Consider the following 72,089-nt stretch of genomic DNA (forward strand, 5'->3'; position numbering starts at 1 on the left):
CAAGTAGAAAGGTGGTACATAGATCATGAACAAGAAGCTACAAAGATTATTTAGTCTTCATATTTGAGTGATATGACACATGTGGAAAGAAAAGATGGAAAAGTTGACATGACCAGAAGGTATATGAAGGATGATATCATATATTCCATTGTGCTTTTGAGAAGGATTATAGGTCTACGAGCAGCAAGGCACTTGAACATTTGGATGGTACATTTCCTTGAGACCATCATAATGGTGAATATGCCAATTGACTGGGCCACAATATTTAGTGAGAATCTAGATGAATAGCTTGTGGCAGTTAAAATCAATCCAAAAATCTATATGACTTCATATTTGGTATATTTGTTAGCAGCAAGGATTACGAGCTACCTAGGGTTTTTTATGAAGGGAAGCATGGAATATTTTGATGCCTAGCCTTATGTGGTATACCCCTAGTTAGTAAAAAAGAAGCTATTGGACCATAGTAAAGAATATAGGATAGTGAATTATTCTTTCATTTTTGCAATCATCTAATTCATTAAAGGCTATTATGCAAAAATGATATCAATAGAGGCAACAACAAGAATTGCAAAAATAGGTTCCTATTACATCCAATTCAAAACATTCACTTACTTAAGACCCTGATAATCTTGAGGTGACTCTATGTGTGACATTTGATAGGAAGCAAAGGACCATTATACAATTGGATGCATTTTTGAAGGCATGTCAGCTATGGTGGGAAAGTTTTGAGGAAAAAGGCATTTATATAATACAAGGAAACCTTAAATTATTGCACCATATGGAAAATAATGTAGACAAACTAGTTGCTATACTAAATAAATATTTTGGATTGATGGATGAGGTACATACCTGGGGTAAAGACCTTTAAGAATTATAGTCAATAAAGGGACATAGGTATTGTATGCTCGTGGATGTATATATAGGGGATGAATTAGATAAGATAGATGATTGGATTGCAAATATTTCTAGCAGTAATAAAGTAATGAAGATATTACATGTGGATATTCATAAGCTCAAGGATCAAACCCAAGAGCAAATTTTGGAAGCTTAGAACTATTACAATGATGCTTGCCTTGACATTTTTGACCAACTCCTATCTGTGCAAACAATTGTTGAATAGTTTTGGAAGACCTTTGAAGAAGCTTCGATTGATGAAGACATTAGACAAGCATTCAAGATTGAGGAGACATTACTAGAATTGGATGTAAAGTTGGAAGACTTTGTGGAGACTCACATAGAAGTGGGAAACCAATGATAGATAGTAAAGCGTGAGTATGGTGCTTTGGATTTTTTAGATGCAACACAAGTGATGGAGATCATGGAGAAATTCAAGAGAAAACATCTAGCCATAGCTCTGGCATAAAACATAAGAAAACCAAGAAGCTAGATTTTCAATTTTGACACTTGGAAAATTTTGAATTTTTTGGACCTATCACTAAGGTGTTTTGTTTAATGTGGAGCCTGATCAGTCCCCAAGTGGGAGATTGTTAGATTGTGGTGACTAATAAAGAAAGTACTATACATCATAATTTTTTGAGGTAAAATTTTTTTGAGTCCTATTTTATCAAGATTTTGGTCTGACATGTAATTATTAATTATAACCCTAAAATGGCATAAAGTAATTGTATAAAAGGGTTTAGGGTTAGGTATTTTATTATTATGATGTGATACAAAATTGGTTCTTGTAGTGGTATTGAGCTATAAGGGATTATGGATTGTAATCAGGTTGTAATCACTGGATTGTAATAAGATCAGACTTGCTATTTGGTGGACATATCCCATGGATTGTGTGAACCACATTAAATCTTTGTGCCTTGTTTTCATTTCTATGTGATCTATTATTTTTTTTGTTATTGGTTATATTTGCATGTAGTTTTTATTTCTATATGTGGTTTAATCCTAACAAGTGGTATCAGAGCCTAGTTATTTTTTAGTTATCCTCTGCAAGAAAGTTTCACGGTTGAGTGGGAGTCTCATGGTTGAAAGGGAGAAATGGTAGATGAGGGTAAGCTAAGGGTTGACAGGTTTAATGAGCAGAACTTCCAGTTATGGAAGATGCAAATGGAAGACTATCTGTATCAAAAGGATTTATGAAAGTCGTTGGAAGGAAAAGCCAAGAATCAAGGACCTATGTCAAATGATGAATGGGATCTTTTGGATAGAAAGGCACTTGGAAGCATTCGATTATGCCTAGCACCATTGGTGGCATTTAATATTACAAAAGCAAAGATGACAGAAGAATTGATGAAAACCCTAGTGACACTGTATGAAAAGCCCTCTGCTTCAAACGAGGCATTTCTCATGAAACATTTATTTAATATGAAAATGGTAGAAGGTGGATCTATTGTAGATCATTTAAATGAGTTTAATACTATTGCTAGTCAATTATCTTCTGTGGGTATCAATTTTGAAGAAGAAATTAGGGCTCTCTTGATTTTGTGTTCTTTGCTTGAAAGCTAGAATGGCTTGGTAATGGCTATGAGTAATTATGTTCCTGGATATAGTACCCTAAAATATTATGATGTGATCGATGTTATTTTACGTGAGGAAACTCATAGGAAAACCTCAGGTGGATCTACATCAAGAAGTGCTTTGAATGCACAAAGTAGGATGAGAATGACTGGGAGAGGAAGTAATTCTAGAAATCATGGGAAATCAAGAAGAAAGTCAAAGGGGAAGAGGTCTCAATCGAGAGGACTAAATGATTGCTGGTACTATGGGAAACTAGAGCATAAAAAGAAAGATTACTAGAATCGAAAGAAAAATGAAGGAGATAAATTAGAAGGAGACAAGGAGGCAAATGTGGTAAGTAACAAATCTGAAGAGGATGCTTTACTTCTATCTTTAGAAAGTGTTGATGAATCATGGGTATTAGATTTTTGTGCTTCATTTCATGCTACACCTCATAGAGGTTATTTCATTGATTATGTCCAAGGAGATTTTGGGCTTGTTTATTTGGGGGATAATGAATCCTGTTAGATTGTTGAAAAGGGTAAAACTAAGATTAAGTTGCAAAAGGTGTGAAAGTAGGCACCTTATATCTTTTTATAGGTCATATTGTTCCTTCTACTTTGATTGTTTCAGAGAAAAATGAATGTTCAAGAACAATTGCTATAGTTGAGCAGGGAGAACAAATAACTGTTGTAGATTCTAATACAGAATTGTGGTACTACAAACTTGGACACATGAGTGAGAAAGGTATGAAAGTACTTCATTCAAAGAAAGTTTTACCAGGTCTAAAATGTGTTAATATGGATTTTTGTGAAAGTTGTGTGTATGGAAAAGAAAAGAGAGTGAGTTTTGCAAAGACTGGGAAGGAAAACAAAAAGGAGAAATTAGAGCTTGTGCATATAGATGTATGGGGACCAGCTTAGGTATCTTCCATTGGTAGCTCTCATTATTATGTTACATTTATTGATGATGCAACTAGACAAGTATGGGTTTATTTCCTTAGACAAAAATTTGATGTATTTCAAACTTTTAAGAAATGGAAATGCTTGGTTGAAAATGAGACTGGTAAGAAATTAAAATGTCTCAGATCTGATAATGGTGGTGAGTATTGCAATCATGAATTTGAAGATTATTGCTCCACTAATGGTATTTGTAGATAAAAAACTATTCCAAAGATTCTGTAGGAAAATGGAGTGGTTGAATACATGAACAAGACTATAATGGAGCACACAAGGAGCGTGAGGTTGCATATTGGGTTGCCCTTATACATGTGGGTGGAGGTTGTGAATACTATTGTATATTTGATAAATAGAGGTACCTCTACTCCTTTGGGCTATGGTATTCTAGAGGAGGCATGGACTGGTAAGAAGGTGAGTTATTCTTTTCTCAAAACCTTCGATTGTAAAGCATTTTCTCACATAGGTTCTGAAAATAGAACTGAGCTAGAAGCTAAGTCAAAGAAATGTGTATTTATTGGATATGGTAGTAATGAATTTGGTTATAGGCTTTGGGATTTTGAAAATAAGAAAATTGTAAGAAGTAGGGATGTCATATTCAATGAGAAAGTGTTGTACAAATATCTGTTGCAGCAACATAAGAAGAAAGAAGATGATTATGTAGTGCTGGATGATACTCCAAAAGCTGATGTTCTAGCCATTCCTCATGATGTACAACAATCGCAACAAAAAATACCACACACATCGGTGAATGTTAGATGATCAACAAGGCAAATTAGACCTCCACAAATATTTTCTCCCTATTTGTATTCTATTTTACTTAATGATGATGGTGAATCTAAAATTTATGATGAAGCTATGCAAGTGGATACTAAGATTCAGTGGGAGTCTGCAATGAAAGATGAAATGGACTCTTTGCTGAAGAATAAGACATGGGATTTATGCAAGTTGCCTACAAGTAAAAAGGCTTTACAAAATAAGTGGGTTTATAAGTTGAAAGAAGAGGTAAGAAAAGATTTAAATCTAGGTTAGTTGTAAAAGGATTTGTACAGAAAAATGGAATTGATTTTGATGAGATATTTTCTCCTGTTGTTAAAATGACTTCTATCCATACTATTTTAAGTCTTGTGGCTACTGAAGATTTGCATTTAGAGTAGCTTGATGTTAAAATAGCCTTTCTTCATGGTGATTTTCATGAAAAAATATATATGGCTCAACCATAGAGTTTTGAGGTCAAAGGTAAGGATAATTTAGTGTGCAAATTGAAGAAAAGTTTATATGCCTTAAAGCAAGCACCTCGGCAATGTTATCTTAAATTTGACAGTTTTATACATGAGCATGGATATAATAGGTGTCATTTAGATTATTGTACTTATTTTAAGAGGTTGGATGATGATCGCTACATTATTTTATATTTATATGTTGATGATATGCTTGTAGCTAGGTCTAACATGGATCATATTAAGGGGCTAAAATACCAATTAGCACATGCATTTGCTATGAAGGATTTGGGGGCAGCAAAAAAAATCCTCGGTATGAAGATTTTCAGAGATAGGAAAAATAGAACATTGATGCTATCTCAAGTTGATTATGTTGAGAAGGTGTTGCAACGTTTCCATATGGAGAATGCTAAAGTTGTTAGCACACCTTTACCTGGTCATTTGAAATTGACTAAGGAGATGTTTCCTAAGACACGGGAAGAGGAGGATAAGATGTCCAAGGTACCCTATGCTTCAACTATAGGAAGCTTGATGTATGCTATGGTATGCACTAGGCCAAATATTACACATGCAGTGGGAGTTGTTAGCCAGTATATGAGTCATCCAAGAATTGAGCATTGGAATTCAATCAAATGGATTCGTAGATATCTGAGAGGCGCATCCAATAAGTGTTTACACTTTGGGTGCGCTACTACTAATTTATAAGGCTATGTTGACTTATATTTGTTAGGAGATATTGATACCAGACAGAGTATTATAGGTTATGTCTTTACTATTGGTGGGGCAGTCATGAGCTGGGTTTCTAGGTTACAGAAGATTAATGCTCTATCCACAACAGAGGTAGAGTATGTTGCTACTATAGAGGCAGCCAAGGAGATGTGAATTTAGTTCTTCTTAGAAGAATTGGGATATCCTCAGAAGGATAGTTATTTGTTTACAGATAGTTAGAGTGCCATTCATCTTGCTAAGAATTCAACTCTGCATTCTAAGACCAAACACATAGAGTTGTGGTACCATTTCATTCAGTTAGTTTTGGAGGATGGATAGTTAAAGCTAGAGAAGACACATACAAATGAAAATCCAACAGATATGTTGACAAAGGTTGTAACAAGGGAGAAGCTAAACTCCTCTTCAACTTCGGTTGGTCTTCTAGACTGAACATGAATAAAAGAACAGTAGAGTTCAATGTGGTTTGGTCCAGTGGGAGCCCTATGTGGTAGTGCTATTGCTATAGGATCAGTCTCCAAGTGGGAGATTGTTGTTTAGTGTGGAGCCTGATCATTCCCCAAGTGGGAGATTGTTAGATTGTGGTGACTGATCAGGAAAGTACTATACATACTCTATAATTTTTTTTTTGGGCCCTATTTTATCAAGATTTGGGGCTAACATGTAATTATTAATTATAAGCCTAAAACAACATAAAATACTCATATAAAAGGGTTTAGGCTTAGGTATTTTATTATTATGATGTGATGCAAAATTGATTCTTGCAGTGGTATTGAGTTGTAAGGGATTACGGATTGTAATCAGGTTGTAATCACTAGATTGTAATAAGATTAGACTTGTTGTTTGGTGGACGTAGCCCAGGGATTGGGTGAACCACATTAAATCTTGGTGCCTTGTGTTCATTTCTATGTGATCTATTATTTTTTTTGTTATTTTTTATATTTGCATGTAGTTTTTATTTTTTTCCATGGTTTAATCCTAATAAGGTGCACCTCTCCAAAGGTGCACTTCTTCAAAGGTGCATCTCTCCAAAGGTGCGCTTCTCTAAAGGTGCACTAACAATTAGCTGGCAATTCAAAATTTAGAGCTTTCCATGCACTACAAATGCATTGTAATACAATTTAACTCCTACAAATATCCAAAGAAGGTTGAGCTTCTATTTTAAGCATTCCAAAGACTCCAATATCATCTTACGTATTCCTTATTCTTATCTATTACTTATTTCTTTGTTTTAAGACATGTAAAGGCTCACACACCCATTAATTAATATAAATAAAGGTGAAGTCCTACTTAGTACCTCCTAGAGGGTCAGTTTGTATATATTTGGACTTTTTAAATTAGTTTTAAGCATATAGTTTCATGAATGAATCTCTCACTCTCAAAACAAATTGAGGAGACAATTGCCTATAAATTAGGGAATTAAATAGGTATTCTATGCAATTATTTTGATGCAATAATATATGCTATCAGTGCTCTCATTGTGGGTCTAGTTATTATTGATAGAGTGTGTTATATTTTGTGGATGTATGTTCATGGAGTGTAATGGACCCAATGGTTTTTTTGTGTTATTTTGATTGAGTGATGTTTTAATTCTGGTGTTTGTTATATATTTACAAATTTTTCTGATATACTTAGTTCGAGAAGAGATCACCTAATGTTCATGCATAGCTTTTTTTCTTGCACAAGTACACTTTCCATGGCCTTGCAATTTGATGAAATGTGAAACATCTTACAATTACTAAATTCCCACTAACAATTGCAACAATGGAATCAAGGAAGCAATGCTCTTATTTTCATTGGTTACCTACCAATCTTTTCAAAACTTTAATTTATAGATGTGTTGTTTCTGTGGCTTATATCCTTTAGGTATTTATTTTTCAAGTCATTTGCTTAAACTTCTTGTTACTTTATCTACATTATTTTCTTTTACAAACTCTTATTCAATTTAGAAATTCATATAGTTGCATAGTTAAAATTGCATTCATTATAAATAGAAAAATAGAAAAATATATTTCTTTTTGTGTGGTTACTTTTTGAGATAGCAAGAAGATTCAATATCTTATCCAGAATTGGTCAAACCAGTAAAAGCCTCCTTGTGAACATTCACATTTACCTTCTACTAAGAGGATTTTAGTAGGCCGCAAGATCACCCAGAACCTTGGAGTTGATCCTAGATTACCTTTTCAAGAGAGGAGTTTGAAAGGGTTCCTATCATTAAGTATCATGCAAAAAAATAGCTTAATAGATAATCATGAGCATCCTTAGGTATTGTTTTTGTGAAGATATCAACTATCTACTCTTTTGTATTCACATATTACATCTTCACCTCTTTGTCTTGAACTAAATCTCTCAAGTAATGATACTTGATTGCAATGTGCTTAGTCTTTGTGTGCCTCACATGGTTATTTGATATATTTATAGCACTTGTATTATCATAATAAAGTATCATATGTTCAGTGATTTCTTTCTTCATACTTTTGAGTAGATGTTTGATCCATACAATTTTTGTACAATTTACTACAATGTAACAACATATTTAACTACAATAGTAGATTGAGATATGCAATTTTGTGTCTTGTTGTTCTAGGTAACTAATCTCTTTCATAAGAAAAATCCTCCTCCACTAGTGCTCTTTCTGTCATAAATGTTTCCAACCCAATCAACATTAGTATAGGATCTCAACTCAAAATTTTCATTTTTCTTGTAGTATAGACCATAGTCTTTTGTTCCTTTTAGATATCTCATTATTCTCTTAATAGACATCAAATGATTCTCCTTAGGATTAGTAGAGAATCTTAAAACTATCCCAACAAATAATGCAATATCAAGTCTTCTAACTACTAGATATTGTAATTTTCTAATCAGAGATCTATATAATGTTTGATACACATCCATTGAATCATCATTTTTAACAACTTGTGTCCTATCACCATAGGTTTGCTAACTAGTTTTGAATCTTCTAGTCCAAAAGTTTTCAATATCTCCTTCACATATTTAGACTGAGTGATGTATATACCATATTTCATTTGATATACTTGCCAACCAACAAAGAACTTGATCTCTCCAAACATAGACATCTCAAATTGTTTCTTCATTTCATTTTCAAATGCTTTACATAATCCATCTTGACCTCCAAATATGATATCATCAACAAAACTTTCAGCTAGTAGAATAATTTTTATCTCCACTTGTCTTCAAGTACAGATTGTTGTTATCATGATTCCTCTCAAATCTAATTTTCACAAGATAATTGTGAAGTCTTTCATACCATGCTCTTGGTTCTTGCTTCAAACCACATATAACTTTGTGTAGTCTACGTACCATGTTCTTATTTTTAGCATCAACAAATCCTTCTAGCTATTCTATATATACCTATTGTTCTAATATGTCATTCATAAATGCATTTCACATCCATTTGATAAACTTTGAAACCTTTGTATGCAGAGTAAGCAAGAAAAGTTTCTACTCCTTCTAATCTTGCAATAGGGGAATTTTTTTCTCCATAGTTCATCCCTTCTTCTTGTGCATGCCCCTTGCAAACTAATCTTGCCTTATTTCTTGTGACTTCACCATTCTCATCTAACTTGTCTCTGTACACCCATTTGGTTTGAATCACATTCTTATTTTCTTGTCTTGGAACTATAGTCCATGTGTTATTTTTCTCAATTTGTTTAATCTTTTCTTTCATGGATTTAATCCATTCCACATTTTCTAAGGCATCTTTTACTAACTTAGGATCATGCATGCTTAGCAAACATGTATTATTTTTTATCTTTTTCCTTGTCATTGGTCTATCATTTCTATCTCCAATAATGTGTTCAGCAAGGTGATGTCTCTTGATATACTTTGACAATCTTGGTTCTGCTCTACTTTCAACATTAGGCCTATCAACTTTTGAATCACTATGTACTTCTCTATCAAGTAATTCAACATTTCTTTCATGTACACTATTCTCAAAATCAAAATGTGTCTCAACTTCATTCTACAACTCGACACCGTAGCTTAGTTCCTAAATGCAACTTAACATTCATTACATGTGACTTAGCAACCATTGAAACTTGTTGTTTATTTGCAACTTGATTTAAATTATCTTCATTAGTAGGCATACCTTCTTAAAATTATACAAAAGATTTATATCCCTCTAGGTCCTTCATAGGTTCAGCCTCATGTACCTCTGTATATTCATCAAAATTCACATTTGCACTTTCCATAACTTTGTTAGTGTTAGTATTTAAACACTTACAAGCTTTAATTCTTGTTGAATAGACAAGGAATTGTTAACATCATAATGTTTTTGAAACTTGAGTGCCAACACACTTAATCATATTCCACATTAGATGCCGAGTACATCATGCATGCTGAGTAACTTCAAGTGCTGAGTAAGTTCAAGTGCCGAGTAACATAAAGTGTTGAGTAAGTTCAAGTGTCAAGTAACATAAAGTGCCGAGTAAGTACAAGTACCAAGTAATATAAAGTGCCAAGCTGATATAGGTGCCGAGTAACACAGAGGTGCTGAGCACCAGTAACTCAATAATGTCAAGTTGCTGAATTATTTAGGAAATCGAAGATTCGCCAGATCTAAGCCGACAAGGTTGTTATCTAGAAATTTGTAAATTTAAAGAAGAAGATAAGAATGATGAGTTGGTGGCACAAAACACCATGTAGAACATTTTTAAGATACAACTGGCAAACTTTCAAGAAGAAAAAAAGATATGGGGTAGATACATTGTATCCTACCTAATCAATTTTGAAACCCTAAAATTGAAGAGGGAGAATTGAGCGCTAAAGGCAAATCAGACATCTATATAAGAAGACAAAACTTCATTATAAAATGTAAGAGATATAAAAGGTATGAGAAGATATACAAGGGTTTGCAAGGAAGTCTATTTTCAGAAGTGAGGATTATCAGATCACAAAAGGATCTAGATTAGAGAAAGCAGAACAAGTGCCTACAATTAGCAATCAAGGATTGTAATCAGTCAGGTTTATTGTACCTAATACTTTCTAGCAATTGTATTAGAATAAAAATCTTATGGTGATAGGTTAGCTTAACAGCTATTTTGATAAATCATTTAACTAGGTGATAAAATCCTTTAACAGGGTAACACTTCATGTTAAGTGTTTAAAAGCCTCTAACCAGGTCACTATTGACACAGTGTAAAGCCTTTAACAGGGTAGGCCTTTAACAGGGCAAACTATCAGAAGTGGTTGAACAATATTGCTGTAGTAATTTTTGTGGGTATCATCCCCACCCCAGTTTTACCTTCTTATTCCTGGAGGGTTTTTGGGTTACCAAATTCCATTGTTAAGTGTTATTGATGCATGTGTCTGGTTTCATGATTATTTGATATAATTACATGCATGCAATTTACTTTCAGTTAAAAGTTTTATTGGCTAAAGTATGATACTTATGATTCACCCACCCCCCCCCCCCCCTCTCATAAGTACTCTTTCCATATTTGAATATTCCAACAATTGGTATCAGAGCTTAATCTAGGTTCTCTTAAGGAAAAGCCTAACAGCTTGGAGGAAAAGATCTAAAGATGGAAGCCTTCAAACTTGGAAAGATCATTGAAAATTAGGTGATAGATGTGCAACTTGCTTTGCATAGCTTGGAGGAATTTAGAAACAAGTTGAGAAACTCATTTAAAAAGAGGAATGATCTAGCCATAGCTGAAAATGATATACACTACAAGGAGATTGATACCACCAACATATTTTCCAGTGGAGACACTAAAGAGTTTGATGTAGCAATAGCAGAACTGATGGAGAAAAATAAAATTCAAGCAGAAGAGATAAGAAATCTCAAGATGGAACATGAATCACAGGCTATAATGATATGTGAAATTATAGAACAAAAGAAAAGAGTAGTTGATGATAAGGTCATGATGGAAAATGACAAAGGGAATCTTGCAAACAAACTTGAAGAAAAGTGTACTGAACTGACAAGGATCTCAAACATGCAAATGGATACACTTGCCCAAATGATGAATCTTCATCATGAACTCAATGTAAAGGATATTGAGATCTCTACCTTGAAGATGCAAAATGAACAAATACAGAATGAATTGAATAGAGAAAAAGAGGTAGCAAAGAATCTCAACAAATCAAGTGAAGCAATCAAGTATTTTGAACAGTTGCTGAAATCACCAAAATCTGCCCATGATACACCAGGACTAGGATACAACAACACTGAAGTTGGAGAATCATCAAAGAGTGCTAAACAAAGAAGTGATAAAGGTAATAATTCAAAACCCACTTGTCATTTCTATAATAAGAAGGGACATATAGCTAATGTGTGCAGGAGTAGAAGATTTAATCAATCAAACATACCCAAAAGTTTCTGTCACAAGTGCAACATGCAAGGACATATGACACAAAATTGTAGATCCAATGTCACAAGGACTCAAAGATTTGATGGACATTGTTATAATTGCAAAAATTATGGACATAGGGCATTTGAATGTAGATCAAAACCTATGTGGATAGTAAATCAACCAGCAAAAACATCAAACCATGAATTTTGGGATTACAACACCAGACACAACTATCACTATTGTCAAGAATATGGACATATCCCACAGAATTGCATAAAAACACATTTTAGAGGGAACTACAAAAGATGGTTGAGTCAAACCACATGTTTCAGTTGCTTGAAAATTGGTCATGTCAGCAGAAACTGTCCTACAAGATCAAAGGCACCCAAGACTAAAGATAACGAAGGAAAAGAAATAATTGATGTTGAAAAGATAAGAGGTAAAATGAATAAGACTTGGAAAAAGAAGGAATGGTGCAACACATCAAGTGGAGGGATCACCTCACCCAATGGATTAAGTGATCATACTTCATCAAACTAAGCACAAGAAGTACACAGGACTGATATACAAAGCTATATCATACATCAGTCCCAAGAAAAGGAAGTTAAGAAAAGTGTAAATCTACATGAAACAAGATGTTAAAATAAAACTAAATGTTGATGCCGAACTGCCTTTGGATGTCGAGCTCCCAACAGCGATCGAGCTGAAAATTGATGCTGAGTTGGATAACTCCAATAGAAGCTAAGTAAATTGGAAATAATGGAAGCCGAGTTAGGTTAAAATTTCTTTATAAGCTGAGTAGACAGTTGGCAGTGTACTAAGCATTTATTACTCTATTTTGAAGGGTACATAAATCCAATTTTTGATCATTTTCTCACCATTCGAACATGAAGCAAATCCGAAAAAGGAGCAGAGAAGATCAAGAATAGCTCAGAAGCCATTCATAAAAGATTTCAACAGGAATTCAAGACAAATTTTTTCAATTTAAGGTATTTTACTTAAGTTTTGAGCTACATAGGACTTATAGAATTCTTTAAATTATAAACCCTAGTTTGACAAATAATGGCATCTAGGTCAGGAACCACCAAGGGTTTAGAAAGTCATAAAGTTCAGTTGGTCAGTAACGAAGTAAAACAACTTGAATTTAAGCCCATTCCAGAAGTAGTATAGAAGAATGATCTTAAAGGAGCATTATCAGTTATTCTGAATACGGTTGTTATGGTACAAGATGTTCGTAGATGTTACAATTGCAAAATTGGTGCCCTAGGAGACTTAGAAATTCATAATGCATATGATAAACTGTGTGAAAACAAAGTACTGAAAAATGAGTTTTCAATAGTAGAAAGAAAAGGATTGACCAAAACTCTAGCATTTTCGACTGTTTTTAAAACAGAATGGGTATAGATAATTTTGAGCCGAATACATGATGAAGCTTTTTGGTTAGAGTCAGGGCCAGTAAAATTTACCAAGAAAACTGTTCATAGGGTTACTAGTATTCCAACCATAGATCGGCCAAAGACCCTGCGAAGTGACAAAAGGGAAATAATAGAGAAAAATACAGGTGCCAAATGGAACAATAGAGGAATGACTATCGACACAGTCACAGATCCCCTACTAAATTTTGCTATGAGAATTATTTCCCACAAATTCTATCAATCAAGCAGGTTGAACAGTGTACCTTGTATAGTAGTTGATGTTGCATACAAGATAATCAAAAGAGATCACACTTATGATCTGGCAGAGCTCATGTTTCAACAGATTAATTAAAATTTGGGAGCTATAAGGAAAAGAAAAGGAGCTCAATGCAAATTTGGATCAGTTTTGATGTGTATGTTCTTCTATCTGATGAAAGAATTTCCTTCTATAGGGAAAGTAAAATAGAATCCAGATAAAACAATTTTTGAACAAATTAATGGATACATTGAACAAATGGCTGAAAATTTTGATGCCCAAATGACAGGTTATTTTGAGGATTTCAAGAAATCCATGAAGCAAAGGTCAAGGATACTAGCTTCATTAGTAGAAAAGCATACAAATGACATATGTTTCCTAGTTGATATAGATTATACTTACATTCAAGCAGTTATACCTAGAATAAGATGGCTTAGGCCACTAGGATATGAACTTGATGTTGATCAAGCCTCTGCACCAATAACAGCTCTACTTGCAGAAGAAGTAGATAAAAATGCACCACATTTTGGCACTTATGATGTGGTAAGATCAAAAATAAACATGGAATCAAAAACTGCTTCTACATTGAAGAAGAAAGATAAATTAGTCAAGAAAATCAAGAAGAAGTTTGGCAAAGAAATTGAGACTGAGGCAGAAGAAGAAAAAGATGAAAGTGAGGATGAAAATGAGCAGGAACAAGGGCCAATAGAACTAACCCAAGGTCTTGGAGAAGACAAGGAGGAAGGTGCAGAGGAAGAAGAATCCAAGGGAGCACCAACTAAAGCCAAGCCAAAGACGAGAAAGGCAACAAGACAAACTTCAGCCAAGCCCAAAATGAAGAAAGCTGCCACTTCATCACCTCAAAAGCCAAAAACATGAGCATCAACAAGAGCCTCTACTCAAAAGGCTAAAGAGGAAGTTGCCAAAAAGAAACAAGTCAAGGAATCTCAAGAAGAGCCAAGGAAAAGAAGAAAGTATGTGGCTCAACCTGACACTAATGACGAAGAGCAAACAGAAGAGGTAAGCAATTCATCAGTTGATACCCTATGTAAAAAGATTGCAAGTGGTGACTTGAATAATTTAAATAAAGTTTATTTTAGTAAATTTAATAAAGAAGAACAAAATAAGATAGAGGAAACAGTGTATGGAATGATGACACAGTTCAAGTACACCCCACTTGAACTAGATGGTCAATTGCCAAAGGAGCTGTCAAAAATCATAGAAGACAAATGGCATTTTTGCTTAAAAATGGAGAAGGAGATGAGGGAATCAACCCTAGCTAGTGTATTGGTGGATTTTACTAGAGAACAAATTAGCAAAGCAGTCAAAAGGCATAGTAATAGGTTCACACCCAGACATAGGGCATTCTTTATACTTCAAAATAGAATGGAAGAGATTGTTCAAAGAACAATAAAATCATGGAAGAATTTGTATAAAAAGATTGAAGATTTTCTTGAGGAAGAATACAAGGAAGAAGCATCCATACCAGTAGAAGAGAGGAAAAAGAGGAAAGAAGAAGAAGAAAAGAGAGAAGAAGAAAAGATAGATGGAAAGGAGGAAAAGACACAAAAATAGGATATAATGGAAACAGCTGAACAAGAGGAACAACTAGATCAGAGTGTGCAAGACACACAATTGCCACCCCCTAGCCCTCCACAAAAATCCATTCCACCTGCACATACTATAACAATTACTGATGTTCCTGATACTTCTTGTCATAATGTTAATCCATTAACTGTAGAAGATATAAAAAGAATTCTTGACCAGTCAACACAACAAGAATACTATGTACAAAACTAGTATTGGTCAGTATAGATGAGTTACAAAAACTAGTAGAAAGTATAGTGAAAGATAAGGTGAATACACAAGAACTACCTTCTATCACAACTACTAGCAGTCAATTTGATATACCAACTAGTATAATTGATGCTACAAGAAAAAAGCAAAGTGCAGCTGTAGAACAAGAAAAAGAACAAACAAGACAGACCATTACATCTGATCCTACATTACAAATACAAGGTGGACTTCCACAAATAACAATAATTGATCATGGTAAACAGAAACAGGAGGAAATAGGAAAAACCCCTAAAGAATAGGAGGCAATACGAACACTAATAAATTTTCCTACCTCGGGGACTCCTTCACACAAGTCATTACAAATTTTAGTACCATCATCCAACACTACTAGAGTTGCAAGGGTACTTCATTATGGAGACCCTGAATTAGATGAAGAGATAGTCATACCAGGTTATGACTCAAAATCAATAAGCATTGATCAAATCAATGAAGTGCAGGATGTACTAAATAGAAGGAAAAGACAGGAAATACTCAGGAAAGAGTATAAAAATAAGCAAACACTTTATGAGATCAAGGACATCTTTATGGATGCCTTCAGTTTGCAATCACCAGATGAGTTGAAGCATATCACAGAGCAATTAACAAATATTGTTGACCAGGTGACAAATGAAGACCTAGAAACTAGTGCAAAACTTATGGAATGGTCAAAAAAGAAATTTCAAGGGAATGTGAATGAAAAAATATCAAGACAAATTGCACTTTCACAAGAAGAATTGGAAAAGCTCATTGATAAGTTGAAAAAGGTACTTGAGAATATATTCTCACTATACAAAAAGTTGTGTGATTTTTCATACTTCACACAAGAAACTAGCCAAAAGATACTGAGCTTGGAAAGAAATTTGAACATTTCAAGCATGCAACTACCAAGTGATCTAGCTCAAAGTGTGAGGCATTTTTCTCAATCGCTTCACACAAGCAAAGAAATAGCTATATTAACAGTAGATGAGGCCAATATCAAGGCCAAAGTAATACAACTCTAGTCCTCCATTACCCCACATTTAGAGATACTCCATAAAGAGCAAGTATATGCTGAAAATGTACTCAAGAAAGATCCAAATCCTTCTACATCAGATGGACTTGTTCATCTTGCTGCCGAGACTACCATCCAGCATTAGTCACTAGAAATGGCTTTGAATAATTGGGATGTAGCTCTCAGAATGATTATGGAGGTAAATAGCACATTCTTGGCCAAATATGGTCTTAACCCTTAAACACTCTTTGACATAAGTGTCAAAAAGGGGGAGATATATATAGATTGTAAAGGGGGAGTTATACAAATTAATAAGGGGAGAACAGATACAAAGGAGGAGCATTGATATATAAATAATATACAGATAAGGCACAATCAACTCAGGGGGAGTTACAAAATTTTTGATGTATATATTGTAAGATTGTAAGCCATAAATTTTGACCAAAGTTTTGAATATGTACATACCAATTAGATTAGTAAATGCACTTATAAGGTCAGTTAAGTGTTTTAGTCACTCATGTCAAAGGGTGAGATTGTTAACATCATAATTTTTTTGACACTTGAGTGCCAACACATTAATCATATTCCACATTAGATGCAGAGTACATCATGCATGCCGAGTAACTTCAAGTGCCGAGTAACTTCAAGTGTTGAGTAACATAAAGTGCCGAGTAAGTTCAAGTGCCAAGTAACATAAAATGCTGAGTAAGTACAAGTGCCGAGTAACATAAAGTGCCGAGCTGATATAGGTGCCGAGTAACATAGAGGTTTCAAGCACCAGTAACTCAATAATGCCGAGTAGCTAAACTATTTAGGAAATCGAAGATTCGCCAGATCTAAGCCGACAAGGTTGTTATCTAGAAATCTGTAAATTAAAAAAAGAAGATAAGAATGATGAGTTGGTGGTATAGAACACCATGTAGAAAATTTTTAAGATACAACTGGTGAAGTTTCAAGAAGAAAACAAGATATGGGGTAGATATACTGTATCCTACCTAATCAATTTTGAAACCCTAAAATTGAAGAGGGAGAATTGAGCGGTAAAGGAAAATCATACTTCTATATAAGAAGACAAAACTTCATTATAAAATGTAAGAGAGATAAGAGGTATGAGAAGATATACAAGGGTTCACAAGGAAGTCTATTTTTAGAAGTGAGGATTATCAGATCACAAAAGGATCCAATCAGAGAAAGCAGAACAAGTGCCTACAATCAGCAATCAAGGATTGTAATCATTCAGGTTTATTATACCTAATACTTTCTAGCAATTGTATTAGAATAAAAATCCTATGGTGATAGGTTAGCTTAACATCTATTTCGATAAATCCTTTAACTAGGTGATAAAATCCTTTAATAGGGTAACACTTCATGTTAAGTGTTTAAAAGCCTCTAACTAGGTCACTATTGACACAATGTAAAGCCTTTAATAGGGCAGGCCTTTAACAGGGAAAACCATCAGAAGTGGTTGAACAATATTGCTGCAGTAATTTTTGTGGGTATCATCCCCACCCCAGTTTTACCTTCTTATTCTTGGATGGTTTTTGGGTTACCAAATTCCAGTGTTAAGTGTTATTGATGCAAGTGTCTGGTTTCATGATTATTTGATATAATTACATGCATGCAATTTACTTTCAGTTAAAAGTTTTATTGGCTAAAGTATGATACTTATGATTCACCCCCCCTCTCATAAGTACTCTTTCCATATTTAAATATTCCAACAGGAATAATATACCTTCTTTAATTTTAGCATCTAAGTTACCATTCCTAAAATATTTAAAAATATAGCACTTGCTTCTAAATACTTTAAAATATTTTGCATTAGGTGAGTATCCATACCATAGCTCAAAATGTGTTTAATGAGTACCTTTTTTGACTTGCAAATGGTTCAAGGTATAGATAGTTGTACTTAAAGCCTCTCTCTAGTATTTCAAAGAAACATTCTTCTCCATCATGAGTGTCCTAAAATATTCCATTATAGATATGTTCCTCCTTTTAGCAATTCCATTTCGTGGAGGAGTTCTAGGTGTAGATTTCTATCTTTTGATTCCTCTATCATTACCGAACATCTCAAAATCATTTGATGTAAATTCTCCTCCACTCTTAGATCTCAAAAAATTTAGGATTTTTCCTATTTCCTTGTTAACTCTTGTTAAATACCACTTAAACATTTTGAAAACATTAGATATCTATCTTAGAAACATAACAGTCATCATTCTAGAGTAATCATCAACAAATAGTATAATTTACTTGTCACCTTTTAGCTTTTCACATTAATTGGTTTACACAAGTCAATATGAACAATCTCCAAAATTCCTTTAGAGGTGTGAGTCTTACTCTTAAAACTAGATTTTGTAATCTTGCCTAACTGACATTGTTTGCAAATTATATTATCATATTTCTTTAGGTAGACGTCTGACTCTTCTCATGTTATTGATGCTAACCAAGTTATCAAAATTAACATGACATAACCTCTTGTTCCATAACCAAACATAATCAAATTCTACAACAAGATAACTAGCATCATCCATACTGAGATAAAATAGATTACCTCTAGTTTGATCACCTTTCCCAATTAGTTTCCCATCAGTGTCATATATATTATCAATTTTTTTTCAAACTCAACCTTGCAACCTAAACTATTTAGGCATGACACACTCAACAAATTATAATTAATTACTTCAACATGATGAGATTTTTCACACAAAATATTTTTTGAGTTTGATAGACCATTTTTCTTTTATGAGATAGGGTGCATCATTACCAAACCTTATATTATTTCTCTCATAATAATTCAGGGTAATGAACTTACTTTTATCTCCAGTCATGTGAGTGAACACCCACTATCAATGATCCATCTACCATTTTTGTTGACATAAGACACTAGTGTAGTTGCCTCATCCTCATTAGATTCCTCCTTCATTACAACATACGCCACTTCATCATCATGATCGTTTGATCCATCTTTAGTTTCCTCTTCTGCAATGTAGCAAGACTTCTTTCTTTTTTCTTTGTAATCTTTGTTGTACTCATCTCTTCTACCTTTGTATTTTTCACCACTTCTATTTTTATTCTTATTTGGACATCTAACAACAATATGACCAACCTCATTACAATTAAGACAGATGATAGGTAACATACTTTTAAATTTTCCTTTGCCTCTTTGGAATCTCCTTGCTAGCAGTGCTTCAAGTTGTTCTACATCCTCCTCGTCTATGTCACTATCACTAGAAACATATTTGACCTTTTTATTCTTCTCCTTAGGCTCCTTTAATGACAACCTAGCTTTGAAAGAAGATTCAACATTGTCAGGTTTGAAATTATCAAAATTAGAGAGCTCAAAGGAAGTAAGCCTACCTACCAAACCTCCAAGAGTCAAATTAGAACTTGGTCTACATCTCCATCCTTATATAGTAGAAACTCTGATAACATAGGTGGGTAGCAATGTTCTTAGTACTATACTCAATATAGTATCATCATCAATAATACTAATAGATCCTCTTATAGCATTAGCAACATTATCACCTTCTTCCATTCTCATATCATTAAACTTACCTCTAAGAGTTTTAGATTTGGTTCTTAGAACATTTATATCTCCTCCATAAATGGTGTGAAGAGCATCCCACATCTTCTTTGCACTGTCACAATCCTTTGATATCATCTTCAGTAGTTAGGGATCCAATAGGATCGACATGCTTAGTGATGATGGTAGATTATGCATGATCTCCAAGACCTCTTAGGTGTAGCTTCATGAAATTTTTCCATGCAAGGAAGTTGTCCTTGTTAAGCTTGGGTATCTGTCCTTTTGAAATCTTAATCTTTTTCTTCTAGTACCTTCAAACTAGCCCTCTTAAGAAGATTACTTTGATTCCAATTGTTGAAATTATTTAGAATAACTACGGGGGAGGGTGAATTATTTATCCAAGGTCCAAATGTAAAAATAAAACTTTTCATAGCTTAGTGAACCCATTCATAAATAATATTCATGCATGCATCCATTAGATCATACAATTACTTAAACTTTGTAGATTATTGTCAAATAAACTTTGCAAAAATGTAAGCATGAAACACAATAGATTCAATAACACATTTGACACAATTATTTTACATGGAAACCCAATTTGGAAAAAACCAAGTGCTAGTAACATGCTACTCATTCTCACTCTTCTAAAGTGATGCCCTATAAAAGGCCAACCCTGTTAAAGGTTACAATACACACTGATAAATGTGACCTAGTTAGAGGATTTTGATCACCCTATTAGGAGTGAGTCTTGTTAGAGGACCTTAGATCATTCACTTGGAATGTCACTTGGTTAAAGGATTGTTAGGTCAACCTTAATCCAAAGAATTCAACCTAGACTGATAAAATGATTAAAAAGTAATAGTAAGGCTTGATCTAATAATAGATTACAACTCACTTGCAAATTATAGATCTCTATTTGAGTCCTCCATTCTTCTTGGCTTTCACACACTTCAGCTCTGATAGCTTGTTTACCCTTTAAGCAATCATACTCTTAAGCCTTCTTTCTTTTCTTTCCAATAGAAAACTCTTTTATTCAACCACTGAATGAAGCAATACAGTACACTCCTTATCTTCCTTAGGTTCTTGCACATGACAACCTTTTCTTCTAACTAACTTTCTCTATAAATAGAGATTTAAGATCTTTCGTCATTCATTCTTAATATTCCATTTGAAGGTTAGGTAGGATTAGGTAAGATTCGATGAATTTGCCCATTTTTCCATTTTGTTCCTTTAGAAATTTCTCCTTCAATCCTTTTTAATTTTTCCTCAAAATGGTTTACCTTGAATTTTGTGCCATTAGCTCAGTATAGTTATCTTCCACATGCTTCACACAATTCAAGAAAACAAAATAGTTGTCTTAGATTACTCAAAGCTATGATTATCATGAATACTGGCACTTGACATCAATATGTTGTCACTTAGCTTCTATACTGCTCTTTTTCTTGTCATCCACTAGATAACTCAACAAACACTAAAGTTTACTGGTGCTCTGCATCAACTAAACTTTACTAGGCTCATGGTAAGTTCACTTGGCATAAACTGAAACTTCACTTTTCTCAATTCCAACTGATTTTATGCTTGGCTTGCACTACCTTTTCTTGACACCTCATGTCCACTTGTTCAAGATTGATAGACTCAAGTCTTTTTACTTGTTCCTCTAGACTTAATCAATGTAGCCATCCTTTGCCACATTGAGTAGATAATTGATAAACTATGTCATCTCTATCTTAACTAATCTTCAAATTTCTTTTACATACCATAACTCAACCTTTCCTCTAGGTGTTCTTGTTGTCTTATTTGATCAAATCCTCCTTAACAATCAAAAAAATGATAGTACTCAAACCATCTAAGTAGTTACCTTACTAGCAAGTAGTAGGTTTTAACATTAGTGACAAAATAATGATTGAAACGTTACATTTTCTTCACCTCAAAATAATCTCATATCATCATCATCTCCTCATATATTTGATTTTTGAAGTGTATGGAATGCTTTCTTTCATGGATATGTCTATTAGGACATCTCACACAAAGTATCTTCACTGCATGCTTATTGCACAAATTACAATTTTGTATTAGTCAAATATTTGATATCATTGTTTATGCATTTAATTTATATCTCATTTTCATACCTAGATCTCCTTCCTAGAATCCATGATCCATGTCTTTGAAATAGGTAGCTAGTGGTGGATGGCTCAACTCTCCACACTCTTCTTGTCTAGTCTAAGGGGTGGCATCTTGGTATGATCTTGTGTTGTGCATGACTATAGTGGTTTGGCTTTTATATGAGATGGTGTCTTCTCTTGTGGTCTCCCACAAGCTACTTGTGTATCCTCCTCACCCTTTGTTAGATCTTCCTCTTGTGGCAGGTCAACATCATCATGATCCTCATCATCATCATCATCATCATCATATCCACTATCTCCTTGTGGTACTCTATGATATGGACCTAGATCACCCATAGGATAGTAATATGGGAATATACCTCTCACACCAAGCACACTAGAGTACTATAGGTAGTCTCTAGATGATCCTTCATTCTTTAGTGTAGGGGACACCTTTGCATCATTCAAGCCCTTGGTATCTATCACTACCACATCATTTATAGTCAATCATTTTCTTTTCTAGTGTATATCTCTATACCTAGATCTATAGAGATATTAGAGCATAGGTGGTGGTGAATCTTGCTAAAGAATAAACTATAGCATCACTATATCATAATAGTAGGTTACCACTATGTACTTGTGCCTACCCTCTAGCACCCTCTATCTATGTGTCCACCTCATTTGCACTTCTGAGGTTGGCCATACTATCATGAGGTAGTAGTGTATCCATATAACATTAATGGAATATAATCAATTGAATCTAATCCTCTAGTATAGTATATCTCCAAACTACCAAGGATGACTTAATACATAAGAATACACTCTCAGTGACTTTGTTAGAATCTTAGATGGAAATTTTAATGGTCTTGTACATGTGAAATGCTTGAAGGCCCACACCTATAAGAGTGTACATGTCATTATGCTAGATCAATGACATCTTACAAACTTCCATAGCCCATAGTACAAATTCATTACGATGCTCTATCCCCATGCATATATTATTGACTCTCTCTCTCTCTCTCTCTCTCTCTCTCTCTCTCTCTCTCTCTCTCTCTCTCTCTCTCTCTCTCTCTCTCTCTCTCTCTCTCTACCCATCCAAGGATGATACTCTTCAAGAATACTTGGTTTGGTATTTGTCTCTCTTTGTATAGAATTCCTACTGAATACTCAAAATCTATCATAATCTCTCTATGTAATCTTTGTCCTTGGGGTCTCATTGGAAGTCATTAGATCTAGTAGACATCCTCTAATGTGACTATCATGTCTCCCACTAGTAAGTGGAAGAAGCATGTGGTATTATCCCATTTCTCTATCAAAGCTTATATCACACCTCTGTGAAATCTAACATGTGGTTGTTGTGCTACCCAATACAACCCTATATACCTAAGTATTTATATCTCTACTACTTTGAGATTCTAGATATGCTTTCAGATATAAATCATAAAATATGAGATATAATTCTCCCTCATGATATGTGGATCTTATAGAATCATCAAACATGATATCTATCAGCATATAACATCAATTCAATAACCAAATAGTGTGCTTTTGGACTAGGTCAACCTCTTGGGGGACTAGGTTGACTTCCCCAAGAGTAGGTCAACCTCCTATGGTACAAGGTTAACCTCTCTAGGGAATAGGTTGACCTACCTCTAGGTTAGATTGAAATACCCTTGGGATACCCTAGAAGTCCAATGGACTAGGATGACCTCCTACGAGGGACCCTATAGATCACCTAAATATCTAGATTCTACAACTAAAAAATGTAGAAATGCATAAGATAACAAAAATATGGGTTTGATGCTTACCTCCTACATCACAACACCATCCACTACATCCTATTAGAGCACCTCCATTTGTGTGGTCTATAGTGGCTTTTTCTTTGATATCTCTCTTCCTTCTTCTTCTCTCCTTCAAGCAAAAGGTAACAAACGAGGTATTCAAAAGGTAACTTGCACTTATATAAAACAAAAATTAGGTTATATTTTTAATATGTTTTAAAAAACTCTAATTTACATGTATTAACTCTTTCTATGATATCTTCAATTGTGTAACTCTAATTTTTTCTATGTTACAAGCGTTGGAATCATGATTCAATCACCTACATTCTTAGGACCTTTTACAAGTATTTAGAGCTAATGTGATAGTATTTTGAGAGATTATTTTTATCATTTCCTATTCATAGTTCACTATATGTATCATGATCCCTTATTTCACCTTTTCTAATAAGAAAGGCGAAACAAGGAGGGGCATGACTATCTGTGAGATTCACTATCTTTTTATAGTAAGTCCTAGGTGATTTGGATTATCACTAACCCATGGTCTTTTAGGATGTGGTTACTAATGTTTTCTTTTTGAATTTATGCATGTGGACTTTTTTATAGCCTTTTCACAAGTTATGATTATGTTTTCTTACTTTATCTTGCATATGCACATAGTGTCATATCTCGCTAAAGTGGGGGACAAATGTACCATCTTAAATTTCATGCACTTGGATTTAAGACCTTTTATCTCCTTTTTAGTGTGTTTCCATTTAATTTTTTCATCTATAGCATACAGTTCACCTAAAATACCTAGATTAGATCTCTAGATGATAGTCTAGGACACACATTTCATCCCTACACATCTGCTAGTCTAAAATCTAGATAGGGAGATCTTCAAGGTCAACCTTTTGGACCATGTCAACCCAAGTTGACATGGTTCAGAATAGTTTGACCTATTCTAGACTAGGTCAACCTCCTAGTGCTTCTAGTGATTGAGAGAATGTAGTTATTTAACCCTCCTATTAGAACCCTGCTTGTGTAGTCTACCCTTATGGAGTAACTTTCATGAAATATCCTATAAAAAGGAATTCTACCCTCATTTTTACATGGATGATTACATGAGATGAAGGAGCAAGCACATGTGGACACCCCAATCTAATTTGCAAAATTTCTATGTGAAAGTAAGGGATTGGATTCTCATTCTTCATTGCAAGTGAGGTAGTCATTCTTTATCAAGTACTCAAAGGTGGATATATCAAAACATGGAGTTGCAAAGGGATCTCAAAGATGGTTAGATTACTTTAGCCTTGGGGGCTTGGTATGATTTCTACATCATTATTTAGATATGATTCTTAGTAGATTCATACATGCATTTACATACATACATACTTTCATGCTAAGGTATCACTCACATAGTAGATTCTTACCATATTTATATTCTAGATCTACAAGTATAAGATTACAAATATACATACATACACATACACACACAATATTTTTTCTAACAACTATTTGTAGAGGTGGAAATCACCAAAGTAGGGGGTTGACTAAGGAAAACCCTTTCATAGGCACCCACACACAAAAAATTATTATAGATTTGTAGGTGGGAGAAAAAAGAATTATAAATATAGAACCTATAGTTCACAAGATTTTTGGAGCCATCACTTTCAGAGTTGCAAACTATGTCAACTTGGTTGTAGGACATTTTTCCAAGTCCACCTAGTCCTTTAGTCTCAGATTTTGGGGAGATTTTTGGGTTCTATTGCTTTCAAAATTTTATTCCAAGATCCATAGTTAGAAGTTCAAAAATAGTTAAGATCTAAAATTTCTAGGGCCAAATCATATTTCCATTATGCATTTCCAAAGAAGCACCTTATCCCTTATTTTTCTTTGTAGTATAAATTTACTTTCGAATGTTTATTGGATTATTTGTGTGCACTACAAATTCATATTTTTCATATCTATTTTTTACATTTCATGAAAGAGAACTTGCTAGAATACTTCCTTGACAAGTTTATAGATTTTGTATTAGCATCCCTTATCCTATTTTCAATCTTGCTAATAAAGTTGAGGGCTTATCGAGAGTTATTCTTGGAAGCCCTTCTTTTTCTTGTACTGAATGTCTCAAGGTAAATGTGTTTAACTTGCCTAGCCTAGTTTGCACTATTTCCCATTGTTGAAATTTACCCCCTAAATAATTTTATGGTAGATAGGTATGTAAAAGATGTCTACAAATTGGTTTTAGTTATTATTTCTACCATTCATCCTCATCTTATGTATCCATTCATATACTAGACTTGGAGTCTTTGATTTCATTTGGGTTTTCTCATCAAACTTATAAATCTCAATATCAGTCTTTTTGTTCTCAGTCCTAAATATTTGGTGATGCTTTGCTAAAATAAGGTATTACAAATTATGAACCTAAATGTCTTGCATGTCCCTTTTTAAATCAATAGTAATTATCCTTGCATAGATTCAACAATGTGATAAACAAAATTATAACTGAGTTACCTCGATCATGGATATTATAAATAATTTCAAAACACTGGATCCCACTTCCTTGTTACTGTCCAATCCTCAAAAAAATGCTAACAATGAAATAGTATTAAAAACCCATGTCACAAAAATATCATATTTATAAGGAGGTTTATGATCTCTGTATAATGAAATAGTAACACTAGTATTATCAATAGACGACTTTGATCTTATTAAACCCTTAATATAGGAATCTTGAAAAACTCTTCCCAGCTTGTCATAAGCATGTTGCAGTTTATCTGACTCAATGCACTTGTTAAACATATCTACTTCAAACACTAGGTATAATAGAGTGTAAAATTCACTCTCAGTTATGGATAAAATTTCCTCCAGTCTTTTGGTTTATAATTTTCTTTCTATTTTCATCATAATTTTGAGTGCACAACATTACAATTTTTGGGCAAGGGAATATTTTGGGTACCACTAGGTTTGCTAATCCACTGACAACACAACTATTTTATTTGTATGCGCATCAATAATTTTTTTGAATTTGAAATATTCTCTCACTTTATGTGGATCTTTCCACTTATTAAAAAATGAATGTCTAATTCTCATGGTTCCCACATCTTCATCGATAACATCATAAAAATTATCATGATATTCATTGATGAAACCTAGGGTTTGTAACACAATGGTCCTGAGTTCTATTATGTCTTTCTTTTGGCTTTCTCTCATATTGGAGGTTTTTGACTTCTTTTTGGCCATGTGTGCTACTAGTATTACACAAAATTCAAGCCTTGGCTTACAAATTGTAGACCTAAGACTTCTACTATTGCAAGTGCACTACAAAATAATGAAAAATTTATATACTCAGAATCAAGATTTGATTATTAGAATTTTAATTTTAGTTGCATTGGACAAGTGCTAGCAGAGACTCAGGCAATGGGTACTCACTTTTGATCCTTAAGTTTTAGTATTCGGAACATAAATTAGAATTTAATCATAGACTTTAAAATTTTGAAAACCCTATAGTCTTGGACTCTCAAAAATTTCATAGTCTAAAATAATCAAAAGAAAATGTTAACAAGTTAAAATGTAAGTAATTAAAAATTAATGATGATTTAAAGTATTGTACTCTATATAATGTACATGTAAGTTAAAACTACCAAGTTACTAATATTACTAATAGTAACAATAATGTACCTAATAATTAATTAACAATTACATAATACGTTGGTAAAACTATAATTCTTAAATAAATTAAATAATAAAAAGTGAACTTAAAAATTAATGAACCAATATGATTTTTGGGTTGATTTGGGGAATTCTATCGTTGTTGCCTGGATTTATTTAAAATTATGACACATGTCATAATTTGGGATGACTCTAGGAAACATCAATAACATTCCCCAAATCAACCCAAAAATCATATTGAGTCATTGATCTTTCTTTCAGTCAATGATTGGGATTAACAAAGACTAAGAGTATAATTGTCAACGCCATCACTTGTCACTGAATTTATGATTTGATGAAACATGTCTTTATTTGGGGAAGAAATAAACTTTATTTTATAAATTGTAAAATTAATTATTAATTTATTGTGCCCAAAATAGAGCCAGATCAAGATTCAATTCTTTTCATGATAAGTTATGACATTGTTAACATTTAATTTGCAAAGTTTATTGTTTAAGTGACAATTGAGAAATGAGCATATATGCATCATGATTACAGATGAATCTAGGCACAAGGGAAGAAAAGCTACAAATCAACCCAAAATTCATCTCAGATTTTTTATCTTCCTTTTAATCAATGACCAAAAATAAGAAAGACTACATCTGTCATATTGACTCTTGAGTCAATCTGAGACACATGTCCTAATTTTGAGAATAAATAGACTTTAAGTTATAACTTCTAAAATTAGGCCTAAAATAAAGTTGTGGTCATTGATCTATCTTTCTTTTGACAATCCAAATCAATTCCTTAAACATTTCACATAACAAATATTAAATTATCAAATTCTTGCATAATGTATTAAACTATTTCTTAGATTTACTATGTTAACTAGTATTTAAGTCACACAATGCACACATTAAGTAAAATATACAAAAGCTAAAACTTAAAAATTATTTATTGATATATGATGATGTTATTGGATGAATGGAAATAGAGTTATATTAATATACTAAATTTCATTACTTTAAGACTTTTGTTGAAATGTCATGTCTAAACTTTTTTAAAGCAATATTTTCATTTGAGGATATAATTATTGAAAATAGTTGTTCAATGGTATATTGTCTTTGATGTTACACAAAATATCATGTCTTTGATGTTACACAAAATGTCAAGTCTTTGCCAACCAATGTCTGTAGAGCTCACTCAAGTGACGAAGACAATTTATAGTGTCTATCGAGCATTCCAAAGATAATCAAGTTCAAAGTCAATATTTTTCGAGTTCACTCAAGAACCAAATGAAGTTTCTAAGAAAGATAGTGTCTATTGAGTTCACTCTAGCACCAAAGATAAGTTGACATGGAACTATTATTAACTAAGCTCACTTGGTTACCAAAGGTAATTTAGTTCAGGATGTAGTCTTAACTGAGTTCACTTAGTTACCAAAGGAAGTTTGAAAAAAGTCTTTTATGAGTTAGTATGGACCAAGTTGTGTTAGCTAACAAAAGATTTTCTTGAGTTAGCATATTTAGTAAATGATGAATTTATTGTTAAGTCTAGTCGACTTAAGGGATGAATATTGAATATATTAAAGTGTACTCAAGCTGAGATGACAAGGTAAAATAATATAAGTATAAGGAAAAATTGTGGGATTGAATTAGAGAAGCATGAGATTGAGAAGATAAATCATGGAAGTGAATTGGAAGGATATTAGAGTATCCTTAATTGACCAAGCTACAAAGTTCTATGCAATTGAGGAGTAAGTATTTGAGCCAGAATAGAGATCTGAAATAAAAAAATATAGTTGCATCAGCAATCAGGTTGTATCATTGTTATTCTCTAATCATTGTATTAGTGTATCAAATCTCTTAACAATGTTAGCTTAACAATTATTTTCTAAATCTTCTAACAAGGTGGAATTTCTAGAGATTGAAGTGTCTAAAGACCTCTGACAAGCCCACTCATAATAGGGTGATCTAAATCCTTTAATAGGGTCACACCTAAAAGTTTGTTTTGTAACTTTTAACAAGGTTAACTCCTAATAGGGATCACTTTAGAAGAGTGAAAAATAGTAACTAACTGCAATTGGTAGTTTTCCAAAATTGGGTTTCCACATTAAATCTTGGTATCATATGTATTCATAGTATTGATTTATGTTTATGTAACTAGTTTAATTAAGGTTAATCTATTTAATATTATAAGATTGCATGTTCAATGTTAACTAAGTTATAGTGCATTTATTCAATATTAATCAAGTCTTAACTGAGTGATTCAGTGATAATTGAGTTACAACAATATTTCAATTTCATCAAAGTTTGATTTTGAATTGTACTAACATCTTAAGGGATCTTGGATTTATTTTTTTGGTAACTGATTCGTGCCTCCTCTCTTAGTTACTCCTTTTATATTTTTGAAAATTGGTATCAAAGCTTTTGGTTCTTGTAGAGAAGGCTTCAAGGACCTAAGCTAAAGATCAAGATGTCTTATAGAAGGGAGATCCCTAAGCTAAACAAAGATAACTTCAAGGTAGGGAAGGAACTCATGAGACTACATTTGGAAACCATTGGAGATTTAGGCCTAAAGTACCTAGACACCAAGTATGTGACACCTACTAGAACTATGATTGTTGATGAAATTACAAAAAATGAAGAATCATAATATTATGATGATTGACATTTCCTTGACTCTCAACTATGCTGAATTTAATGAAGTTAAAGATTTTGGTATTTCTTATGAGATGTGGATCAAACTGAAATCCATCTATAGAGGAGATGAAAATATGAAAAGAGCTAAGGCAAAAAGTCTTAGAGGTTAATTTAATCAAACGAAGATGAGAGAGGATGAGAACATTCCAAAATATAGTGAAAGAATCAAAGCTAGTGTCTGTGCAATTAGAACCCTTAGGAGGAAAGATAGATGATGAGATAGTGGTAAGGAAGGTACTCAAAACACTTCTTCCTATATATGCAATTAGAGTTTCAGAAATTCAAGAGATGAGATGCAATCCCAAGAATAATATAACTTTGGATGCACTAGTGGGAAGGTTGACAACTTTTGAGTTAGATAACTATGTTCCTAACTCTGGCAACCTTGAGTCTACATTTCAAGCCAAGCTATTAGTAACGAAGAAGATGAAAAATCTAAAAGATAGTTAGATAGTGAAGATGAAGATGGTTTTGATGATCATCGTGAATTCATTAATCATTACATGCAACAAGATTTCCCAAGGGAAAAGGGAAGGACAAAGGAAAAATTCCTTTGATCTTCTTTTCTTGTGAAGAAGTTAGTCACAATGCTGCAAGGTGTCCAAATGGAGAAGGAAAAGAAGAAAAGAAGCATGACAAGTACAAAGCCAAGAAGGAATTTAAAAGCTACAATTACTACAAGGACAAAGGTAAGAGGTAATGTTACATTGTTAAAGATCCTAATAGTAGTGATGAGTATGAATTGGTCTACATTGTTGTTAAGGATGAATTAGATGATAAGAATGATAAAATGACCCTTATCTCACATGTTAGTAAGAATGATACATAGAATATTGATAGTGGTTGTTCTCACCACATGACTGGTGATAAATCTAAATTTAGGAACTTGGTACATTATGATGTTGGAAGTGTTAGATTTGGCAATGATGAACCATGGTATGTGAAAATAGCATGTTGTATTGCATTAACCAATGATCTCAGATGTGAAAATGCTTATTGGGTTGAAGGACTAAAACATAATATACTTGGTGTGGCTCAATTGAATAAAATTGGATTCAAGGTAGAATTCATGAATGGAAAAGGCAATCTACTATAGGAGAAAGGAAATTTGGTTAGGACTGGCAATCAAATAAAAGGTACTCTATTCTACCTAGATCTAACTGAAAGTTCATATTTCATAGCTCAAGTAGAAGAAAGTTGGTTATGGCATAAAAGGTTGTATCATGTAAACTTTAATAACTTGGTTAACTTATGAAAAAGAAAAAGAGTTAGAGGCTTTCCAAGCCTCAAGAAACCCAACATGGGTATGTCCCAGAATTGTCAAATTGGTAAGATGGGAAAGACAAGTTTTAAAAGAAAGAACTATAATTCTAAAGAAGTGCAGGAGCTGGTCCATACAAACCTTTATGGACCTATTGGCACAAAAATATATTATGGAGTTAAGTTCTTTATTTTATTTGTTTATTATTATTTTAGAATGATGATAGTTATGTACTTGAAGGACAAATCAGAATTTTTTTAAAAATTCAAGTGATATCTAGCTAGAGTGGAGTGTAATGCCCCACCCAGAGATCCTTGGTAACAAGGATAAATATAAGCCAAGATAATTTTTTTTTTACAAGTATTGATGTAGACAACATACACCATACAAGAATCACAAATATCACAATAGAATACTAAACAAACATCGAAATGCTAACAAATCTCCAAACACCACTACCGACCAAAATGACTAACCATAGAAGGACGCAAACAATTCCAAATTTGAAAACATATCAAATTAGAAATACAATTCCAAGGTATTTGAGACCACCATCAAGGTTATCTAAAACACCTCATAAATTTTTTTGGTCAAACCAAAAAGTCCCTATTGCGTGCCCCATTAGGTTTTTCCAAAACCTAGAGGACACTTTAAATCAACATAGTATGACACATTCTAGTATTGTACAACCTTTTTAATGAAAGCATGCAATACAATCAGGGTTTGTGAAACACTTCTCAATAAGGCATGTGATACTTTATAAGTATTGTATCACCTTTTTCCAAGAGATGTGTGATACAACCAAGTGTTGCATGATAGAGTTTGCATGGGCATGCAATATTTTCTAGTATCACACGATTCTTCTCCTTTGAAAATGTGATACTTTAATGTATCACCCAATTTTGATGCTTGGTCACCCAGTGAAAGAAAGAATTACTCTAAGGACCAAAACAAGGGATAAAATAGGAAATCAAACCTCCACATTGAGGAGTATCAAATCCACAGTTGAGGCAAAGACACTCAAAACAAAAGCTACAAGATAAGAACTGTAACTAACCACTTATTGTAGTAGAGAAGAGAAAGAACTAAAAGAAAATTCACAATGTATTGAAATAACTTTAGAATAATTGAAATAACATCACAATAACTAAACAACCAAACTAAATATGTGGTTCTTTCTAACCGTAATAGCATCATGAGTCTATCATGGGTCTTAAGCATCCCCCTCACGTAACATCCAAAACTACTAACAAGATTGTTGGAGGTACCTTATGAGGAAATCAGTACTAAAATATGCTACAACATAAGAATAAGGAAATCTAACATGCTAGAAGTAAAGCATAAGATAATATTGCAAATTAAACTCATCATCTACCATATGCTAAATATCATAATAAGGAAATGTATTAAAAATAACATCATCTAAACATGATATAAAAGAATTACAATGAAAGCATAAATCACAAGAAAGAATACTCTAAAACCTAAATACCAAGTGAAAAAATCCAATGATGGTCACACTAGGATAGTAAACCATCTCTATACACTAGTCCCTAGTAGTGGTGAAGGTAGCTACTCCTCCCAACCATGTGGAATCCATAGGTCCACTCGTACAATGTTGATGGAGACAATGATCCAACCAGAAACACACTCAAAGAAAACATTGATGGCTAACACTCACACTAGAAAGTATGATGATTGAAACCAAGAAAAAATACAATGCATAAACTATAGGTCTTGGTCCGACACTCAATGGGCTACAATGTAGGGGCTAACATCATGGATAATCACTTGGCATCCAAAAGCCCAAGCTTAGACTATGTAGATTCAACTTGTCGATGGAAGGCTTTACCACACCACATCTTTTAATTATCTTAAGTTTCATTAACACTCAATGTTTTATTTAGATACCACTTGATTAAAGCTTCCTCTAGAAACCTATAGTGACATGTTTGCTAGGCTACAAGATAGAAGTCCCCTCCATATGCTACCCTACCCTATCCATGCTCATCAAATGATGAGTGCTCATAGGCATACTTATTCCCAACCTAATCTAAATGATCATAACTCCTAGAAGTACCATGAAAGATCAACCCTTGCAAGTCACTTGAAAAATGTACATATACATACTTGTGTGAGGCGCACCACCATCACAAAGATCATAACACAAGGACTGGATGAGAACATTAGCAAAATATCACTCAACTGAAATAACTTGGGAGGATGGATGCATCTTGCATCCCAATGCAACAAAAAAAGTGCAACAATGGTCTCAATTGCATCCAAACAAATGATCTAGGTCCATGACCAACATCATGCCAAGAAAACCTGAGAAAATAGGGTGGCACACAAAATGAGGTAAAAACCCAAAAACTAGAAAACTTTGAAATTAAAAGTAATTTGGTCTTTGGGTACAAAAGACTCAAAAATAAAATAAAATTTGGGTTTGGACACCATATGAAAAAATGGCCAGCATAATAATGTGAAACCCCAAACCCTCATCCCAAAAATAGTGAAAATATTCATACCTAACAAATCAAGTAGAACCAACAAATAGAAATGGAGAGGAACACTAGTTCTTAGCCTCTTAAAAAACTCCTACTAGAAATAGAAGTTGAAATGAAGTAGAAACAAGAAAATGGGAAAGCCCTCCCTGATAACCAAAAGGACTAAAATGAAAAACAACTAGGTAAAATAAACAACCTACAGATACTACCAAAAATGATGGTAAGGAAAAGTCTCCCTGAGCTAGATTGAATGAATCCATTTTTGTGAAGATCCCATGTGTGTAGCTCTCACAATGAAAAAAACACCAATCCTTTAGAAAAGGATTTTAGAAAAAGCTCTCCAATTTCTAAATTATAAAATTGAAAAGTGAGGAATTAAATTCCTCTTTCCATACTTATTCATTTTTTGAGTGAAATTGATTAGGAAAATTAGCCAACTAGACTAGCTAGACTTTGAATTGGCCCAAAAGAAAATAAGCTATTCCTAGAAATAGGAATTCATCTATGGAAAAACTAACATACATTAAATTCAAGAAAAATTAAAGCTTGAACACCCAAAATCAAAAAAATTCCTTGACAACTTTTGTGAAAATGTTAACCTGTAAATGCATAGACATGCTCATTAGTCTAATCACATAATGCAAATGAGTTTAGATTTAATAACCATTGAAAGGTTCAATTTAAATAGCTAATTAAGGATGCATTGACCATACAGGGATGACATTAGTAGAATATAGATAGCTGAATCACTAGCTCCATATGTCACTGCCAAGGATATAAATCTTGCACACTAAACACATTATCAAGTGCAACTACATATAATATCATAGCCAAAGAAAAAAATGCATTTAATACTTGATTAACCATTTACATCACTCATGTTCACATAAAGTATAAAGAGAGAAGATAAACATATAATTGGGATGCTTCTCTCAAGATATATATATATGTTAGATCTCTCTCTCGAATGCTTAGAAACCCCATCAATTTATGGAAGCAATTACTTAATTCCTTGAATTAAAAGCAACAATGAATTGACATACAACCAATCAAATTTGCATTAAATTGCATGCACTTTTCTCACTTAATCCCAAAATAACAAGCATGTGAAAATAACTACAAAATTTAGAGACACAGATATTCAAAACGTATTAATATTCTTTGAAACTAATACATTACTGATGTAAACTCAAGAATAATTCAAGATATGATAGAACTGTCATTCAAGATCCATTTGTATTCTTAAACTTGCAAAAATTGAATACATCATACAATTGACCCAATGAAAATTGGATTGATTGCATAGAATAGCACAAACACTAAAAGTTATACAGACCTCAGACCATCCTCTAGCCTTGGGAACTCACTTATATAGTGTGAGATGCAACAAGCTATGGGCATAGAGGGAAAAATATAGTTGGCCTTAAAATAAAAAGATTTAGAAAAGGAGGAAAGTTGTCGCTATCACAAAAAGACAAAACTTTGGCACTTGCTTGTATCTTTGCAATAGAATATCTTTATCATTAATCTCCTTGTGGTTGAACCAATTCTATTGTAACAACTACTTGTTGACCCACTGCATTTGCTGATTTACTCTATAGCATCTATTGCTCTTCCAATTGTGGGACCACTTGGCTTACTCTTGCTGTATCAGGTTCAGTGATCTGGATATTTATCACAATTGGTTGATCCCCTACCATATCATTAGTTTGAACTGCCATGTCCATAGTTGCAGTTGGTTGTTCTTCATCTATTCCCTCTGTCTGCACTGATACATCAAGTAATTGCACATTTTCAGTAGCAACAGATTTGTCCATGTTTTCTCCATCAACTACCTCTTGTAGTAACTATGTTGCTAGAGCATAATTAGTTACCCACTTGTCAAAAAATGTATCATCAAGCCAATTGAAATTCAGTATTTTATGTTCCTTTCTCAAGATATTTCTTCCAATTCTCCTTATTTCTTCAAAATCTTTTTTAAAAGAATTAAAAATAATTTTTCTTGTACCACTTCTACTATAGTTCTAGCAAACCAAATATACTTTTTATCATTAACAATTGTATTAAGCCTGATGCTTATCAATTTGTTTGATTCTTTAGCCCATTCCTCCTTTTCTCTTATCTGACCCATACCTTTAAGTACATATAGAAAGAGATCAAAATTTTTACCAAGGTATTTCAAGAAACAATTATTCATTTTTCTTTGTAACAAATTTCTCTTGTGATCAAATTCCAAGAGAGCAGTAGCCTGGTCAAAAGTCATTTCAACTCGTTTATTAGAAAAATCAATCACGTGACAATAAAGGGTTGTGATGAGATCATCCATGCTAATCCATTTATCAAAAATTGGCCTTAATGTCACTTCATTATTTATTAACTCATTCCATATCTTTATTGATTTTGACAAATTCTAAATAAACAACCTACTCTGTCCACTAGATACAAAATTGTATCTCTGATTCTATCTTCATGCTTAATGCCAAATTCTACATGCAATGACCATGGTTTTGCCTTTTCATCTTCAAGCTCCCCAATTGTGTACATTTGTGGCTTTTGAGGGGTAGTGGGAGTTTCTACAATTTGGATGGTATTGAAAGGTGGTACTGGAGGAGGAGGATAAGCAATCCTGAGCTGGCCAAATTGTATGCCTACATTTCTTTTCCCAAATCGTTTCTCCATTTGAGCAATTGTACCTTTGAGTTGGTTTATCTTCCTCCCTCTTTCTTTGTATGCATCCAAAGCCTTCTCAAATCTATCATTCAATTCCAAGAATTTATTTTTGTCCTTGGCAGCAACCACAGGTCCAAAATCAACCATTTCTTTAGTCATTTGGGCCACTTTATCACTATCTACCTCTTCTACCCTGTAAACCATGAGACTACCTATGTGTTGAGAATCTGAGACATCTTGAATTCTGGCTTTGTCTCTCTTTTGAATAGACCATATGACCAAGGCTTGATGACCATCACTATATGTCAACCCTTTATGGGCTTGCAAAATTTTCTCCTCAGTTTTGAACTAGGTATCTTTTGCCTTTTTAACTGCATCAAAGATCATTGCATTAACAATGTCCCATTCAGGAAGTATCATGAACCCTAAGTCTTTTAGCAATTTCCTCCCCCCTCAGGGGTTATTTGTTCAAATTCTTCTACGAGGTTAATCTTGACCTCTTCTTCAATTTCAGAGTCTTTCCTAATAGGTTGGTCTATTTTAATTTTCTTGCACCTTGTCTCAAAATTGCTAATATTGCTCCTCAACAAAAATTGAGTAAATGCTCTAGATATTACACAACTGTCATCATCCAAAAACTTCTTAGACACCTATTCCACCACAGGTCAATTTCTCTACCCTGAAAATCTCCTAGAGTAAGAGCTAATGATTGCATGGGAGGCTCTTCAAATACCCCATCTATCTCTATTATGGTTATAAAAATATTCTTCTGATCTCCCATCTATTTCAATTGCTCCCTTAAGGAGTCTTCATCATCTATTCAGGTTGGGGTATGTGAAGGAGAATACTTTTCAATCTTGGGAGAGGAACCCTGTTCTAACTTCTGCTTCTTTGCAGCATGTGCAGTAGGTGGATTCTCTTATAGTTGTACCTTACAATGAGGCATAAGTTGAATATTTCTTGCCACAACATAACCAACTTTCATCTACAATGTGTATCAATTTGGGTTTATGGTTGCTTTGCTAGCAAACCTATTTTCTACCCCTATGGCCTTGTCTAGATAAGTTTGAGTCAAAATTATTTTCTTTTCATTTAAGGTTTGCATAAACCCAATAAAATTTTTCATAATCATATCTATTTTGGCATCCCAATATTTCTTATTAGTAAGGGGATTATACTTTGGCTCGAAGGCATTAACAAATTCAAGCACCTTGTTGTACACTTTGCATTTTTTTGTTTTAACCTCTTGCTCTTGTAGCAAAAAATGATTTCTAATTATATCTTTAGGAAAATAAACAATATGTTTGTGTGATTTAGCTCTTGTTCTCTCCTTAAAAAAAATCATAGAATCCTTCAAGATCCATAAAATGAGAATGGGACTGGGCCATTTGGTATTTGTCTAAAAAGAATTCTAATTGCCTCCAACGCTTCTTGACAAAAACAAAATTGTGGACAACAATAATCTAAGGGAAGAAAGTACCTCTACATCTACCTAACAATTCATTTTCTTCTAACCCTCCTACTTTCCAAAAAGAATTCTGCAATCCCCACCTTCAAAGTTACTTGATATGGCAACACATGTGGTTTTCTTAGGAAACCATACACTTTGAACCCAGTAGAAACTAAATATGGGATAATGTCTCCCCAATTATGTCTCACCTTCACTCCTTTCATGTGATTCTTTGGTCTAATCAATTCTAGCAAGGACTGAGGTATTCTAGGGTTATCTCTAGTCAATAGAATTCTTAGCTTAAAAGCAAAATACCTATCAAATCTGAAAAAATTGGCATCAATGACCTCCCAGATCATATGAGTGCTCCATAGCTAGATTGGTAATCTCTCTCCATGCTTCTCTAGCTCCAACTTCATCTCTTTGGAGAAAACGGTAACACCCTTGTAAAAATACATGTACATCAACATTGAGTACCGACAAAATGGTTTTACCACTTTAGCCTTGTTTATGCCTATTAATCCATCATGGATTTCTTTTGCTAAACATGTAGCAAAATAAAAAATTGAACTCATGTCATATTGCAATGTCTAAGCAATGATAAAAAAGAAATGGATCCTTGGATGTGATTTTGTTCATCCATTCCAAATATTTTGTAGAGAGAAAAAGAGAGTGCTTGAGCCCTAAGATTGAAATATTTCCTTAACAATGGCTCTAAGGTATTGGCATTCACCAATGCAAATATACCTATTTTAACAAAGTGTTCCTGCAGTAGCCCTCTCCTTAGGTAGACCTTATTTACATCACATCTTGCTTGTAAATCCTCCATATCAGTATTCTCATGTACTACATGATTAGGGTTTAACCTGAAGACTTCCCTATTCAGCTCTGGTGAAACCCTAAAGAGATGATCTCTACTATGATTCTTGACCATCCTTGACACTAGGTCATATCTCTTTTCTATCATGGCCAATAAATAATCATCAGAGAAAACACCTGAGACAACTAGCTTACCAATGTCAAACTCTCATACATTGTTTAGAGGACTATCAAGTTTTCTCTCTAAAAAACATTTGCAGAAAAGCTCTAAACCTCCAATAGATGTTTGGGTATCCCTTAAATAATTGGCATTATCATAGAAACCCTTACTGACTAGTAATCTAGGATTTTTAGGCACTAGTTCTTTCCTTTAGCAGACTCATTAGTAGATTGTGGTAATTGTTCAAAAAAATCATCATGCAGAGCTCTCAACTTGTAATTTACCTTTCCTAAAAAATCCTGTTGTGGAGGCATTTTATCTATGTTATCTCAATTACAATGGAAAATTATTGACTAACCAGAGATGTTTAGTACTCACCCAGAAAAACCAGATTGCTCCACTGAGAATTTCATTTGCAATAATTTATGGCTTAAGGAAACACAATTTTGAAACTCTGAATATTTCTGCACTTTGAAAACTCTATTACTTGGGATTTAATAATGAGAGGAATCATAAATTTTATGGCAATTTGCTTCACATGAACTTGCATTGATTAGAATTAATGTTTTAACAATCATATTCCAAATTGTGCCGCAAAATTTGAAACCCAGTCATTAATTTATGCCAAATCGGACGATCAAGCTTTAAAACCTTAAAAGTTGCATTACCTATTTTAAAAGATGGACATGTGTTAATGCATTGCTTCCCTAATTTGGTTAAAGTTTGATCATCTTGAAAATTTGGTGAAATGTCAACCATCGATCATCATTTGATTGACAATCCTGAGTGATCTTAATTATTACTGCATTCACTTTAAAACTTTCGGCCCACTAATCCAACTCAACATTCACCTCAGTTTATACACTACATCCTTGGCGAATTGGGATGAAGTATTTGGCACATTATCCAACTTAGCATCATCTAGCAACTCATGACGCAACTGACCCCACCATATCCACGTGTCACAATTGTGCTTCCCCACTTTCATTAAACTTCATACGTTTTTAGAATGCTAGGATGCAATAGGCATCAATCTTCATTTGGTTATTGGTCCTAAAAAAACTGACCTTCCTCTATCCTAGTCAGCACTTTTTAACCAACCATAGATCACCAGTCTATCACTTGATCTAACAGTTCCTTTTGTGGCTCACCAACTAAATCTGGTCCCACTTTATCCATGTGGTAGCATGTCACTTCCCTACATTAGTTAAACTTCAGACATCTTCAAAATTTAGGGAAGCAACAATTGTTGATCATCATTTGATTAATGATCAGAAACTTGCATTATTCACTACTTAAAAACCAAAGGAAAGGGGAGGGCCTGCTAGGACAGGTGTCATCACCTTACTTCCCTTCTTTGTTTAAACTTCACACATCTTGAGAATGTGGGGATATGTTGATCGTTGATCTTGGCATGATGAACGATCAATGAAATAAACTCTCCAAGGGTTAGGGGTTTATAAATAACACTACGCAAATTGATTCAAAGTAAACCTAGGGTTAAGAAGGAAATGTGTGCTAGGGTAAAAGGATTTTTGAAAAAATAATAAATAAATTCGCGAAAACCATATATCAAAGGGTTTTTTCAAAGGCATTTAGGGCTTTATGAAAACTTCCCGAACAAATTATGAAAATACGAACAAATGTAAATCCATTTTTAGGAGCCTAGAGCACAAAAAAACATTAGGGCAAAAAAATTTAGGGATTTTCTCTAGGACATAACAAATTGAAGACAAACAGTCCCTAATTTTCAATGGATAGCTGAATTTTTCACTATAATTTTGCAAAATTTTAAAAAATAAAAAAAACCAGGCCAACACCTCTCGTTATACCTTTTCACAAACTCCAGCAACCCTTGCAATAAAGACTGATTTTACTTTTTGTTATTGGCCCATGTTTAGTCTTTCTAGTGGTTTACAAATTTCCTTCTTAAAGTCTGCATAGTCACCGTGACCTACAATGTAACATTTGATTGTTTTAAGCGAACCCAATAAGTACCATTCCCTCTCTGCATTCCTGTATATGCCAATTATCATAGAATCTCAATATATATATCATCCAAAAATTATCCATCTCTTCAGAAAGATCATCTATATAGCCATTTAAAATTTTAGACCAGTTGATATAATTACTGCAACTAGTAAGATCATTGCAAAAAAAATCCCCAATTTCTTTGGCAATAAATCGATCAAACAATATATTCTTAATGCAATTAGGAATCTACAAGTTTTGCATAAGTGGGCATCATTATATAGAAAATTGGAAGGCATCTTTTGGAGCAATAATAACCATCTGAAGCAAGCTTTCTTGGGTTCAAGAAAGTCATTCCATAATCTGCATAACATGATTTGCCAATTTTTGTTAGATAGATTGATACACCAATAGATATTTAAATGCAAAAAGAGAGAATCATCATTAGCCAAAAAATCATAAATGATTTTAGGATTAATATTCAGCATTTTATTACACCATCTAGCAAAGAAATATTCTTAAACCAATCAGAACTAGAATTAAAGAATTTGGAAAGGTTAAGGGAGAGTGAACTTCTGTAAGAGCATAATAGGCTCTCCAATGATTTTTTGGTAGATTAAAATCACCCCTCAACCATTCCATGACTTGAGTTGATTGTCAAAAATAGTATCTGCAAAGGTCTTAATACCTTTGTTGTGTAATTTCTTAGCACATTAACCTTATAACAAGGCTAAAGGCTTGTCTATATATATTTGAGGTTCTACCAAATGGATCTCTCTATATAAATTTGTTGCATGCATCTAATAACATCCCAAGCCTTCCAAATGCTCTTGAAAACATTGGAACCCTCAAGATGAATAGGGAATGAACCAACCAAAATGTCACTAAAGGGAGACCCTTCTTGGCCTTTGGATATTTTGAGAATTGATATTAACTTGAACTAAGACTTTTCATGATGCCTACACATCAACATGAATATGGAATGAAACAACCAAAAATGTCACTATAGAGGAGACCCTTCCAGACCTTTGCTATTTTGGAAACATACTAATTAATATGAACTTGAATCGAGACTTTTCAATGTTTTCATGATACCTACACATCAATTGCTTTAAAACACACATTTGACATCCAAAACTATGCCATGCATTCTTATGTTTGAGTCCCAAACTGCCCCACCTTTTATTCATCATATACTAATACCATTTTACATAATTTTAATTCCTTTTACCTTTTCATTAAACTATGGTTTGAGTCCCAAACCACCCCACTTTTTATTTTATCATATGCCAATACCATTTTACATAATTTTACTTCCTTTTACCTTTTTCATTAGACCATAAGAAGTTCTTCATATGTTTTTGAATATCATTGATTTGTTAGTTGTTACATAGTACAAAGAAGTAATATAAATATTTGAAGAAAAGATTTTTCTATCTAATTCAAAGTTTTCTTCCTAGATCGTTTTTAGGTCCTCTGCCATTAATTTTCATTAATTCTACATACAAAAAGATCTACCTAATTCTAGCATTTTTAAGGCCTGTATATATAGACTAAACAGAGGAAAAACTATTTCAATTAAAAACTATTTCAATTAAGAAAGTAAGTAATGCTCTTGAAAGCAACCGATATCAAAAAAGATTTTTAAATCAATCAATTTAACCAACCCAAAAAGTATTAAGATCCCATGTATAGTAAAATAAAGGAAACAACCATTCCTAGAGTATGTATAGGAGCATAATTAGTTGATGAAGCTTGGCATTCACTCCTTCCTCCTCCATGGCAAAAATGTCTCTAGGATATTCTATGTAGCTAATATTTTCTTTACATGCTACATGGTGCAAGTCAGATATAATATCGAGTTGGTTCAACTCGGGCCAATTTAAATTTAGTTGCACTAAGGGTGCATGTTCCTTATTCCATTATTCTCTAATTACAAAAAGTGCCATTATGAAGGGAGCAGATTGATCATTTTCTACAGAGGAGAATAAACTCAAAAATACCACCACCTTTCTTCTTAAGCAAGCTTAAACTCATTTAATTTCAGTAGCCAATGATAATAAATCTCTTTTGGAAAATTGTGGTGCCACCTCATAAAATTTGTTTTGTTAACCTTCAACATTTAAAGCAGTTGTACCCTGCCTCACAACTTGGTAAGACGTCATCCTTAGCTATATCGAAAGATCAGGTGATCTTCAAACTTTTTGAAACCTAACCAGATTTAGTAGATGAGGCGAGACAGCTGACATCTCGATTAAGCTCCTTGAATGTTGTCAAATCATGGGAAATTGGAAGTTTGGAAGTTGGTTCAAATTTGTAGAGTGTACAATCTCATGTTGAGTGGGAGGGTAACAAAACATGGGAACCGTGGAACAACATTGAGGATTTATCCATTTCTAGAGTCCAATGGAGTAAAGAACTTTGAATTCCCTTGAAACTTATTAATGTCATTAAATGGGTTTGAACTTGACTTATGAACCCAAAGGGATATTTTCATGTTTTTAAAATATACGCAAAGGGTAGGATTTGTCATTTTTGAATTTGGCGTAACAATAGGCTCTACTGGGGATGGGAACTAGAAGAACAAATGAAATTCCATAATATTGAATAATGGCCAATGGCCCATCCATTGGTCTATAGAGTAAAATAAATAATTGAGGCTAGAGAGCTTCTTACAAAGGGTAGAGGGGAACAAGGAAAAAACTCAAGACTAAACAAGTCCAAAACTAACTAAGTCTTACAACATACCAAAATCTATTTACAAAAATTTCATGTATACAGGTGGAAAACCCTTACCATAGGAAAATCCTTGGATGAACAATGCAAAATCATTAAATAGATTGAGAGAAATATGACCCTCTACAAAAAAGGGTTGGATTCTCATGAGGCACTTGCAAACTTGAAAACAACTTGAGGGTCTAATGGAGACTTCCTAGGTGTCAGAAACTCTTGCATAATAATATATAACCAGTCACAACTTCTGGCCTTATTTCAGACAAATGGGGACCATTGACATGAAGGGAATCCAATTGTACACCTCGATTCAATTTAGCTCTTTCTTGACTATACTTAGAGATGTTATGATTGATTATGGTCTTATTAATTACAAAGTCATTGTTTATTAGAGAGACATGGTCATGTTTTTTAACAACTAATTTGATCAACTTGTTTTTTTATGAGCAAAATTCAGTATGTTCATTCTCATCATTGCTACAAATGAATTGAGACGATTCATAACCATTTTGAATTTCAGCATAAGAGGCATTTTCTAATTGTTCATGACTACACATTCATTGTCCATGTTGGTTTCACATTCTTGCATGTTTTAAACTATTTGTTAAGAGTGCATCAAGAACTACAAGTATGGAAGATTTGAACTCCCTATCAAAAATCTCTACCAAGTTTTTGTTTAAATCTTACTTGCACATGCCATCCGAGCTTTTTTTGTTATAGATTGTAGTTGGGAGATCCACATTCCCTCCCATTTGAGTGAAATAATTATCTACCTCTCTAAAAATAGAGCTTTTGGAAGTGTGATGGGGACACAACCCAAGAACAGAATGGACACAATAGAAAAGGGAAATTGTATTAACTAAAAAATAAGCTAGTACATTCAGTACAGAGAAAAATGAATTTCAAAACATGCCCTAAAGGCTTACAATAGCATAAATGTGGAGATAATTTCTCCTTTCAGTACCTCCTCTCAAACTCCACTCAGAACTGCCTTTTACAATACCAAAAATCTCCTTAAATAGACCCCGAAGGGTTAAGGACTAGGAGTACATTCTAGAAAGTGCTAGTAGGCATCCACCGACCAAATACAAGGTTCCAAAAGCTGCATTAGAAGTTGACGCAAATCTAGAAGAATCCAGAAATGGTAACCGAACTTCTGAGAGGCATAACTTTTGAACCATAGCTTCGATTGACGAACCATTTACATTTTTAGAAAGCCCTCGAAGTGCTCTATAGCCCTATGGACTAGCTTTGCTCGTCCTCCATTTTTTGACCCTATTTGAGGTCATTTAATGCCCCTAACTTGACTTTGAAGCATTCTTAGGAGGTCTCCACAACCCAAAAAATTGTAATAACTTTCAAACTGTGGGGCCTTTTGACCTGATTCTTTTTTTGGAATGCTCTAAATTATAGTTACATTCATCTAGCCAATTTACACCTCCTAGTTCACCAAAATGATGGCTCAATTACATACTCCTATTTTTTTGAGATTTACACGAACACTGATAGTGGAACTATGAGAGTTGGAACCTTTATTTGACCCAAATTGGTATGCATAAATGAAATAACATGAAATAGAAACTAAGTCTAAGTACATTTTTTTGGGTGACACAAGATTGCCCTTATACCTCTGGATGCTCCTGCATTAGACATCGAGGGTAGATTGAAAAGTGACCCTGTCACTTTATGAATGGTAGAGGAAATCCCAAATGGGAAACCTCAGCTGCTAAAATCCATGTTGAGTCCTCGATTGATCGTCCTTTCCATTTGACAAAATACTCTTCATACTGCTTGTTTCTGGTACTCCTACCCACGCGATGATCTAGAATGTATTCTATCTCCTCCTTCTTAGAAGCAGGAATCAGACATGGCTCTAACACTAGCTCCTCATCTGCATCATCATCATGATACTCTGTTAAATCTGCAATGGTGAAAATGGGAGAAATGTGAATACCATCTGGCAGCTCCACCTCATATGGATTTCCTAAGTCATGTTTCTTCAAAATTTTGCAGGGGCCAAATTTCTTCATTTTCAGCTTGTTGTAAGTACCGGATGGAAATCTTTCTTTTCGTAAGTGCACCATGAAAAGATCCCCTACTTGGAATTCCTTATGTCTTCTCCTTTGATCAGCCCTAGCTTTATACTCTTGATTCATCTTGGTAATGTGCGCTTGAACCTCCTCATGTAGATGGCTGATATGTTCTGCAAATTTCTCAGCTTCAGCACTTGTCCTCTCCCCTTGTTCTATCTTCCTCAATTCTGGTGTAATTCTTGGGCTATTCCCATATACAATTTGGAATGGTGATTTCCAAACTCTACTTTTGGTAGAATAAAATCCCATCCCTTGGGCTTATCCCTAACTAAAAATCTCAGCAAATTGCCCAGACTTCTATTTACCACTTCTGTTTGGCCGTTAGTCTACAGGTGATGTGTGGAACTGAATTTTAGGTTTGTTCTCAACTTCTTCCACAATGTCCTCCAAAAATACCCCACAAATTTAGTATCTTTCTCAGAAACTATACTCCTTGGAAGACCATGTAATCTTACCACCTCTTTGAAAAAAAAGTCTGCAATATGGACATCATCATGAGTTTTGTGGCATGGAATGAAATGTTCCATTTTGGAGAACCCATCAACGACCACAAATACTGAGTCATTACCCCTTTGTGTCCTTGGAAATCCAAGAAAAAAATCCATACTTATGTCCTCCCATGGCCTTGATGGAATAGGCAATGGCTGATATAGGCCAGTATTATGACTAAACCCCTTGGCAACTTGACAAACCTGGCAACTCTATACAAACTTCTTCACATCCTGTAAAATTTGAGGCCAAAAATAATGTTCTCTAAGAATGGCAATGGTCTTATCTTGACCAAAATGTCCTGCCATCCCTCCACTGTGTTTCTCCTTAATCAGATTTTCCCTCATGGAACTCCTTGGAATGCACAATTGACTACCCTTGAACAACATGCCATCCTGAATCAAATAGTCTAACCACTTGGTTCTATCTACAGCAACAGGTTCTTTACAAGCTTTCCATGCTTCAACAAAATTAGGATCCTTGGGGTACAATTTCTTGAGTTCATCAAACCCAACTACTTCAACCTACATTACTGTAAGCAACAACTGTCTCTTACTTAGTGCATCTGCAACCCCGTTAAATTTTCCACTTCTATGCTTCAACACAAATGTATAGCTCTGTGAGAACTCTACCCACTTCATATGCCTCTAATTCAATTTACCTTGGCTATTTAGGTACTGTAATGCGTGATGATCAGTATAAAAAATAAATTGCTTTGCCAATAAATAATGCCTCCATTTCTTTAAGGCCTGAACTATTGCATAGAACTCTTGATCATAAACAGAATACTTCTTCTTTGCATCATTCATATTTTCACTAAAATATGCAATAGGCTTACCTTCTTGGCTTAATACAGCCCTAATAGCACTGCCACTGGCATCACAATCCACCTAAAAAACCTTTCTAAAATCTAGAAGTGCCAACACAGGCTGTTCTGTCACCTTCTTCTTCAACAATTCAGAAATTTTCGCAGTTGTTGCAGTCCATTTGAACTCTTTTCTATCCCCTCTTATTGTATCAGTTAGGGGTCCACATATGCCACTAAAATTCTTAATAAACTTCCTGTAAAAACTAACCAAACCATGAAATGATCTTACCTCAGTAGCAGACCTTGGAGTAGGCCATTCCAAGATGGCTTTTACCTTCTCTGGATCCATTTTGAGAACTTCATGTGATTTAACAAACCCCAAATAGACTAACTCCCTATTTGCAAAGATACACTTCTTCAGATTAATTAACAATTTCTCTTCCCTTAGCCTTTCAAGGACACTACGAAGATGCAATAAATGTTCTTCCAAAGTCTTGCTGAAAATTAAAATATCATCCAAAGAGACAATAAATTTTTTTCCCAAGAACTTCTTAAGTACCTCATTCATGAGCCGCATGAAGGTGCTTGGGGCATTTTGTCTATCCAAAGGGCATGACTAACCACTCATAAAGACCCTCCTTGGTCTTGAAGGCTATTTTCCACTCATCTCCTTCTCGAATCTATATCTGGTGATAACCACTATTTCGATCTATCTTTGTGAAGTACTGAGCTCCACTCAAGCAGTCCATAAGATCATCCATCCTTGGCAAAGGAAATTGGTACTTTATGGTTATCCTATTTATAGCTTGAGAGTCTATACACATCCTCCACTCTCCATCCTTCTTTAGTTCAAGTACTGTAGGTACTGCACATGGACTTAGGCTCTCTCGAATCAAGCCCTTCCTCAACAGCTCCTGAACCTGTCTATTTAGCTCCTCTATTTCAGTAGGAGTCATCCTATGAGTAGCCTTGTTAGGCAAACTAGCTCCTGGAATCAAATCTATTTGATGACTAATTTTCCTTACTGGTGGCAATCCATCTGGAACATTATCAGAGATAATATCTCCAAATTCCCCTAGTAAATCTAAAACTTCAAGTGGTATTTCACAATTACCTTCTTTATCTTTCCTATGAATCAAAGCATACCACATATGCTGATCTTTCATGCCATCTAAAAACATCCTTCTATAGACAAGACAAATCCTAGCACTACTAAAAACCTTTTCACCTTCCTTTTTCATGGGCTTCAATTTGTGGCGAACTTCATCCTTTGTTAGAGAGTATGTGTTTGCAAGACCATCATGTACTCCATGTCTATCAAACTACCATGGTCTACCCAACAATAGATGGAAAACATCCATCGGAATAACATCACAAAGAACTTCATCATGGTAACTCCCAATTTTGAATTTGACTAAACATTGTTCACTTACCAGGACCTTATGATCATCTTTTACCCAAGCAATCTGATAAGGCTGGGGATGTTCCTCCCTCTTGAGCTTTAGCTTAGAAACCATCTCTTCTAATACCAAGTTATCAGTTCTACCACCATCAATGATCACGTCACAACATTTATCCTCACACTTGCATCTGGTACGGAACAAACTTCTCCATTGTCCTAGTTCAATCTCACCACTTAGTAGGACTCTTTCATTTACCAAGGTCTCTCATCTTTCTGCATCCTCTGAATGTGATGATTATGCATCCTCATCCACATGAGAAACCCTAGCTTGGTCGTCAGCTCTCCTATCTATCCTTCCTTGTAATTGAGGGCATTCAAAGGCATGATGAACTTCTTCATTGCAATGGAAATAGGTACCACTGAAGCCTCCTCTTCCTTGTCCACATCCTGTACCTCTTCCTCTTTGATTTCCAAAGTCTTGATCATGGGAGTGGTTGAAACCCTCATTCCTCTGGTTCTTGCTGGTACACACATCCTCATTTTTCTTTTGAGTTTCATTACGGCCTCCAGATGACCTACCGCTTCCCCTTCCTCCTTGACCGTGCCCTCTTTGTCTTCTTTCAAACCTTTTATTCAGCTTCTCTTCAACTTGTAGGGCAAACTGGTATGCCTCTTCAATGCTGGTCATTCTTACCAGACTTAATTCCTCCTGGATGCTAGGTCGCAACCCACTGATATAATGAGCAACCTTCTCCTTATTTGATTTTGCATGCCCTACTCTAATCAAGAGTCGGTAAAATTCCTCTGTATATTCTTGGACTGATCTTCCTGCTTGCTTTAACCCATGCATCTTCTTAAACAAATCAAGCTCGTAGTCCATAGGAAGGAACTGCTTCTTCAATTTGTCCACCATGCGATCCCACCTTGTGATCTTCTCCTTTCCTCTTCTATTTATTTCGAATTGGACCTCTTGCCACCAGATTTTGGCATGGCCTTTCAGTTTGGCCTTTGCAAACTTAACCCTATCTGGGTCCTTGATATCCTCATACTCAAAGTATTCTTCCAGTTCATTGATCCAATCGATGAACTTATCTGGTTTCAGATTTCCTAAAAATACACCCACTTCAATTGTAGGTCTTTTTCCAAACTTAGTAATGGCCCTAAAAAGATTTTTCTCTACATGATTCAGAACTTCCTCATCAAATTCCCCTTCTGGTCCAATTTTGTCTTCTTTTTTGTCATCTTCACTTTCATTACTTGCAGCCACAATTGTTCCTCTACAGAGCTCCTCCTGCAATGCTTGTACCTGCCTTTGGAGGGCTCTAACCTTGTTAGGATTAATAGCTCTGGCCCTTCCACCACGCTCTCTTCATGGAGGCATCTTCTTAACTCAAACCCACAACCACAAATTCCTAGTGCAAACTGCCTCAAAGTCGGCGCTCTGTCTACACACTCAGAAAAATCGGCTCTGATACCACTTGATGGAGACACAACCCAAGAACAAAATGGACACAATAGAAAAGGGAAATTGTATTAACTGAAAAATAAGCTAGTACATTCAGTACAGAAAAAAATGAACTTCAAAACATGCCCTAAGGGCTTACAATAGCATAAATGTGGAGATAATTTCTCCTTTCAATACCTCCTCTCAAACTCCACTCCGAACTGCCTTTCACAATGCCAAAAATCTCCTTAAATAGACCTCGAAGGGTTAAGGACTAGGAGTACATTCTAGAAAGTGCTAGTAGTCATCCACCGACCAAATAGAAGGTTCCAAAAGTTGCGTTAGAAGTCGACACAAATCTAGAAGAATCCAGAAATGGTAACTGAACTTTCGGGAGGCATAACTTTTGAACCATAGCTTCGATTGACAAACCGTTTACATTTTCAGAAAGCTCTCAAAGTGCTCTATAGCCCTATTGACCAGCCTCACTCGTCTCCCATTTTTTGCCCCTACTCAAGGTCATTTAATGCCCCTAACCTAACTTTGAAGCATCCTTAGGAGGTCTCCACAACCCAAAAAATTACAATAACTTTCAAACCATGGGGCCTTTTGACCTAGTTCTTTTTCTGGAATGCTCTAAATTACAATTACATTCATCTAGCCAATTTACACCTCCCAGTTCACCAAAATGATGGCTCAATTACATACTCCTATTTTTTCACGATTTAAACGAACACTAATAGTGGAACTATGAGAGTTGGAACCTTTATTTGACCCAAATGGGTATCCAAAAATGAAATAACATCAAACAAAAACTAAGTCTAAGTACATTTTTTTGGGTGACACAAGATTGCTCTTATACCTGTGGATGCTCCTGCATCAAAGTGGTAGGGTGCATTCCCTCTTTTTTTATTCTTCTTCTCCATCTTCTATGTTAAGAAGAGAAAAAGAATAATATTTAGGTTGTGCATCCATACTTATGATATTTCAAGTTTCCTTTCAACTATAATAAATATCAAATTGGTGTCATCAAAACCAAAAGCTTTCAATTATAGGCCATGGTTTGAAAATTCTTTTGTAATTTCATGAAAGGAATTATCTCCTTCTTGATCAATTTTAGAAACATCAAAGGAACATCAAAGGTGGAAGCTTGTAACTTAGAAGAAGATGAAGGTGTATAAATATAAAAACATTCATACTTTCTTTTTATACTCACAGATGCAAATGACTATACCAATTTTAACTTTGATAATATGGCCATTTGCATCTTCAACTCCACACTAGAACTTGTCATCTAAGCCTTCCAAGAAAAAAATTGGGATGAAGACCTTCTTGTATTCTTATGATGGTGTCTATTTTAAGAGAAATGAATGTTTTCACTCATTCGTGTCAATGAAGATTTTGTCTCCTTATCTTTATCTTGGTGTGAAGTCTCTTTTTATTGTTGATTGTGTCTCCAAGGTTATTCACTCAACTAGGATTCATAGGTTATGAGTAATGGGAAAAATATTAGACCCTTTATTTTCTAAATCTTCTCTTGATCTCTTTTCAATCTCCATTAATTAATGATTCTTTTGTTTGAGCTCCTAGAGTTGGAAATATCTTTTTTGTACACCATCTAATAGTCATGAAGATATATGATCTTCATGGGGGTTTAACTTTTTCATCTCAACCTCACAGAAACTCTCTCTAAAACCATCCCAAATTAAATAAAATATTTAGTCATCCTTAAGTATTATTTATTGAAAAGTTGGTACAAATCTTCTTTGTTAGACTTGGCCTCAAAACATTTTTCTAAGATCCTCAAAAGAAACATAGTTGTTGATCTTTGTAATGGGAAGGCATAGTTAGGTAATTGAAGAAAAAGAAAATGTTGGCCTTATTTTACTCTAGTAAAATCACCAAAAATCTGTTGGTTCATACTTTTATCCTTAAAGAAATATCCTTTAAAAGTGACTCCACGATGCCCAAAATGAAAGAAAAAATAGACTAAAAATTGGATAGATCTTTGTTGGATAGATGATCCTACATTGAATATTAGAGGTACAAATCTCTTGTATGATTTAACTTTTATTTTTTTGGGGTGTACTATTGACCAAAAAGTAGAAAAAGAAACCTAACATCCAATCATAGCTATACTATAGATGCAATAAGATTCAAAAAGTTCTTCAAGGAAATAATTTGACACAAAGTTCAAGTCAATTGCAATGCAATATATAAGAAAAGGGAAAGAATATATCTCAACACATAATGCAAAGTTTCCAATATAAAAGAATGTTATCCATTTCAAGTAGGAAAACTTCATGTACTATTGTCATAACACAAAGTTTAATCCATGATAAGGAGAGAGTATGACAAATGCACAACTTTGAACACATACATTCCCCTCCAATGATAATTGTGGAGAAATTCATGACACAAAGTTTGATTTATTTCCAATACCAAAAAAACCTACATTTTAAAGTTTAACCCTTTTTCATATGTTTCTATTAAATCTACACCCAAAAAGACCTCTCAACTTTTTACCTTTATGTGTGTGTGTGTGTGTGTGTGTGTGTGTGTGTGTGTACCTACATACATATATGTATGTATAAATAGATAGATATATATGTATAGATATATAGATATAGATGTAGATATAGATACATATATATGGATATGCATGCATGTATGTATGTATACACACACACACACATAAAGCAAGAGAAAAAAATTCAACTAAAAAGATAATAGTCTTAAAAATGTATGATATCAAGGAAATTTAAAAGAAAAAAACTTTACCAATCAAAAATTTGCCAAGATTCCATGTATACTAAAATAAAGGAAACCATAATTCCTATATTATAGGAGCTCATTCTACTTCCAAATGGATTTTCATAAATATATGATGAACCTCGACATTGACTTCCTCCAAGATGAAAATGTTTCTATGAAACTTTATGTAAATGGTCCTTTCATTTCATGATACATGGTGTCAGTTTGATATAATATCAAGTTTCTCTTATCAAGTATAATATAAATTCAGATGTAGCATAGGAACAAGTTCCCCATTCCATTATTCTTTAATTTTGGAACCACCATTGTGAAGGGAGAAGATTGATCATTTTCTACAAATTTAATTTTGATGGCAAACAATAATAATTCCTATTTGGGAAAATGTGTTGCCACCTCAGTAATTTCATTTTAATACACTCCATCATTTAAGGAATTGTACATTGGCAGATTGAAAGTGATTTGGATGAGGAGGAAAGCATTGCAACTTGGTGAGAGATAGGTTTTTGTGTCTTCCTTAGCCATATCAAAAGATTAGGTGGTCTTCCAACTTTGAAGCTTCCCCACATTTGGTTAATGAGATGAGAATACACAATATCCTAATAAAGCTCCTTTAATGTTAGTGGATCATGGGAAACCAGAAGCCTATAAGGTGGTTCATAGAAACAAAGTGTTTGATGGCATGTTGAACTAGAGAGTTGGACAACATGATAACTATGGAACATCATGTATTTGTCCATTTCTAGACTTAAATGAAAGTCCAATATCTTGATGGAGAGAATAATTTTGAATTCCTTGAACACTTAGTAATATCATTAATTAGATCTAAACTTGACTTATGAACTCAAAGAGATATTTCCATGTTTTTGGACTAGGGTCAGAGCTTAAAATATGTCATTTTTGAATTTGGGCTAACAACTTCAATCTTAGTTTTAACCCACAACCACACATCCTTCATGCATAAATCGATGAAAAGAGGGTTCCCAAGTATCTTACCTATTTGGAGTACCCACCATGATAGAAGCCATACTTAGAAAACCAGGGAAGGGGGTCATCTTCCCAGGTAAGAAAAAAAAGACTTAGACAAAGAAATTTTAACACTAGAAAATGATCAAAAAATTATTCAACTTTTTCTTCAATGAATCCATATTGTCCTCCTCCATATTGACAAATAGTATAGTGTTATTAGTAAACATCAGGTTAATAAACATGTCATCATTAGGAAGGCTTATATCCTTGACTCTAGGACGGTGAGTAGAATCTCTAAAAAAATAATGGAGAGCATAAGAGGTAATAAACAATAAGAAAGGTGCTAATGCACATCCTTGTATAATGGATCTTTCTAATTTAAATTTCTACATTTTGGAGCCATTACTATCAATTCTAGCTTTAGCACCATTCATTATTACCTAAATATAATGATATAAACTATTAGGGAAGCTAAATGCCTGACAATTCATGATCAGGAAGGACCACTCCACCTTGTCCTGTGCTTTCTCAAATTTTTAAAAATGTATTATCTTTCGATTTGTCCTCTTTATCCCATTTCATTACTTTCTAGCTTGTAAATAAGTTCTTTAGGATATATCTCCCTTTAGTTAACCTTCTTTTAGTGTTGTTTATGAATTTAGCAAGAATCTCAATAAGTGTTTTGGCTCATATCTTAGAAGATATCTTATAAGAAAGATTAAGGGAGGGTGATTGAACTCCATTTTTCTTTGAGGACCCTATCACCATCTTGGGTAGCATTAAAATAAGTCCTACGTTAATGTTGTATCCTAGAGAACCTTTCATTTTGGTGTCCTTACAAACCTCTTGGAGATACAAACTAATCCAATTTGGATGGAATTCTTATGACTCAATGGTGATCCCATCATCTCCTAGGAAATTATTATTATAAAAAAATTGATTGACATTTTGGATCTTAGAATGGGAAATGTCATTTTATAGAGAAGCAAAATCATAACTTGAGATCTTATTGGGCATAATGGTTCTACATAACTTTTTGGCATCTTGACACAATTTGTATTCCTCTATAGCAAGAAAAATATTTTTTATAAAAGGCTAAAAAAATTAATTTAATACCCTCTTGATCATGAACCATTTGGGCATCATTATAGATATTATTAATTTCCTATTTCATTTGTTTATCCTATAGCATGTTGAAAAAGAGCGTAGAGCCTTTATATTTGTTACTTGTCCAATTAAGATTAGATCCAATTCTCAGTCCTCTAATCTTGAGGTTCAAAATCCTACTAAGAAAATTATTGGGATTGATTAATTAATTCCAGAGCTCTTGGTTTGACAGATCAGTTTGCAGTTTCTTTTATTCTTCAAATAGATTGTCATTTAGATTAGTTACAAATCTTGTATTATCCATGGCATTTTTATAGCCAATAGTCTAAAATATGATATTCCAACTATTGATATTAGTATTCCACTTCTAAACTAGATTCAACTACTAATATCCATTAATTGATATGCCTAATCATGATGATTGCATTGTGATAGTATTCATCCTTCAACATTTATATATTAAGGATAAATTTGTCAATTATGTTGTACTTTTTATTATCAATCTTCATGAATTGAATCTTGGTAGTTATGAGGTGTTGGTCCAATATATTATAAGGGTGATTCTGATCTAAGATATACTTCTATATTTGATGTTGTGATTATCTATATGATGAGATGGATTTGATGATAGTATATTATTTTGGTTGTCAGTATCCTAGTTTTGATAGATGGTTCGACTATGTTATTGTTTATAGTTTGATCATATATGTATGATGACGATATTGATGTGACATGATGCCTCACGATGATATCAAACCTATTTTGAATTCAAGACTATTGATTTATTATTAGGAAAATTTTATTGGATTCCATGATACATTGTGTGTTATATGTTGTTGAATATTCCAATTATTTTCTTTCATTAATTTATGCTCATATTCTCATAAAATGATTTATTTAAATGCTCTATATTTAAATGATATGTTTTATTTAATTGCAATGCATATTTAAGTTACATGTATACTTGGGAGTAGAATATGGGGCAACCAGTGTTGCAATATGTTTTTATGTTTGGTCACATCACTAGAGTGCCATTGTTCAATTATACATTTTTATTAATATTATATGTGCTTTGTCTATTTATATTATGAGAAACCACAATTGATGTTTGTGTGTTTTAGTGAATAGGTACCAAACATTTTACCCTAGTTACAAGATTTGAGTGTGTCTATATCTCTAATTCTCTAATAGTAGCACATGACAAAGGATCATCGACTCTTCATATTTGAGCCAACATCATCCATATATATATATATATATATATATATATATATATATATATATATATATATATATATATATATATATAATTCCCTCTTGCATGTGTTGGTAAATCTGGATTTCCTATGCATATTGTGTTAGACCTATTATTGTGTTTGTGAATTTAGAACTTCATAGTTGTCACAATTTTTTTTAAATTAAAATGTTAATTTTTAATGTGATGGGAATTTAATATTTTTTTACTAGCTAATTTTTCATAGTTGAATCCCCATTATTTGAAATTGATTTATATGGTTTGGGGAAAAAGTCAATAGTTTTATTTTAAAAATTAAGTGACATGTTTAAAAACTCACTTATGAAAAAAATGTCTTTATGTTTGAAAAGTGAGTTCTTTTTACTCACTTCTCACTTTGGCTTTGTGAAAATTTAAGGATTTTTCTCTAATTTGCATTGGAGAAAATCACTATTCTCTTATTGGGTTTGATTTTCTTGTTGATCTGTGCATCAAGCAAATTGTTCAATCATGGAGGAATTTTTTTTTTTTTTTGCAAAAATCCTCTTTCAATTTCATCAAGTTTTGGATTTTCACTCTTCATTTTGGATTTACTCCAATTTGGGTGGGGTAAGGAATCCTACCATTTTCGTTTTGCTTCATTTTAATATCTGAAATCAATTATATTAGTTGAATGGGATTAGAATTAGCATTCCCCTATGTTTTTACTTGATGATAATACTAGGTTGGGTTGATTTTATTAAATATATATTTTCATGTTGAGAAAATGGGATTTTGGTAGTGTTATATAGTTGAAAATCTTGTGTGTGCCAAAAAATATTTTACTGTAGATGTATCATGTTGCCTAAGGGAAAATGAATTTTAATTTTGTCAATTTCTTTGATGTTGGATTTATGTGTTTTTTTATGGATGCATCAATTTTCATATTGTTTAGAACCTAACATTTACCTTGTTGGGAATTACTAAGATTTTGATATTTGTAGTCTCTCATTTTTATAGTAGGATTATGTAAGAACAATGGTTGTATGACATTTACATTATTTCATGTTAATATATTGATTACATTTTGAAGTATTACTACTATGATTAATTAGGTTTTGAAAATCATATTCAGCTTCAACATTTTCAATGAGGCTAATGAGTGGCTAATGTGAGGTGGATGCCAGGCGGCCCCTCAATTATTCTTCAACTTTTGTTTTTTGTATCTTGTCAAAAAAAATTTTCACAAAATTGGGATTTGAGTGATTTTAGCGAAATTATATATATATATATATATAGAACTTGTTCAAAAAGAGCTCTTGGAGAAAAGAATAAAAAAGAAAAACCTTGTTCATCACCCATTAAAGTAAAATCTTAAGAGATATAAAAATCTAAATGCATCTTATGTTTGGTCCTTGATGTAAATCAACTGAACAAGGCATAGATACCCAAGAATGGACAAACCTATGAGTTCATATTTCATGCACTAATTATTCCTTTATTAATTAATTATTCTTTAATCATTAATTAATCATAAACATTCTTCAAAAATCAAATATTTGCATCACTTAATAATTCTCAAAATATTAATCATATAAATAATATGGTTTAATTAATAACCTTTAATAAATTGATCATTATTGATTAATTAAACTCAATTTCTAGAGTCTTGTAGTATAAATATTTGTTTTCTTGATAGTACAGTATTTTTTTTATTAATAGTTAGGATTAAGCTTTTCCTAAACCAAGGGTGTAGCAAGGGAATCCACCTTCTAAAGAGGAAAACCAAAAGAGATCCATTAACCAAAAAGAATCATTTAAATCCCCTCATGCCTCTCCTCATGTGGGAGTGAAGACTTGCATTGATGTAGGGATAGGAAGGTTCAAGTTGAGAACAAGCCAACTTATACATACAAACATACCCTACTCAGATGCACACACGCGCGTGCGTGCACACACACACAAATGAAACAATAAAAAAAGGATTTTCATGAGGCTAGGAAACTAGAAACCACACTGATGTAATAATTAAAAGAATTATGTCAACATGCTTGGTTATGAGGTCTTCCTAGTTTCGCCCATGTACAAAGGAAATTATAAAATTAGAGTCCAAGCTCGCATCCTATATTTCTCTTCAATATTTCATGCTACCTTTTTCTTCTACCTCTCCTTTCTACATCTAACTAAGCCTCTTGTATAGCTAGCTAAGCCACAAGCTAGCTAGTCAAGAATTTAATTACATTATAGGTCTAACCTAGTAAGAGTAAACCAAAAGTTCCACTAAATGAAACATAAATCAATGTGCACTCAAAGGTGGATCCACATGTGTCAAAGGATTCAACTCTTAACTTTGCAAACACTATGTTAACATAATAAACCTCATCAAAAGAAGTAGCACGCCTCACTAGAAGAGAAATGTAGGAAAAAGGGACCACAAAGAACAATTCACAACTTTAGAAATACAAACAATCAAGGCTTGCACACTTAGGAGGATGATCAAAAATAGGTCCTCATCATCATGTTCACCATGTATAATACAAAACCAATAGTACCAATGGCTACCTTGTGAACAAAAGATTGGTACATAAAATAAGAGATATGTTTGGTTGATGCAAGAATGCTCCAACACCAAAGATGCTCTTGTATCAAACACATGGGGTTAATAAAGAACTGATATCCACATCAGGCACTACTAATATTTTGACATGAACCATAAAGATCCAACTTAGCTTGTGTAATCCATGAACTATCTTCAACTGCTTTGTCTTTCCACTGAACTAGGTATTCCATGTAATTGTTTCCTCTTGTACTTTTTCTTATTCTACTATTCATGATTTTATCAATTCTATCTTTCTTATTTTTAGGATAATCAAGGTTATCCTCCATCTCCTCATCTAAATAAAAGTACTCAAAGATATCTGCAATATTGAATATTGGTGAAAGTACTCAAAGATAGCTACAATATTGAATATTTGTGAAATACCCATGTCTGCTCGTAGTTCCACTTTATAAGCATTTCCACTGTTAAATTTCTTCAAACTTTTACAATATCCAAACTTCTTCATTTTCAGCTTACTATAGGTACCAACTGGAAATCTATTCTTTTTCAAATGAATCATAACCTCATCTCCAACCTCAAAATATTTATGTCTATTTCTCTTATATGCTTGTTTTTTATATTTTAGATTATTATCTTCCAAATTCCTTTTGACTTCATCATACAAAATTCTCATGAAAACTACAAAATCCTTAGCTTCAGCACTTCTTCTTGCCTTAGTAGGAAAATCTCTCAATTGCATGGTTCGCTTAGGATGAAATCTAGTAACAATCTCAAATGTAGTTTTCTAAGTATTTCTATTCATGGAATTATTATATGTAAACTCTTCTTGTGCCAAAATTAAATCCCAATTAACAGGCTTATCCCTAACCAAACATCTCATCAAGGTACTAAAACTTATGTTCACAACTTTAGTTTATCCATCTATCTGAGGGTGAAATTTATAACTAAACTTCAAATCGATATTTAGCTTCTTCCAAAGTATTTTCCAAAAGTAAGTAGTAAACTTAGCATCTTTGTTTGAAACAATGATCTTAGGCAAAGCATGCAATCTTACCACTTCCTTGAAAAATAATTCAGCTACATTTAATGCCTCATATGTTTTCTTGTAACGTACAAAATGAGCCATCTTTGAAAATATGTGATGCAATACAAGGCAAGAGAACCCCCAAAGGAGATGTCTTAGCCCCTAGCAAATAACCACATAGTGGAAACACAACAACAAAGCAACAACAATGCAAGATCTGGTTCTAAATCACAACTCTTTATTTATAAAATAATTGTTTACATAAAATATGCTTAGTTGTAAGGCCTTATGGGTTATGGCCAAATACAACAACAATTACAATAATAGTTTTGCAAGATCCACAAGATCCAACTCACAATACTAATCCCAGCTAGTCCAGATCTGCATTCTTGAAGAAAACCACCACAAAAATCTCAACTTGTTCTTGCAAGCCCACTAAGAAATCTCCTAGCTTTCTAAGCCTCAACTACTAGCTCTTCAAAGTTTTCTCTCACTTTTAATCCTGTTCTCCAAGATGAATCATCATGACTAAAGACTCCACAAGACCCCTTACTTATACCCAACTAAGCTACAAGTCGGCCTAGCAATTTAAAATAAAATAAAACCCCTTGCATTACATGCATATTTAAGCCACAAGTCAGCTTACAACAAACATTAAATACAAAATGTTAACCCTCATGTTAACCCACAATTAACACGCAATAACTACACAAAATAATTAGGACAAACCCCAAGTTTATAGTACATATTAAATACACATGGAAGAGATAACCGAGACCACTCATAGGTCCATACAAACTCTTAGATCGATCCACATCACAATCACACAGAAAATGCACCAAGAACTCTAGTCGGCACCAACACACTGCCAAGTATCAGTAAACTTCCAAGCATTGTTGAGTAACCAACACATGCCGAGCATTCAATACAAGATGAGCACCCAATACTGTTGGTTACAATTGTTCAATTGTTGTCTTTGATGTCACACAAATGTCATATCAGTCATCAGATAGTGCCTACCAAACTCAAAAAGTTAGAAAAGCAAAGGGTAGTGTCTACCAAGCTCAGAAGGTCAGCAAGACAATAGAAAATGTCTACTGAGCCCAAAAGGTTAGTAAAGATAGCTTGCAGTGTCTACCGAGTAGATAGCTGGTTACAGAGCCTTCAAGGTAATCAAGGAAATTTAGCTCTTACTGAGCTCACTTGGTAATTGAAGAAAACATGACAAAAGTAGTTCTTACTGAGATCACTTGGTAATTGAAGGAAATATGACACAAATTTAGTTCTTACTGAGTTCACTCGGTCATCAAAAGTAATTTGGTAAAAGTATTTCTTACCAAGTAAACTCAACAGCCAAAGGATTTTAAGATATTGTAATGTTAACTGAGTTAAGAAGGTTAACTCTGGAAATTCCTGGAAGCAATATTTACCAAGCAGGGTCAGCCAATGTAGAACATTTATTTGTTTAAGAATAATATCTGTAGCCAACTGATGAATAGTTTATTGGTAAATGAAACATGTAAATAGGCCAACTTTAGAATCTAAATAGTATAAGTAAGAAGTCAAGTTGTGAATTTTTAATTGTTGTATAAGGAGAAATGAAAAGTTAATGTGATATGAAGACTGATTATTGTGGAAGCAGAATCAAAGGATGATTAGAGATCATTGAGAAGCAGTAGAGCCATATTTGATCAAGGAGGATGTAATGATGTTGAACAGAGACTTGTATCCAGAAAATTTAGTTGCATCTTGTTTAGGTTAATTCATTGTTTCTTTCTAACCATTGTAGCAGTGATTTCAAATCTCTTAATAGAGTTGGTTTAACAACCATTTTGTAAATCCTCTAACAAGGTGACAGTTCAGTTGAATTATTCTAAAGATCTCTAGCAAGGCCACTCCTAATAGGGTGATTAAATCCTCTAATAGGGTCACACCTAATAGTGTGTATTATAAACTTTAACAGGGTTGGCTCCTAACAGGGCTCACTTTAGAAGAGTGAAAAATTGGTGACTAGTTACTTGGTGGTTTTTCCCATATTGGGTTTCCACATTAAATATAGTGTCTCTTATGTTCACTTTATTTTTAGTTACATGCATGATTTCTTGAAAACAACATAATAATTTACTGAGTTACAACATTTTTTTATCGAATACAAGTAGTAACTAGATCTTTAAGACATCTAAGGGATTTCTAGATTAATTTTTGGTAGTAACTGATTCACCCCCCCTCTCAGTTACTCTATCTTTAATTCCAAAAAGTACATTTAAAGAAAAAAAAACATGCTTAGCACAATAGTGAGTGTCAAGCAATAGTATATTCTAAGCTCTTCAGTGACTAAGCCCCTTCACTAACCAAGCACCTTAGAAACCACTACATTCAATCATTGACCGAGCACCACTCCTTTGGTGACCAAGTCCACAACTCCAAAGCTAAATACCCCAAACACGTAGGATCACAAGAAATCCTAGGATGCTCCTACATCAGACACCCTATGTTTGAAAAGATTTTCTAGTAGCTAGAAGAACATTTTCTAGGATTCGACACATAAATCCTAAATTGTTTCTTCATATACATGTCCTCCAAGTCTTCAACTTGTACACTCTTTCCCTTCTTCTTCTTCTTTTTCTTCTCATCCATCATAGGTGTACCACAGGTCTACTTTCCATACTGATCTCCAACCTTCTCAGAGTTTTCCAACTCAACTTAGCTACCAATACACAAGTTCCTCCTATCGAGCTTTTCATTCACAAAGGAATTAGGGAAGACTTCTTGCCACCTTTCTCAATAGTAAACACATTCCTGAAACAATCATGCATAACCCTACAAAGAAGCAATACTAATTTCACATATGTCTTTTATAGCTCTTTTCTTTTGTTTAGTCACTTCACAGAGCATCATGACTTGGGATTCTTGCTCTATCTTGAGATTTTTGATCTCCTTAGCTTGTGCTCTATTCTTTTCCATCAGATCTACAATTGCTGCATCAAACTCATTTGATTCTCCATTTGCAAATAACTTGGTGGTGTCAATCTCCTTATATTGTGTATCATTCTCTACAATAGCTATCTCTTTCCTTCTCTTTAAGTATTTCCTTAACTCTTCTATGGCTTCATCTAGTGATTGAAGAATGAGCTGTATCTCAATTCCTTGGTTCTTAATGATCTTTTCTAGTTTTTAGACTTCCATTTCGAGATATTTTCTCTAAGTTGTAAAGGTTCTCCTTCTAAGAACTTAGCTCTGATACCAATTTTTGGAATTATAAATGGGAAATATATACTTCTGAGAGGGGGGTTGAATTAGAAGTTCATACTTCAACAACTAAAACTATCATCATTCATTAGAGAATATATAAATAGAATTGTAAATAATATGTAAAGTAAATGCATCAAACATGTAAGCATGTGTGTGTGTGTGCGCGCGCCCACACACACACACACACACACACACAAACACACACACACACACACACTTGACACCTTATATGATTACCCATAAACCCTCCAAATGAGAAGGTAAAACTGAGGTGGGGATGACACCCATAATTCTTTACTACTGCAGCAATAAAGTGTCACCAATTATAGTTACAATAAGTTTGACCATGAAACATGATCTGCCTTGTAAAAGGCCTGCCTTGTTAAAGGCTTATAAGGACTATTAGGTCCCACCTTGTTAGATTATTTTAACGCCCTATTAGAAGTGTGCCTAATTAAAGGACTTTAGAACATTCACTTGGAATCTCACCCTTTTAAAAGATTTTGTAATGACTATTAAGTCAACCTTAGTCCAAAGGATTTTACCCTAACTGATACAATTGTTAGAGAGTATAGTAGAGTATTTGATCTAATATGATTTACAACTTTAACTTTCCAATTTTAGATCTCAATTTTTTCCTTCTTGATCATTTCTAATCTAATGTGTCAATGTTGTGTCTTTGATCCTTTACTCTATAAATTGATTGTGCAATGTTTTCACTGCACTAAGTCACCTTGAATGATCTCTAAACAATACATTCATTCACCCCTTGATATCACTTCCTTTTCTTTACCATCTATAGACTCTATAATGTTTGGGGCTTCATCTTCCTCATTATAAAGACATTGGTGGCTTAGGGTTAGGTATGAATCTATAGCTGAGATTCATCCATTTTTGCAATTAATTACTCCTATTTTTTGTTTGGCTACATGTGATTGCATAGGAAATTCAAATAGATTTGTCCTTATCTTTAAAAGCTTCAAGATCTATCCTTAAGTCCACATAAAAATAGTTTACATAGTTGTTTGTGTCATTACAAATAACTATGTCTAATCTTTGTTACTCATCACTTGTTTTTACTAATGCTCGACACATACTATAATTGTGTTTTTGGCTCAACACCTAAACTTGCTCAGCATCAACTATCTGCTCAGCACTTGAATCACCCTGCATGGTCTATCTACTTGACACTTGAGTGATTTGGCACATGAGTGACTCGGCACTCATTGCAACTTGGCATCTATACATTTAAATATTATACTCAACATATATTACTAGTTCAACATGAACTAAGTAAATTTCTTAAGTGTGTTGACACTCAATTGTCAAAACCAATTTGAGATCAACAATTATAATTTGTATTAGAGCATTAGGTCCTTGAAGGAAAATCTTAATATATTAAGAAGATCTATGGTGGGTCATTTTTTTAAAAAAGTGCTAAGTTTGATGAAGAGAAATATGATAGCTAGAAAGAAAAGATGAAGACACATTTTCTATGCATGGGTACATGATATTAGTTGATCACAAAGAACTAGAAGACCACAGTTGAAGCAAGACAATTTGAAGTGTGTGCTAAACCTAAAAGAGATTTGTTCATAAGTAACATGCTTGCTAGAGAAGAAATTATGTTAGCTCTTCCTAAAAATGAGTAAAATCTACTAAAATCTTTAGGGTTATCTAGTGAGGTTTGGAAAGCTTTGGAATCTAATTTTGAAGCTGATAAAGATGCTAAAAGAGTTAGATTACAAAATTGGATATGTATATTTGAAGAAGCTAAAATAATGGAAGATGAATCTATAAGAAGCTATATTGGCATAACATCATAAATTGTTGGAGGAATCAATTCTTGAGAAGGAACTAAAGAAGAAGATGAGATCATATGCAAAATTTTGAAAACTTTGACACCATGATTCAAGAAAAGAATAGGACTAATTGAGAATTTTATACCTTGTATAGAGAATTACTCTAGAGAGAATCTTCATGGAAGATTAGAAGTAGTAGACATAATTTTGAAACAAGCTGGAGATTTTCCTAGAGAGGAGATTTTCTTCAGTGCATTAAGTGTTTGACCTAGTCTATCTAGCAGTGTAAGCTCCATTGGAGATTATGCTAGCAATAGTAGATCAAGATTTAAAGAAGAAAAAAATATTGAAGAAGTAATTCCCCTACTTGTAAGAGAAGAACTAGGTGGTAAGAAAATATTTAAATGTTGAACTTGTAATGAATTTGATCATTATGCTTCTAAATATCCTAAAAGAGTAAAGAATTAGAAAAATAAATTCAAATCTAGAAAGCCTAGAATGTTTATTGTTGGAATTAACAAGTGGGAAGATTTACTACTGAGAGGGGGGGGGTGTTGAACTAGAAGTAAATAATTTTAAGCTTTTCAAATCCTTTTAACTGAAACCATTTACATGCATGTAATTCATCTAATAAACATGAAAGTAAAGACATGCATGAAAATAGACAACACATAAATTCGGTAAACTAGAAACCCTCCAAAATGAGAAGGTAAAACTAGGGTGGGGATGACACCCACAAAATATCACCGCAACAATGTGTAACTATCCAACATTACAATGTTTGACCACTTCCAATGGTTTGCCCTATGAAAGGCCTATCCTATTAAAGACTTTACATCCTGTAAAAAGTAACCTAGTTAAAGGATTTCACTACCCTACTAAAAGTAGGCCTAGTTAAAGGACTTTTGTACATTCACTTGGAATGCCATCCTGTTAAAGGATGTATAAATGGCTTCTAGCCCAACCTAAATCCATAGGATTTCCATAACTAATATGATTGCTAGAAAGTATTAGAAAGCCTTTTGACTAGATAGCTTTGCAATCCTCAATTGCTGATTTTAGATCCCTATTCTACTCTTACTAATCTAATCTTGCTTGATTTGATATGTCACTCTTTGAAGTTCTGATATTCAGTTCTTAGTTAATTGAATTCTACAATGCTACTCTATTCTTCACTAAGTCTTTAAAACTCCCCTCTAAATTTTTCTATAGTTCACCCATACACTTATCTCATCCATGCATACAATGGGGTTTCATACTCCTTTTAAATATTTCAAAGACTTAGGGTTAGGTATGAATCTATGATCAATATTAATCTTCATTTCTCACTCATTTATTGCACTTTTCCTATTGGTTGCATGCCTTTCCATTTTTCTTATTGGTTGCATGTTGATTGCATAGATAATGCAAAAGATTTAATCTTATCTTCAAGAGCCTTCAAGATTCATCCTATGTCGGCTCCAAAAATGGTTTACATCTGAGCTTGTGAAGATACAAACCCATATGTTGATTCTATATTACTCAACACATACTAGTTGCTAATGCTCAACATGTATAGGAAAATTGGCTCACTCGGCTCCTGTAACAATTATGTTTCACTCAACATCTACAAGGACTCGACATCTATACATCACTCAGCACATGAACTTCACTCGGCACCTAAAGATTGCTTGACACCTAAAGATTGCTTGGCTCTTGAAGTTCACTTGGCACCTATTAATTTTTTTTTCTCAGCATACACTATAGCTCAGCTTCTATATTATACTCAATATTAACTAAAGAATTGGTTAAGTGTGTTCACACTCAAATGTCAAAACCAAACTAAGATGAACAATCTCCTTCTTTGACATGAGTGGTAAAAATACTTAACTAATTAATATAAATATGATCTCTATGAGTATACTACATATTATGTTCAACATATGTACAAGACTTCAAAAAACTTATTCAAAATGTTGTCTACCTCAAAATCTTGTAGCTCCCTTAAGCTGATGTGCCATTACCATTCCTATAAAAAAAAATTCTTGTGTTTAATATGTCTCATGCTGATATGTCTAATACTCTTTACCTTATATGCCTTTATCTGTGTTTGTATATCCTTTTTCTACTTCCTGTACTCTGTATCTATTTCCTATGACATCTTCTTGTGGTTTTGCATCCTTTTGGCTTTATTACTTCCTCAAAAAGAATGTATTATGTAACCATTCTATTCACATCTCCCCAAAACATTATATCTCCCCCTTTTTGATACTTATGTTGAAGGATCCTAAGGATAAATATAATACTTTTCCAAAAATGTTTTTTATTTACCTCCATAATCATCTTGAGAGAAGCATCTCAATTATCTAAAGCAATCTCCAATGACTTGTGCTGGATGGCTATCTCGGCTACTAGATGTACAAGGCCTTCTAAAGTAGAAAGATTAGGATCCTTCTTTAGAACATTTTCTATATAGGCCTATTCCTTATGGAGTACTTTTAGATGTGAGGTAATGGAAGATTGAATTTGCATCAATTTGGTCTTAACAATGGCCTCTTCTGCTATTAACATAGCTAACTCTTTTTGTGTGTGAAGTGTATGTACAAAATGCTTCTCACTCTAATCTAGATCTTTAGGTTGTTGAGTGCTAGAAATCTTTAGATTTTTCTCCAAGATCAGTATCCTTTGGCTTGTTTCGTATGTGAAATATGAGGAATCACAAAACTTGTTGTACAATGAGAATACATTCTCAAGTACTTCCTTCACTTTTTCAATCTTCTTTGCCAATTCAACTTGTGAGAGTGTTATTTCACTTGATATCTTCTCATTTACTTTTATTTGAATTTTTTTTTTTGACCATTCCAATAATTTGACATTAGTTTCTAGGTCCTCATTCTATACCTAGTCCACAATGTTGGATAATTGCTCCATAATGGGCTTGGTTTCATTAGGTACTTGCAAGTTGAATGCATCAAGAAATGTCCTTGATTCCCACCAATGCTTGCTTCTGCTTATACTCATTTTTGAGTATCTCTTGCCTCTTCCTCCTCTCTAGTGCCTCTTTCACTTCATTGATTTGAGCTAAATTCATAGTCCTAGAGTCATAGCTTGGTATGACTATTTCTTCATCAAGTGCAGGGTCTCCATAGTGAAGTACCCTTGCAACCTTGGTGGAGCTCAAGCCTAGTGCTGAAATCTACAATGGGACTAAATTAGTGCTCAACTTCTTATTAGGAGTCCCCAAGGTAGGAAAGTTCACCAATTTTTGTATTGCCTCTTGTTCCTTAGGGGTTTTCTCCTCTTCTTTCTCCTCTTCTCTACTACATTGATCAATAATGATAATTTGAGGAGGTGCACCTTGACTTTGTGCAGTAGGAACATCTTGCCCTATTTGTTCCTTTTCTTGCTCCTTGGAAGTTGTTGTCACTTTTATTGTAGAATCAACCTTAGAAATTTTTTCTTGTTCTTCTTGCTCTTTGGGTTGATCTACTATAGTTGTGGGAGGTTGTGTAGTTTTTTCTTGTGTGCTTTCCTGCTCCCTTGTTATCTCTGCTACAACTTTTTGCAACTCATCAATACTCATCAATACTGGGTTTGTACAAAGTTGTGCCTATAATGTTGATTGGTGAAGGATCTTTTTGACATCCTATGCAGTTAAGGGATTGATGTTCTGACCTAAGGTGTTAGGAACATTCTTTACAATGAATATTTCTATAGGTGTTTTATGTGGAGGACTTGGTGGTGAGAGTTGTGTGTCTTGGACACTCTGTTCAATCTATTGCTCTTTAGCTATTGCCTCTTCACCACGTGTCTTCTCCATGGTCTCTTTTTTTGTCTCTTACTCTTCTTCATATTTTTCTTTCTCTCTTTCTTCCTCTTTCTCATTCTCTTCTTCTTCATCATTCCTACCCTCAAATGGGTCTTCCCTCCATTCTTTTATAGTTGTCAAACCTTATATTAGTTTCCACATTTGTGTGGACTTTTGGAAAACATCTTCTATTTGGTTCTGCAAAATTTGTAAGGCTTTGTATTTTGGTGCAAATTTTCTCCCATGCTTTTTGTTAGCCTTTGTTATTTGACCTTTAGTAAAGTTTGGCATTACATGAGCCAATGTAGACTCTCTTATTTCTTTCCCCATCTTAAGATAGTAATGCCATTTATTCTCAATTAATGAGCTTAGCTCCTTAGACATTGAATTATCTAGTTCAAGTGGGTTAGTCTTGAACTTAGCCATCATAGTGTAGATGGATTCTTCCACTATGTTTTGTTGTTCCTTTGACAACTTATTAAAATCTATGGTCTTTAGACCAAATAAATCTACATTGTCTCGAATATTATTGCAAATTCCTTCCAATTTAGATGTAGTAGAATGGCTTGCCAGTCTAAATTGATCCTCATCAGACTTTGTTCTTTCCTCATCTAATTCAGGGGGTGCAACATATCTTCTTCTCTTCTTCTACTCTACAGGCTCCTCCTGTTCTATTTCCTTTTGTTCCTCCTGCACCTTTTCCCCTTGTGTTTTAGCCCTGGTGTTAACCCTTGTAGTTGGCTCTGCTAGGCTCGGCGTTGTTGGTTTCTTCTTTCCCTTGGGTTGTGTGGGTGGCTTTTTTGAGCTTTTCTCTTATTTGTCTCAGCCTTTGGTGCTTCCTTCTTAGCACCTTTCTCTTCATCTGCATCCTTCCCCATTCCCTGGGTTAAGGCAAGTGGCCCTTGATTTTGTTCTTCTTCTTCACCCTTGACTTCTTCATCTTCTTCTTCAGTTTCTTTTGCAGTGCCTTCCACAAATTTAGCTTTCAGCTTCTTAACAAGCTTATCCTTCTTCAAAGTGGACGTAGTCTTCAAATTCATATCCACTTTTGATCTAACCACATCATAGGTTCCAAAATGTGGTGCATCTTTGTCAATCTCCTCTACAAGTAGTGTAGTTATTGTTGCTGATGCTTCATCTATGTTTATTTCATACCCAAGAGGTCTGAACCATCTCACTCTTGGTATGGCAACTTGAATATATGTGTAATCTATATCTAAAGAAAAGAGCTATAGAATCCCTCACTATGATGCTTATCTCTTTTTTTTCCTCCTTGATCCTCTTCTTCATGGGGTGAAATTTGAGGATGAGGGAGGATTGATTGAAGAACATATGTTTTTCTCATTGAAATATTCCAATATTCCAATCTTTCAATGGATATTCATAGTTTCAATTTTTTTTACATGAACGAATTGTTGTCCAAAATTAGTCAAAGTATTTTCATGCAAACATTCATCTAACAAAGAAAAATTGTCACACACATCGCATGTACCAAAAAGAGATGCAATGAAAATAAAAAGTTCTCAATTAGTGAGTTATAAAACAAACTTGATGTAAAATCCTTTATAGTTTGAGGTAGTATTTTTATACCACATTACTACAAAATTTGGTTGGTATGTGTGGTATTGTGTATGGATCAAAATACATCATAATGGAAATGAAATTGAACATGAGTTTTACAACAACACATGGCTCTTTCCTTGTTAATCCTATTGGAACTACTAATTGGTATGTATGGTACTATGTATGGATCAAAATACATCATAATGGAAATGAAATTGAACATGAGTTTTACAACATGTTACTCTTTCCTTGTTAATTGTGACAATTTTGTTATTTTCATTGATGTTAACCCTTACTGGTAAAACATTTTCTAATAGTGTAGAGATCCATATCATTTGATTAATGAAGAGGATTTGAAAAGATAGGTAACAAGATGAACTAGTAAAGTGGCTGAGTAAAGAGGAGTAAGTGTGATGGAACTAAAAAGGGCACTCAAGATCATTTAGTATTTGACAAGACAATATGTTGTTTGATCATTTTATTAACTAAATAAGAAAAATGAGTTGAAGTGTAGAAGAGATGATTGATACAAATCAAGAAGTAAAACACTAGTTTGACCAAGCAATGGGTTAGTAGATTAATGAAGATGTTAAGAATTACTGAGATAAAGATTAAGGAACTTAAGTATTAGCCAACAAAAATAGTATTAAATGAGTGATGGTAATAACGAAGCAAGATGAAGGAAAACTAAAGTAGTGACTCAACATAGTGATGGTCAAGCAAGCTAGTGCAATATGAGTGTGATAGATTAGTAATGACCGAGCTACCTAGTGATGATCAAGTTGAAGAACATAGTGACAATCAAGTGTCATCGCATTAACAATTTGAGAAAGAATCAAGATTTGAGGCCAAGATAATTGAATTTATGGAATAGTTAAAATGTGTTAATGATGAGGATTGATAAGCTGGTGTATTTCATGCATGATTTAGGTTTGATGAGTTATCTAAGGAAAATATTCAATTAGAAATTTCTAGAAGTTTCAAGGAAAGAAGAATAAAGATAAAATAATGATTAGATTCAATGAATTCGATCAAATCATAAAATCTATGGTTATGTTTAATCATAAAATCATTAAACTTAACTATTTAAGGAGGCATATGAGATTTTTTACAATGTTGCTGGCTAGAAGATTTGTGAAGAATAAGTGGTAGAACTAGAGTTGCAAAGGAAAAGTGAGATATTAGTAGAAATGATATTTCTTGAGGTTTTTCCAAGCATATTAGAAATGAAGAATACGATGAAGACTAATCAATGAACTAGGAATGAGTTGAATGAGGATCTAAACACGAAAAATGAGTTATAATTTATCAGATCAATCTATCTCTTACTTTCTAACCATTATGGAAGTACAAATCCTTTAATCAAGAATGACCTAACATCCATGTTGTAAACCCTTTAGTGAAGGTGACATTCTAAAGGGATGTTTTTGAAGACCTCTAACAAGGTCACTCCTAACAGGGTATGTGCAAAATCATGGTGTACCAAAAAGTGGCAATTTGAAAAATCTATAGTTCTAAAATATCTCAAACCATTTCAAAATCTATTCCAATTTTTTTCCCACCCACCCTGATACTAAATAAAAATAATTAATATCTTTATAAGGTGTACTATATCTTTTGATACCAAACCTATATGGTCAACTTTAAAAACATCCTAAAAATATGTTCTTGGCCTATTTTTATGTGATTTTTACTTCAAACATGTAGCTGATGACTTTTTTTTTGCCAAAATTTGATGAAATGAAAAGGGTTTCTTAAGAATGTTCTTATATTTTCATAAATGTAAGGTTTGTCAAATTATGAGTTTAGTAAGTAATTATTACTTATTTTCTAATGAATTTATGTATAAAGTGCTAACTTGCACACTACTTGAAAAACAACTATAACTTTCAAATGGTACAACATTTTTTAAATCCAAAAGATGCATAACATTCTATGTTTCTTCTACTATAAGGAAAAAAAAAGAAAAATTGAATTTTGTAGAGTTTTGAATTAGTTAAGGTGGTTAAACACAAGAGTTTTTTAATTCCAAACATACTAAAGTCAAAAATTAATTAATTATTATTTATTTAGAATTAAAATACACAAAAAAATGTGTCACATCCAGGCATGAGTCTACTACTTATATCTAGAATATTATTTAAAAATATTATCATTTGATTTTGATTAAGATGGTTAGACATATGTCTACTTCTTATTTTTGTTCTGAAATTTTTGTAATATTGCATTAAAATTCAAAATTTTAACCAATCAAGTTTTATTTTTTTGAGATAAGTCCTAGTAGTTTAGAAACTAGATTCAATTTTGTAGATATTCTTTTCTCTCAACCT

Source organism: Cupressus sempervirens, chromosome 2 (assembly GCF_028749045.1).
Source record: "Cupressus sempervirens isolate cs-2001-9-10 chromosome 2, ASM2874904v1, whole genome shotgun sequence".
NCBI lineage: Eukaryota > Viridiplantae > Streptophyta > Pinopsida > Cupressales > Cupressaceae > Cupressus > Cupressus sempervirens.